The sequence below is a fragment of the Photinus pyralis genome, unplaced genomic scaffold (assembly GCF_008802855.1).
Source record: "Photinus pyralis isolate 1611_PpyrPB1 unplaced genomic scaffold, Ppyr1.3 Ppyr1.4_LG3a, whole genome shotgun sequence".
In the NCBI taxonomy this organism is placed as follows: Eukaryota; Metazoa; Arthropoda; class Insecta; order Coleoptera; family Lampyridae; genus Photinus; species Photinus pyralis.
The window spans coordinates 11,264,291-11,328,993 of record NW_022170509.1 but is presented as its reverse complement, the minus strand read 5'-3'; the positions used below and the strand labels follow the sequence as shown (position 1 = coordinate 11,328,993).

At 35.8% G+C, this 64,703-nt stretch overlaps 2 protein-coding genes across 6 annotated transcripts; one reads left to right on the top strand and one right to left on the bottom strand.

Moving 5' to 3' along the window:
* Window positions 1–4,893: 4,893 nt before the first annotated feature.
* LOC116165546 (chromatin-remodeling ATPase INO80) lies at window positions 4,894–33,381 on the bottom strand. Of its 3 annotated transcripts, none has more exons than XM_031480085.1 (22): window positions 33,255–33,381; window positions 32,054–32,296; window positions 31,106–31,275; window positions 27,016–27,183; window positions 26,644–26,970; window positions 25,952–26,591; window positions 25,790–25,905; window positions 25,565–25,740; window positions 25,308–25,510; window positions 16,467–16,729; window positions 16,151–16,416; window positions 15,788–16,097; window positions 15,645–15,737; window positions 15,376–15,595; window positions 14,147–14,274; window positions 13,899–14,066; window positions 13,691–13,849; window positions 13,540–13,642; window positions 13,407–13,489; window positions 5,946–6,141; window positions 5,736–5,891; window positions 4,894–5,688 (listed from the first exon to the last, which is right to left on the bottom strand). In XM_031480085.1, exons 2-22 carry the CDS (start codon window positions 32,262–32,264, stop codon window positions 5,378–5,380), a joined length of 4,467 nt encoding a protein of 1,488 aa, XP_031335945.1. In that variant the 5' UTR covers window positions 32,265–32,296; window positions 33,255–33,381; the 3' UTR covers window positions 4,894–5,377. The 3 variants fall into 3 exon arrangements, with proteins under 3 accessions (XP_031335945.1, XP_031335944.1, XP_031335946.1); XM_031480084.1 differs by lacking the exon at window positions 33,255–33,381 and adding an exon at window positions 32,393–32,717 and having other exon boundaries at window positions 32,054–32,346; XM_031480086.1 differs by lacking the exon at window positions 33,255–33,381 and adding an exon at window positions 32,393–32,407.
* Window positions 33,382–34,849: 1,468 nt separating this feature from the next.
* LOC116165416 (AP-2 complex subunit alpha) lies at window positions 34,850–57,762 on the top strand. 3 transcript variants are annotated; one of them, XM_031479848.1, is made up of 15 exons: window positions 34,850–35,044; window positions 35,096–35,123; window positions 35,176–35,274; window positions 35,325–35,536; window positions 35,585–35,778; window positions 35,828–36,059; window positions 36,110–36,218; window positions 47,339–47,492; window positions 47,544–47,900; window positions 47,951–48,574; window positions 52,286–52,450; window positions 52,561–52,829; window positions 56,055–56,199; window positions 56,253–56,460; window positions 56,509–57,762. In XM_031479848.1, the coding sequence occupies exons 3-15, from the start codon at window positions 35,211–35,213 to the stop codon at window positions 56,584–56,586; spliced, it is 2,811 nt and encodes a 936-aa protein (XP_031335708.1). In that variant the 5' UTR covers window positions 34,850–35,044; window positions 35,096–35,123; window positions 35,176–35,210; the 3' UTR covers window positions 56,587–57,762. The 3 variants fall into 3 exon arrangements, with proteins under 3 accessions (XP_031335708.1, XP_031335707.1, XP_031335706.1); XM_031479847.1 differs by lacking the exon at window positions 35,096–35,123; XM_031479846.1 differs by having other exon boundaries at window positions 34,850–35,123.
* Window positions 57,763–64,703: the final 6,941 nt, after the last annotated feature.

Here is a 64,703-nt window from a genome sequence, read left to right as displayed (position 1 = left end):
AAACATATTTATTATTTCTTTTTTCTGCATTTTTACCGCAATAAAAGTTCGAAATAAAATCATCGAATTATCTTGCTTCCTGATTCCTGAACAATTTGTTTTTGTTCACTGACTCTTTTTCCTGCCTGTTTTATAGCTGATGCAATTCCGTTGGGCCTGTTGATAAACTTGCAAAATGTGCAATAAGAACGTTAGTTTTACCGGCTCAAGAAGAGTTAGGGAACAAAAACAAATTGTTCAGGAAGCAAAAGAATTCGATTTTACTTCGAATTGCTTTTATTGAGGTAAAAATGCAGAAAAAAGAAATAATAAAGATGTTTTAATTAAGGCAGTTGGGCACTATGAAACAAAAGAAAATATTTTAGCAACATTAAAGAGGAGGAGAGAAGACAGATATCAAGAATTTTTTATTAGGGCGGATCCAATACGTTAATTTAGTTGAAAAAAAAGCTATCTACCTATCTATGTCAAAACTGGTCCCCAGTTTTTGCCGCTTTTCTTAAAATTTTTCTATTGGAATAATATTTTTTATTTTTGATTATTAAAATGTAAGTTCTTCCGAAAATTTTGCTACCCCGCGCACCTCAAAACGATAAAAAAAATAGATTTTTCATCCCCTCTTGAAAAAGTGGTTTCTTTTTCAGAAATCGTGAGATCTTAGAAATCCTTCAACTTTACGGGCCCAAAAAATTATCTCCTTTTTTATCATAAAACAAGCTATGTTTTCTCAAAATTACAAACCCCTACGACTTTTTTTCGCAAAAATAAGAATAAAAAACGAAGAAAACAGTTTTTCCGGTTTTTCTAGGAAAATTGGGGGTTATGTGAAAATAGTTCAGATACAAAAGTTGTTCATTTTTTTAATCTCTATAACTTTTACATTGAACATTTTCGTCTAAAATTAATAGTTTTGCCACAATTTGCCACACCACCTTCCACCCCTTTTCAACCCCCGGGATTTCACCCGCGGAAAAATTCAGCTGTTTTAATTATTTTTTCCCAATTTCTAATCATTTCACCTGCTTGAAAAACCCGGTTTCGCCGTTTTTGAAAATAAATTATTTTGGAGCTATTTAGCCTGGACTAATTAAAAAGTGGATTTCTTTCATGGCACTCTTATGAAAGGAACCAACCTTTGTCTCACCCCTTATCAAAATTGAGGAAGACGGGAGGGAGAGACACTGGCTTTAGTGTTCATGTACTCTAATGAAAGATCTCAATGAAAGGAATTAATTAATTTATTTATATAATTAATGTCTACCAACCATATACTCCTCCTCCTCGACCCCTTACCGTGATCGGTTATAATTCCTCAAATCTCAAGAGCGGATTGTCAGAGGACGTACTCACAAAGGGCGACTGGGATATCCGGAAAAAATATACCTATTGGTGAAGTGCATATCTTGAAAATGGTACTCATAAAGGCAATAAAATGAATCGTCTGGACTAGACATATCTATTGGTGAAGTCGAAGAAACTATCTTGAAAACGAAGTTGAAAGTTTTATCTGCACAAAATTTGAGCACAATATACCTATTTATTTAGCTTCCTAGCTCGAACTAGGTGGCTATTTATTAGGTCCACGATTTTGTCATGTTACCTACATAAAATTACACTGATACTATGGGTTACTAAAACGATCATCGAGATCATTTCTTATTTTTGGACACTATCGAATTTTAGAAAAATTGGTCCATGTGTGAGCCAAGTTAAAGATCAGAAAGCGACAGTACAGCAGTAGGGACGGACAGGCACATAAAGTGGGCGCAATAGCACATTTTTAGCGCATTTCCACAAACATAAAAAAAATGCGCTATTGTGGCCACTTTGTCCGTCCGTCCGTCCGCTCGTTTTGAGACGCTACTAGTTCTTTATCTACTTTTTTCGCTATTTAGTTCGTTATGGTGTCGAGGCTTGCACCAAGGAAGGAATTTTTTCTGTGTTTATTGCTAAAAAAGTTATTGTAAAAAAACCAACAAACCGTTTTTTACATGTTCCATAATTTTACACTTTTGCCGTTTATGAACACTATCCTAGAGATCGTTTATAATTTTGTATTGCTGTCTGTCGTCTGTTCCTTTGTCTGTGTGTCCCTCTATCTGTCCGTGTGAACGATAACTTTGTTTAGAAATGTCCGATCGCTTTTACATCTCCTATTAACTGAATTGCATGAAATTCAATATGGGCATAGCTTTAGCCATATAATACACAATGCCCAAAGTTGAGTCGAATCGATTCAAAATTCACAGTGCCCTTTTCGCATCTCGACCATTTATAAACCGAATTGCAAACTTTTTTATTTATAAAAGTATTTGAATGAAATTTGATACATAGGCACTTGAAATAAATTAAATTCTAACGCCAATTTCAAAATTTGGTTTTGCGCATGCGCAGTGTCAACTTTTTTATTTATGGAAGAATTTAAACGAAATTGAATACATAGGCACTTGGAATAAAGGAAAATCAAACGCCAGTTTCAAAATTTGGTTTTGCGCATGCACAGTGTCAACTTTTTTATTTATGGAAGCATTTAAATGAAATTTGATACATACGTTTTTGGAATAAAAGAAAATCAAGCGCCAGTTTCAAAATTTTATTTTGCGCATGCACAGTGTCAACTTTTTTTCTATGGAAGCATTTAAGTGAAATTTGATACTTAGGCGCTTGGAACAAAGGAAAATCTAACATTAGTTTCAAAATTTAGGTTTGCGCATGCGTAGTTCCAACTTTCTTATTTAGAAAAGCATTGAAATGAAATTCTTCTTATAGACTGAAATTGATAAGTAGCACATCAAAAATGGATTGCCCATGTGCAACGCTATCTTTCATATTTGTGGTCGGATTTTTACGATTTTAACAGAAGTTGCATCTTACAAATGGGAAATGAATGCAGGTGGAAATGCGCTTTATGTAAATCGTTTACGATTACTTTTTAACTTGTTTATTTTTGTGGAAGGGCGGCTCTAAGGCCTTGGTTCTGCTTATGCGCAATCTATTTTCTGACATACGTTTACAATGTTCTATTAAAATTTTAGAAAATTTGGTCCACAAATAAAAAACTTCAATTTGCGCATGCGCAAACAATTTTTTTTATATATGCGCTCAATTTAGTTTTATAAAGTCCATTCCTTGACATGTGTTTTCAATACGTGCTTTTTTCACTTCTTTCCACCCCCGAGCGGTTTTTTCCGCTCCCGAGCGCATTTTCCGCTCACGAGCACTTTTCCCGAGCGCTCGCTATAAACCGTTCGAGCATTTTTAGGAGTGCTCGGAACTCACAAGCGGTTTCGCTATGCAAAACAACTCAATGCTTGCGAGCATTTTTGAAATAATTAGAGCGCTGGTCGCTCGAGCGGTTTTTTAGAACGCTCGACCCAGCTCTGGGTCTGGGCATGCGCAATTGTTTTACGTGTTTTTAGTCAAGTTATTTTTTGACGTGCATTTTAATTCATTCCTTCCTTCTAAAATTTCAAAAAAATCCGTCCACAAATAAGAAAGTTAGCACTGGGCGTGCATAACCGATTCTTTCACACAATTTGTTTTTATAAAAAGCATCTTAGCGTATAAAATGTATAAGCACAATAAACGGCAAAATTGTAAAACAATGGTACATTGAAAAAAAATAGTTTTTTAGTAATAAACACAGAAAAAATTCCTTCCTCGGTACAAGTCTCAAGACCATAACGAACCAAATGGTCACAATAGGGGATTTTTTAAATTTTTGTGGAAATGCGTTAAAGAAGGAATACATGAGGTACAGCGAATTGCTTTCCACATTTGTTATGCCACACATTGTCACTTTGTGCATGCTTGAATCGCTCAAAAAGATCCCAAGCAATGTTCTAGTACCCAGATAACATCAATTTTTCTTGGAATATTCTCTCAATATACTGAATATTCTTATTCACCTATTTATAAAATATTTAAAGATTATTTATTAAATTAATTATTCTATTAATAATCGATACATAATAATGTGTGGATATTGATAAAACAACTGCCCGTTATTGTAGCAACTTACAAAGCACTCTAAAATAAGCCAAAATCTGCGCTATTGCAAAACGACGGAAACAATTGAACCCAGTACGAATATTGTAGCAACATGTTGATATCATCACAGAGTTCATCCGTTTCAGTGATTTTACAACAGCACAAATTTTCGCGAATATACAAACTATGTTGCAAGTTCATACTGAAAATATTATATATGAGAATATTCTTCTGACGTTTTGGGCATGTTCCAAAAATATTCATCTACTCTTTAAAGGAATATTCCATAAATTCTCCTTAGAATATTAAAAAAAAGGACATTTCAGATTCAGGGAATATTCGCAGAATAACTTGAATGTTGATTTAATATTCCAGGAATATTCTTTAATTATTAAGGAATGTGAGTTTGTTATCTAGAAATGCTGTACCCAACGAAATGAGTTAAAAAAAGTGAATTGACATAAGCAATTCACTACAGCACATACAGGGAGTCTATAAAAGAACTCCGGGGTTTAAAAAATTAATATTTTTTAAACTATAAAAGATAGCAAAATTTGATCAATTCCTTTGAAACAAGCAGCTCAAAGAGTTTTACTCATACGAATTGGGAATGTTTCTCTCAACAGTTGGCAGCGCTGCGGAGCGTTGACCGTGAAATGGCGTAACGGCTGCGGCAGGCAGTCAGTGTCGTCTGGACTAACTAACTAACGGAGCTCACATTGAACTTTACTAAGTTGTTAAAAAATCTTGAAAATGTAAGCTTTCTAATCATATATAAAACATGTATGTACGTTTTTTACTGTATTAAAATATTTTGTCTTAAAACCCCGGAGTTCTTTTATAGATACCCTGTATAAGTTATAGAACCAAACATGAAAAATGTCTAGTAATATATACCCAGAATAATTGAAATAATATTTAATTGTCTTTCACTTACAGTTGGTCGCGTATTATAGGTAAATAGTGTACATTTTAAAAACAATTCTGTTAAAACAAAGGCAGAAAAATATTAAGTAATATATACAGTAACAGACATCAAATATAAAACAATTCAAAGTGTCTGCATTAATATAAAAAAAACATAAAACAACGTAAACATATTTACTAATGGTTCTAAAATGACTGGAAATGACTAAAAACGCCTCGATTTGTCAATAGCACAAATTGATTTTTCCAACATACATAATATTGCCATTACCAAAGAATACTGTTACTCTTTGCCATTAAATAGCAGAATGAACAGGCAGTATTTTGGTGGGAACAGAAATTGGTTTGATATATAACGAAGTAACTTATGTAGCACCGCCAATTAGGATCTTTTATTTACAATTTCTATAGTGAAATGTGAAACAACACTAATAAAATGGACAAGTTAATTCGAAAGAGATCAGTATTGAGAATCAGAAGGTTGATCCGCATAATCGTACAGATAGGCAGAATATCCAGAATTAGCGGTAGTATTAGAACCTCCCCCACCGTCTGTAGGTAACGGGACGGGAAGGGGCCTCGCTGGCCTTCGCGGCCGATAGGAACCTCTGGGGCCTGAATTACTGGGACCACTAGGTTTTAAACGAGGCCTTCCTGGACCACGACGAATCACTGTGCTACTTGTGCCGGGAGAACTGTGATATCCTAAACTTCCGGATGATATAGACGTTGATGGCGAAGATTCGATTGAGCTGAAGGGATCGTTTGTTTCTAAAACAAAATATTGAAGTATTAACAAAATAATAACCGTACAATACCAATGTGCATAGAATTATTAGGTGTAGTTGCGGAGTTGTTGAACCTTCCAAGAGCGGAAACACGCCTTGAACCTCTTGGTCGCCCTCTTTTGGATGAACCGCGCCCTGGAATTTTCGGTTTGACTGTTGTGCCATAAATATTGTAAACTGTATATTCTGAAATCGTAATTAGTGTATTCATTCTACTCTTATAATCATCAAATAAATTACTGTTATTTATAGACGAGTCTCCTTCAACATCTAAAAAGTTAAAATCATTCACATCTTCACCGCCCGCTACGCTAGGAGATTGATCACTGTGTGGGCTACTTGGACCGCTGTCCATTGGTTGTAGCGAATCTTCGATTCCACTTTCTGAACCTTCAATTTTAATTTTCTTTGTTTCTGGGTTCGCCATATGAACAGCCTGAAATTGTTTGTAATTGCATAATCCTTGTTTAAATTTTATCGCTTTATAAATTGTTTATTTAGGTAGGTGTATTTAATTGTAAAACGTGAAACTGCGTGGTAAAATGTAGGGGCATCTAGTAGTTTGTAGTGTTTTTATCGGACCAAATTTAATTAACGCACGTTATCGCCGTTAGAAGATGGAGGTGTTTTACAATGTGTGCGTTATTTTATGCGTCAGTGAGGAGGTGGGACGTGTTCCTTCGAAGCTGGCGTTATCAAGTCTAATTGTGATTGGCGGTATTATCCTCGAAATCCGTCGAAGTGGTGATCCCTTAAATACTGGAATCAACGTAAAAACGAGACTGGTTGCTGCTGCAAGCTGTTAGTTTTCGCGACGGTAAAAAGAGCGCATAAATTTGTTTACGCTAAATCTCGAGATTCAGGAAGTCCTATTGCTTTAATTGAACAGTTCGTTGGTTTCCAAATAAAATGTGTCGAAGTTAAGCAATTTTGATTAAAGATTTAAGTATCGTAAAGTGAAGTTGTAAAATGTGCGAAAAAGTTAGTTAGGAGGTGAGTAAACAAAGCAGTTGTCAGCTTAGTAAAACACTTGCCTTTTATTAAAAGTTTCTACCATCCCACAACCACCGAATGTTTGTTCATTTTACTCATCAAATCAGATTTTGTCATCAAGAACAAGTGAAATTCAAAAGCTGTTAGCGTATGTGAGTTTAATGCGCCTTTATCGCAAATCTTTTACGACCAGATTATTTGAATTATTAAAAAAAAGACTTATTTTTAATTATCGCCCGCCGGTGTGCGAGGTATTATGTTCAAAAAAGCTTTGCAAAGTTTTTTCAGGAATTTTTTCTAACTGTTTCATGTGTGGAATACACTTTTTTCATAGTCAAATCAAAATTGTGTGTTTATTCGAATTCATTGTGCGACCCGGATAGGGTTTTCATGTCAGATTTTTTGGTGCCCAAAGATTTATTTCAAGTATTGGGCAAAATTTGTGTAATAAATTCAATGCAATTGTCGGAAGTTGATCAAGGTCATCAGAATTGGTATTGGAATTTTTCTTTATAGCAGATGCCAGAGGTGCTCGAGGCGAAATGATAAAATTCTAGTTTCAATTTTGATTCGTTTGAGCTAGCTGGAAGGTGTTTTGTGGGTTGCGTTGTGACCGCGTGCTATTGCACACAGCAACAAATAAAAACTGTCTGTCTGTCAGTATGTTTCTTATACCTGCCTAAACCGTTTATACGATTGCGAACAAATTTTGGGGAATGGTTGAACGTATGTCCGGGAAAGTTTCTAATTTAGCAAAATTGCGAAACCCATCCTGGAGCACATTGACGCATAGGGGATACGAAGTTCGCCGGGTATGGTAGTACTAAATAAATGTGCAATCGGTTTTCTGATTACTTTGGGAATATACCGTCACATGCTGCCTTCCTAATCTCGCTAGGCATTTTGTACGTCCTAAGTACTAAATATAACAGCAATGAAGTTGTGTGGTATCTATAAGGATATGCTTGTACTATGTAACGGGTGGTCGCTTTAGAAATATAAGTTTTTTTTCGAATTTATATTGTGGGGTAAACAAACTAGGTCAGTAAATGACCGTTTTGGCGTGTAATTTTTCGCGCCTCGACGGATTTGCTTGAAAATTTGGATTTAGGTTCCTCTTACCCTCTACTTCAAAGGTGAACTGAGCCCAGGGTTGCTTTTACTTGGGCGGTGAATGCCACCCCTTCTCGGGGTTCAAAATAAGTCTGGAAATTGATAAATTCAGTAATTCTATGCAACTTTTGTTCTATAGAGTTTTTTCACTAAGTCAATAGTATTCGAGTTATTTGCGAGTGAAAATGTTCATTTTTCAACAAAAACACCACGTTTTCAGACGGTTTTTCGCAAATAACTCTAAAAGTAAGTATTGTATCGCAAAAAGTATTCTTAGCAAAAATATAGCTTATAAAAAAACAACAAAATGGTCTCTATATGAAGTCTGTAGACCCAGTAGAATCAAAGTTGTAGCTCATGAAAAGTAGGTTCTCATTCGTCAAATTCCAAATCGAGTACTTCAACGTGAAATAACCAAAAAATGAAGCACTTTTCGGGGAAAACTTATGAATACTTTTTTAAAGTGTTTGAAAAAACCTTCCTTTTTGTTTTTAAGAAAAGTTCCTAGCGTCAAAACCAAATGAGTTACACTCAAAGAAAGTCGGTCCTTTTTTTTGGTAAAAAAAAATCGAGGAAATCACCCCCTAATTAGCACCCCAATTGTAATTAAGCGTTACCGCTTACAGTTTAATTATGTATTGTTTATATGATCTGTAAGTTTGACCGGTGCAAAGTGCTTATTTTTGAAAAAATGTAGTTTTGAAGTAAAAAAAATTTTGAAATTTTGAAAAATGTCTTATTTTTCAAAATAACTTCAAAAGTATTAGTGATACGAAAAATTTACAAGAATAAAAAAATGTAGCTTTTGCTTTTCTGAACATTTTGCTTTTTTTTGTTTTTCTGTAAAACAAAAATTGGTTAAGATATGGCTGTTCAAAGTTTGCATACACTCTTCATGAGTGACTAATTCGAGCCCTTTCAACTACAACCCTTTCAAAAATAATAATAGCAAAGAAATCTAACTTTCATGTTACTGTATAATTAAATAATCCCAAATTGCTTGAATTTACAATTATATGATTAATAGGGGTAGTTTCCACCCCTAAAAAATAAACAGCAACCAACGGCACAAGTCCAATTTTTCAGTGGAGGGTAAGAATAACCTAAATCCAAATTTCCATGCAAATCAGTGGAGTCAAAGTATTCTATGACATTGTTTTAATTATAACTATTTTAGAGGTAAGATTTAGGGGTTAAACTGTGATAAAATCATAAGTTATGCTGTTTTATGTTAACTGATATTTATTCACTCCTTTAAAAGATGATTTGAATCAATTACCCGCTTTAATTTACAATTATACGATTTTTTTCTAATAGGGCTAGTTTTTTCTCCTAAAAAATAAAAAGCAATCAGGGGCTCAAGTTCAACTTTGAAGTGGAGGGTAAGTAGAACCTAAATCCAAATTTTCATGCGATTCAGATTAGAGTGTTAGCTTTCGTAGTGTACACACGTACGTTTATCGTAAAATGGAAAATAAAATTGATTTAATATTACTTAAACTGAATGACCTAGATAGCAAAACCGATGTCACGAACAACAATATTGCTTTGTTGTCCTCAACGATCGAGGAATTAAAAAATGAAAACACGTGCCTTCGCCAACAAGTTCATCTGCTGGAGGATAGAATAGATTATCTAGAAAATCAATCCAGAAGGAACAATGTTATTTTTTACAACGTAGAGGAGCATGAAAAAGAAACATGGGAAACTACTGAGTCGAAGGTGCGTCAAATCATTCATAAGGAATATGGGATGCAAATTCATGATACGGAAGTGGAGAGAGCTCATCGATTAGGCCCGAACAATAATACTACAAGACCGATTATTGTTAAATTCAATCACTTCAAAGTCAAGGATATTATAATAAAGCAGGCGTATAAACTGAAAAACACACCGTTCTCCGTATCGCATGACTTTTCGAAATCTGTGCTGCAGAAACGTTCGTTACTAAAACCCTATTTAATTAAATCCAAGGAATTAGGACATCGCGCGCATCTTCAGTACGAAAAGCTGTCCATAAATGGCCGAAAATTTACAATTGAGGATTTACATTCTAAAGGCGTTACTTCACCTAACGACCTTGGCAAACTGTTTACCAAAGTTTCATCCTCATCCAACATAAACGAAATTATCACCAGAAGCAAGTCCGATTCCAAGCGTCTAGAACAATAGGGAGCGGTGAGTACGATCCAACAGTTTACAATCATACACCAAAACATTTAAGCTTTAAAACCAAAAGTGAATGACATTCAAATATATTTAGAAACCTTACACACAAAGAATCAAAACATCGCTGCGATCTGTTTTACGGAGCATTGGATGAAGGATGCCGAGCTTTCTACCGTGGTCATTGAAAACTATTATGTTGCGTGTAGTTTTTGTAGAAACAGTTTCAAAAATGGTGGTGTAGTGATGTTATCGAGGATTGATTATAATTTTAAGGAACTTAAATTTTGTCATATACCATGCTTTGAAAAAGACTTTGAGTACGTAGCAGCCCAGTATGGAAAACTAATCGTTGTCTGTGTTTATCGATCCCCCAGTGGAAACATAAATTTATTTTTTGAATGTTTGTATTCACTTTTAGATAGTATAATATGCTTAAACAGTGACGTTATTTTATGTGGCGATTTTAATATCAATTTACTGGATAATACGACCGATAAGAACGAATTTGTAAACTTGCTAACTTCGTATAATCTGAAAGCTACGATATCTACGCCAACAAGAGTAACGGCTACGACTGCCACATTGATTGATAACGTCTTTACAAACTTATCATCTCACAATTTACTTAATGTTAGCAATGTACATGCTGGCCTTTCTGATCATCATTCACAAATGGTCACTTTAACAGAAAACAAAACTGTTACGTCTACTACCCGAAAAGCTCATAGAAATTTCTCACATAAAAATAAGGTACAGTTTAACAGCCTTATTGGTAAGGTTGATTGGAAAGATCTTCTTTCTGCCAATGACACAAATACTATGGTTGATGCGTTCTACTCAGAATTTAACAAATGTTTTGAAAGGGCTTTTCCTTTGATTACTTGCATCACTACACATATTCAAAGAAATTTGTGGATTACATCAGGAATTAGAACCTCTTCCAAAAACAAAAGATGGCTACTGGAGATGAAGAAATATTCTACGGATGCTAATTTTCTAAACTACGTAACTCGTTATTCAATTATCTTAAAACATATCATTAACGTAGCACGTACTTCGCACTTTCATAACAAGATTTTGAGATCAAGTAACAAAGTAAAAACGACATGGGATGTAATCAATCAACAGTCAAAACAACCCAAGCCGCTTCACGAAAACATTGTTTTGGAAGTCGAGGATGAAACTCTTACTTTCCCTGGCGAGGTGGCCTCGGTCTTCAATAACTTTTTTACAAACATTGCTGTGGGTTTAACAAAAGATATACCAGTTAACATCAGACCACTTTCCTCGAACGGTAACTTATGTAGTTCATTTTTTATTCACCCAGTTAATGTTGATGAAATCGACAACTTAGTTAAGGGTTTAAATAACAACAATTCTGTGGGATATGACAACATTCCGTTATTTTTAGTTAAAGAGAACCGGGAACTGCTAAAGTACCCGTTAACTGAAATTATAAATTCTTCTTTTTCTAATGGAATCTTCCCAACGCGTCTAAAAATTGCTAAGATCATTCCTCTCCACAAAAAAGGTAGTAAAGGAGATTTGAACAATTACAGACCAATTTCACTGCTGTCTGTCATATCAAAAATCTTGGAGAAGGCCATGAAAGCACGGTTACTACGCTATCTTCAATCTCATAACTTAATTGCAAATAATCAATACGGCTTCCAGCAAAATAAGAACACCTCAGTAGCGATTTGGAACAATTCGTTTTAGGCGTTTTTTGTGACCTTTCCAAGGCGTTTGATTGTGTTGACCATAATATCATGTTAGAGAAACTTTCAAACTGCGGCATCAGAGGTATAGCTGCTTCGTGGTTTCAATCTTACCTATGTAATAGGCAACAGTTTACAGAAATCACCACATTATCAGAGAAAGGTATATTTCACAAAATGCACTCCGATAAGAATTTCGTTCAAAGAGGTGTCCCACAAGGCAGCGTGCTGGGTCCCATTTTATTTCTAATTTATATAAATGACTTAATGACTTCATTTCCAGACATAAATTTAACATTGTTTGCGGACGATACTTCTATTGCCTTTCAGGGCACGTGTCTTAATACTCTGCATGATTATGCTGCAAATAAGGTGTCTGAAATACAAAAGTGGATGTACCGTCATAAACTAATTCTCAATTTCGATAAATGCTTTGCGATTTTGTTTAAAACTTCTAAAGCACAACAGTTCGACTTCCATTTAAATGTTGGAAATCAGATAATTAAATCCGTGGATAACACAACATTCTTAGGTGTTACGATAGATGAAAATTTATCGTGGTCATCACATGTCACTAATTTATGTCCAAAACTAGCAAAGGCCGTTTACCAAATCAGGAAGATAAGAGACAGTAGGAGCAGCAACGGCGAAGATTGTATATTACTCTGCATTTGAAAGTTTGCTTGCATATGGGTTAGAATTTTGGGGAAATAGTGTTCATGCTAACGCCGCGTTTAAGTTACAAAAACAAGCAGTTAGAACTTTGCTGTATATAGGCAAACGCGACACTTGCAGAGAAAGATTTAAATCGCTAAATATATTTTCCTTAACGAGCCTTTATATCTATAAAATATCTATTATCATTTTCAAAAACAAACAATCTCTCACTAAATCGTCCGACGTCCATGATTATCCTACAAGGTCAAATACTCAATTAAGACTTCCAAAAGTACACCTATCGCTTTTACAAAATTGCCCTTCCTATATAGGCATCAAAATCTTCAATCACCTGCCTGACTGCATAACATCTAAGCAATCATTAACCAAATTTAAACGCAGCCTGAAATTATGGTTAAAATCGCAGGAATTTTACTCATTAAAAGAGTTCTATAGCTTTCATGATACCAATTCTTAGTTAACATTTCATCATCCATATTATTTCTATTTCTATTCACATTATTAAGGAAAAAAAAATTATTATTTTTTAGTTATTGTATAAACGCTCTATTTTCTTCCCGACACCTGTAATAGGTTTCTTCTGTTTATTTTATAATTTTATTTATACTGTTAGTTAATTGGTTTGTACAGATGTAGGGAATAAATCATTATTATTATTATTATTATTATTATTATTCAGTGGAGACGCGGAAAATTACACAGTATCGCCGTATCCCACGTTCATTTACTGGCCTAAACAGGAAATTTACAAATGTACCGCTTTATAGCGAACAGAAACAAACGTATGTCGGGAAATATAAGGCGATAACAACGCCTATAGCTAGTATTGGTACAATCCTAAAGGAAAACTGAATGCACATTTATTTAGTACTGAAGTACTTCTGTTTATATCCTGGTTACCAAGATCACGCGTACTGTCATAATTTTTATGTGGTGAATAAAACCAAAACTTTACAATGACGACAATTTTGAGGTAACATCGTATCCCCAAGATTTCTCACAGTGACCCTGTATAAAATTGGTAAAATACCTTGTACGACGCCATTTGCTTCCGCTTCCTTTCTTGTTCGCGCATATCTTCCAATAGTTTACGTTCTTCTGTACGTTGACGATCTAAATATAAAAAAGAAGTAACAAACTTGAAAACAAATGAAGCTACATACATTTTTGCTCAATCTCTTCATCGTCCAGTAAAAGAGATACTACTTCTTTGGGTTTCAAAGTGTCGGGTTTGAAATTTCCTCCGCTTATTACCAATTTTTGGATCTGCAAACTGTATTAACATCACAATAACATGAAAGAATATACTCATACCTCGCTCTTCTCTCGAGCTCTTTGTAAGATACGTTCTTCTATTGACCCCTTACAAATTAACCTATACACTGTGACTTGTTTGGTTTGACCTAGTCGATGAGCTCGATCCATCGCTTGCTGATCCACTGTGGGATTCCAATCGCTATCGTAAAATATCACCTAAAAAAACCCGTTACGCAAATTTCGATAGTAATTTTAGATCCTTTACCGTATCTGCAGCAGTGAGATTAATTCCGAGACCCCCCGCTCTGGTTGACAACAAAAATACAAATATATCTGCTCGAGCTTGAAAATCGGCAACCATATCTCTTCTTTCGGATATCTTAGAGGAACCGTCCAAACGCATAAACTTGTGGTGCCTGTGCCACATGTACTCCTAAAAACATTTTGTGAAAACTTACGACTTAAAATGAATTCTTAATTAAATCTATGCACAACTGTTAACAAAACAATTACCTCAAGTAAATCGATCATCCTTGTCATTTGAGAATAAATGAGCACTCGATGACCATCTTCCTTTAACTTCTTGAGCAATGAATCTAATACTGATAATTTTCCAGAATCCGTCACCAAAGTTTCTTTATCTGGTAAGAGAAGCAGAATTATTTTAAGCGTGTGTGTTGGTACTAACATTCACTTTCTACACTACAGACAAACAGAAATACAAAAGAAAGTGGCAACATAGCAATCAGATATGTAGATACAGGTAAGAAGACGAGAGTGGGTTACACGCAGATGACAATTGAAATTCTGCAGAAGGAGCCAAATGAATATGAATGAATAGTGGAAATGCACCATCTCTCGCCTTCGGTATCTGTGCACTACTAATTTAATTTTGATTACTGTGAACTAAAAGTTCAGTACACAGATTACATATCGCTCGGCTCGTCTAATAGTGGTCGCCTGTGCGCAAATCTAATGTAGGTCTATATGGCAGTTTTTTTATCAGTTTTTATTTCATAGTTCTTTTTTGCCGCTAGAGGCCATCTTAATGTACTTTTCTGTATTTTCCATCTCGATTGATTTTCTCAAGTTTTCAATTGCGCGCTGGTTCCTTTAGAGAAGATTATGCTATCATGGTGGTTACCCATGGAAAAAATGTAATAGGCCTTTACTATTCCGTCATTACCTGAAAAGGGATCTTTGTTCGAAATTTGAAATTCGTCATTACACCAATGCGAGATTTCACACACCACCGACGCCAAGTACTTCAGTAAAAGAGGCGTTATTTTGATGTTCAAAGATCCTCAGATACCACATTTCGTTGATATTGTATTCGCCCCATCTTGAGGTAGGAATTAAAAAAAAAATTAAAGAATTGGAAAGAGCATATCCAGTAATCTAAATAAAGCTGTTGCTCTATTCTTCTACGTGATTACTGAGAAAAAATTAAAGAAACACAAATTTTAGAACTTTTGAAGACTATTGTTTCCAAACGAAACATTTTCGGACCCTTGGTTTGTTTCGTTTTATGTCTCTATATCAATCTATGGAGAGTATACACTAAAAATTGTTTTATAAGCGGAGGTGCCGTACATCATCAGTGGAAACCTCTGCAAATCCTCACTAATTCTGCACCTGCCTTAATTACATAATGGACAGGTATCACATATTGCAAATATACAACTTTTGATACACACCACCAGTTTGTGTAGTGTAGAAAGTCAATGACACAAATTTCTCACCTGGAATTAAAATATTTGACCATCCGTAGCGAGGCCTAATAGAGCCGAATAAATCGACAGACGGCTGGGCGATATAGTAGCCGCTATTTTTTATTTCGGTACGCGTAGCCGTGGACCAATAGTATTTGCAAGCCGGCAACGAGTAGTCATCTATGAAACGATTCCAATCCCACATCGCACGCCGTGAATAACAGTACAGCGTCGGAAGGCTTGTATGTATCTACAATCTACAGTTGAAACTAAAGTACTAACATTATGAGGTGCAATACTTTAGGTAATAACGCGAATAAAAATCCAGGTAATGCGGTCGGTTCGCATTCGAGAACTTGAGGGCGTCGGTTTTCGCATGGCAGTTCTTTTTTCTGAAACAAAAGTATAAAATTTCCGGTAAGCCGCTGCCTTAGAAACTTACACAATCATTAACAACGTCAATCACAGATTCGCTTTCTTCCGAATGACCCCTTTTAAACCTAATGTTTTTGTGTTCCACAGTTTCGGACATGTAATGATAAGTGTGAGTTGTATGAGTATAAATAACACGTTCACCACAACTTGCAGATGTGAATACTAAATTCTTAAATACTGTACTTAAGGTAATAGCAGGTACCGACATTCGTAGCAGCGGCCTAAACAGTAATAAGTTTGGCTTTACATTGTCGGAAATTGTCGCTCTATGATAGTAATTAATATCGTTCTGCTCCGCATCATAATACGACTGCCACCTATTAAAAAAAAACTTTTACCTTTAACATACAGGTACTTTTAAGCAACAAACCTCTGCAACATACTACCATAGAAAATTCTATATAGATCCTGAGCTGATAACTTCATAAAATTTAAAAAATTAAATATACTATCACTATCTATACAAGACTGCAATATATACAGAGTAGTAAAATGAAAATAACGATAAATGTTCTGAAATTTTGCTTTTCGTGCATTAAAATCGTAAACCAAATAAGGTATGACGTACTCCCTCGGAGCAATATATACAGGTGATTTGGCATTTCGCCTTTCAAACAATTCCGGATGATTGCACACCTGTAAAAGAGGCACAGCATAATCGTTTTGACTAACAATGTAATGTTTACCTTTCGAAATTGCATAACTAAATTCATTAAATTTGAAGTGAAATTTTTATCGACAGGGTGAGAATCGCCTCCTCCAACCGTGTAATGCAGCAGGTCCTCTATGCGAATTTTTTGCTTCAACGCCATGTACAATAGTTTCTGTCGCATTGTCAACGGGCAGAACAGCATGATTTCAATTTTATCGGAGAGTTCGTTCTCTACATCCTTCTTAATTCGGCGTAACATGAACGGCTTCAAGATCATATGCAACCTTGAAAGATGCTCTAAAAAGAAATATGTTACAACACGTATTTCCATATGGAAGGTTTGTATTGTTTTCATCGTTTCACATTCTTAAATCAACCTTTCCATGTACCAGTACCACAGAGGAGCATGCTTCCAATAAAATGTTGACTCTGGTGCATTATCCTCCATGTTATCGGTATCAGTATATGTTTAGGTAATTGGCAATAAAATATAACAAGTAGAAAGGTTTTTCTACTACTACTTTAGAATCCCGTCATACTTGCTTTATTTGTAACAACAGAATGTCGCCTAGTCTCTGCTACTGAAGTGGAATAATTTCATTCCAACTCTTGTGATGGAATGAGCACATGTAGCGACATCTATTATAGGACCTTCTAAATGACAAACTGTCAACATTTTAATTACACTTGAGCGGGCACAAATTAGTTTTGAATTTTTAAGTACCTGTAGCGTACATTTACCGAATGTGTACCAGTAATAAGTAGATGTACATTTTCGATTACTACAAATGCAACGCGAAAACCTTCTTTATTCATCAAGCAACTTTGACATTTTTTCGCATGCGCAGTGTATGGATCGGGCGTGGTCATTTAGACAAACGTCACTCAAATATGACACAGGGATCTGTTATACCAACCCACCACACACAGACCTATTAACATGTCGATTGTCTACCGCTAATTCTAGTTACAATTTTACAATATATTTTGCAACAATTTGTCGTAGTAGTAGAAAAAATTATGTCTATGACTTATAAGGAATAAGTATTCAACGCTCGTGGAACCGTCACACTCGCCTTCGGCTCGAGTGACGAACTTTCCACTCGCGCGAAATATACCCTATTCCTTACTCGTTATAGAATATACTATTTCGCCCTAAGCCGAGTAACTTCAGCGCATTTTCCATGAATGATCAATACTTCCCAAAAGGACATAGCTATGTGCGCTGTAATTTTCTTTACTAGAGGCATATATGGTTAAAATTTCAAAGAAATATCTCCATAAACAGAAAAGTTGGCGTTTCGCAGTTCGCGCATGAGCACATTTAATTTATGCGATGTTTGTTTTTACTAGAAGCGTTTATGGTTATAATAATAATAATAATATAATAATAATAATAATGTTTATTTAGTAAAAAACAATTTCACATTGTAATACATCGTCACAAACAATACATTTACGAGGTGGTCTTCACAAAATTAATCTTTAGAGATTTTCATAAGTAAAAAAATTGGCATTTTGCAGTCTGCGCATGCGTGGATTTGATTTTTACTATGTACGATATGTTTGCTTTTCCTAATGACATTTGTAGTTTTCGATTTTTACTACATGTGATATGTTTTTCTTTACTAGAAGCATCTATGGTAAACATTTCAAAGAAATATCTTGATAAATAAAAAAGTTGGCACTGACTGCCAGAGCTGTCACAAATCGTTTAAAAAACGATTTAAATCAAAGATGCATTTCATTTTAACAAATGATTTAGATCAAAGATACTTTTGTCAATAAGAAAGTACATATTTAAATAACAAATCATTTTGAGATTTAAATATTTTTTGATTTCAATGGTAATTTCTTTATAGCCAATTACTAGCTCCCCTAATTATTTTAGAGCAAAAGTCTAAATACATTTTTTTTAGAGAAAAAAATACTGCATCTGTTCATATGATTACTTATAGTTTTCCGTTTTTCAAAACCGTAGAAATCCACAAAAAAAATTGCATTTTATAAATCAGTGATGCTTTGGAATCTTTTAACAAACTAAAAGCGCATCGCATCTAAGTAATCGTTATTTGACGTCGAACGATTTTCATATGTAATTTTGTTTCAACTAACCGACGCAAGAAAAAGCGTCTATGGGGTAATGTTTTTTTAGAGAATGTAATGCTGCATCTCCATCGGATACTATTTGTTTATCATTTTCCGGAACCAAAGTACATAATCGAAGAAAAAGAAATTGATTTGAGGAAGAATTGTTCTTAAACTTATATTCGGATTTTCCGCTACGGCAGCCAACTTTGAATGTATTGTCGTTTTCCTGATGGTTTTGACGGACATTTTGAACGTTATTGCACTTGCAGTGATTTAGCACAGTTCCTGTTCTTGGAAACTTGCGCACAATTCTGTCTACTGTGGTAATGCTTGGAATCGGTCGATTGGGGTACTTCACAGTAAATAAGGACGTTACTTGACGGGCATAAAACAACTTTAACATTTCCTGTTTCTCTTCAGTTAATTAAATGATAAACAATTTTGATTCACTAATTTATAAACAAGTATAAATTTAATATAGGTACGTCAAAGGCAAATAATGAAAAGTTACGCTGTTTTTTTAGGCAATTCCAAGGCATATCTGATTTATTTTGTCGATTTCTACGGTTTTGAAAAACGGAAAATTATGTGTAATAGTATGAACAGATATTGACTATAAAGAAATTACCATTGAAATCCCTATGCTGCGTCGCGCTAGGCACCACTCTGTATAAACGTCTACCAAAATAGAACCCGGGTTAATTAGCTTAGAGAATTTGTTAGTATGTATTTAAATCGTCTCTAAAAGATTTAAATCACTCGGAAACGATTTAAATCATATTTTTAAGTTCAAAATCAAAGATAGTTTTCATGAAAATCTTAATTCAAAAATCATTTTCCTTAAAAAGATTTAGATCAAATGATTTAAATCGAAGTATTTCAATCATAAAAAAGATTTAAATCTTATTAAAACTGACAGCTCTGCTGACTGCGCATGCGCACATCTAATTTTTGCAATATCAGTTGTTTGTCTTTAACAGAAGCATCTGTGAATAAAATTTCAAAAAGATATCTCGATAAATAACCGTTGATATCTTTAATCTGATGTTTACAATATGCAAAACATTTGCTTACACTAAAAGCAACTTTGGTTAAAATTTCAAAGAAATATCTCCATAAATAAGAAAGTTGCCATTGGGCAGTATGCGCATGCGCACATCTGCTTTTTACTATATGCGATATGTTTGCCTTCACCAGAAATGTCTGTGGTTAAAATTTCAACCAAATATAAGAATGAATAAGAAAGTCGCCATTGCGCAGTCTGCGCATGCGCACAACTGATTATACAGTGTGTTCGAAATAAGAAGGTCGCCTCAATATCTCTTTTATTTGGCGAAATTGTAGTATGACATTACAATCTATGTGATTGGATCGGAAACTTCCGGTATCAATTCCGGTTTAACAAGAATTGGAGGCAACTTTTGTTTTTCAAGTGCAATGCCTATGTTTTTTTAAGATATTTAAAAAGGGTAATCAATTTGTAGACAATAGCAGACACCGCGCATCATGACAGCACATGGCATGCTAGTTTTCTAATTATTGAATTATGAATATTATTCCTACTATGTTTCTGTTGCACAGGAGTGATAAAAAATATATTTGAGCTTCTTACATATGTAGAACAAAAAGATACAAAAGTTTTACTTGGCACCACACCACCAATTTACCAAACTATCAATTTACGGAACATTTTGACCTTTGAAAGCCTCTGCACTCCCTGGATTATGAACACCTTCAGGAGCTGATGTCGCAGGATCACTGACAAAGGTAAACAAAATAAATTGGTGGAATTGTTTTAATTCTGCAAGTAATACACTGCTAGAAGCTTTGGCTCAATTGGGGGCTGAAGATGTTAGGAACTTATAACTTGGAAGCGTTTGTCAGTTTTATATCCCCCACTGATCGACATAAGAGCGGTACAATGGTTGTTTACACAGAAACAATATAAAGATGAGAACTTTTCTCTAACAAAACCTACACTGAATCCAGCATTGCTAAGGGTTCACCTTCAGTTATTATCAGGACCCATTTCAGCATCCCGATAATACATATAAACCTGTTGCTTATACCATGGAGGAAATACAATAAGAGTTCCAGGCACTTATTAATTTGTGACCACCTTTCACACACCTCACAAGTAGATGGGGATGTAAGCGTGGGAAAATTTTCTTTTAGCGCCATCTGTTGTGTAGAACAGATCACTAAATTGGGTAGCAGAATTAGCGCGCTTATGAACCACTCAAAGCCATGACTTCACGAATTCATTTATAATGTCTGACCTTGAATTGATAAATTTACGTACAATCTCTGTAAATAAAACAAAGAATTTTTGAGTTTTCTTTTATGCCCAATCTTTCAAGAGGATAAATTCCGTAAAAAGAAAAACATTGATTGCACTCTGTTGAATAATTAATTGCAATTCTATATCACTGGATTTGTATTTCGTCCAAGTTGAGTGTTAAGTAAAACCATAGGAAAATCATTGAACTCGCTTAATGCTTATGGAAGAAAGAGCAACATGACCCCTGCTCGCCGCGTTGGTGAAAATCACCGAAATGTATGTGCCTCGGTATGTGCTGTACAGGGTGTCCCATTAATAATGGTCACAGGCCATATCCATGGAACTGTTAATTGCACAGCTTCGGGAAAAAAATTTTGTTAACAAAAGGGGTCAAGATAAATCGCTGGAAATTATTTTCAAGTTTCTAGCTTCGCCGTCAGAGGGCGTACGATTCATGGTTAAGTAGAAAAATGACTTTTTTTCTAAAATATTCCCAACGAACATGCTTAAAAAATACATGCATAGCAATCTAGCACATAAAATATGACGGGTAGGAGAAGGGGAACATCTATTTAAGAAATCGAATGTAACTTCGGTTTAGGTTAACCGATTTTCACATAATAGGTCTTGTTGGAAAGAGCTGTCTTCGTGGAATCAGATTTTACATTAATAGAGTCTTTTTAGTAAATGTGATGAGTGGTAGAGAGCGCGATGTGACATTAACATAAACTTTGCAGGTTTTTTTGCAAATTTCAAATGGAACGACATAATTATATGATCAGTGAAAACCGCATTTTGATATCTGTTTCCTAGAGATATTGCGAAAATACGAATATTCACAAATGTTAATTGCAATATTTATGCTAATCCAAATTGGCTTTGAAACAAAAGAAACACAATACCACGTAAAAAACTGTCAAAGTTTATCACAACCTGTCGCATCCTTTCATTAAACGTATTCGTGCGAATTATCACCAGCCCATTTCAAATTTAGTGGCATACGACATGCTTGCCATTTATTTCGAGTGTCATCAAAATGCAATGGTTGCATCAAGAGTATATGCTGTAAGGTATCCTGAAAGAGGAAATAACCTCTGGTGTCTGATGCTGTATAATTGAAGGGAAAATTATTGGTCCCTATTTATTTAATGAAACCCTTAATGGTGAGGTGTATGTAAATTTTCTGAGGAATGAATTACCGACTCTGCTTGAAGATGTAACATTGGAAACCAGGCGCGAACTATGTATTTTCAACACAATGGGTGCCCAGCACATTTCTGGGTAAATGTGTGAGAGTACTTGAATTTGTATTATCCTGGTAAATGGATAGGAAGAGGAAGTATTTTTCCATGGCCAGCTAGGTCACCCGACCTTACTTGCTTAGACTTCTATTTGTGGGGAAGGATAAAAGACCTAGTCCTTCAAACAAGGCCAACTACAAGAGACGACATGGTGGAGATGCAATTCATAGCATATCTATGGCTGAAATTGAAGCAGCTGTTTTCTCTACTCAGCTGGCAGAGACTTCGTCTTTGTATCGAAAATGATGGCAGACAGTTTGAACATCTACGTTAATTATAATTACTATTTCTTATTTAATTCGTATTTGACATAATTATGTGTTGCTATGTGTTCATTTATTTCAAAACCAACTTAGATGAATATAAATATTGCAATTAAAATTTGTGAATGTTCGTATTTTCGCCATCTTTAGGAAGCAGATATCAAAATGCGGTTTTCACTGATATTTTCACTGTTTCATCTTACTTGATAATATCATATAATAATTATATCGTTCCATTTGAAATTTTCAAAAAAACTTGTAAAGTTTATGTTAATGTCACATTGCGCCCTCTACCACTCACCACATTTACTAAAAAAAACTCTATTAATGTAAAATCTGATTCCACGAACACAGCTTTCCAACAAGACCTATTATGTGAAAATCGGTTAACCTAAACCGAAGTTACATTTGATTTCTTAAATAGATGTTCCCCTTCTCCTACCCCTCATATTTTATGAGCTAGAGCAATATGTGCTGCATCAAAATTATGCAAAATTGATACAAGATTGCTATGCATGTATTTTTTATGCATGTTTGTCGGGTATATTTTAGAAAAAAAATGACTCATTTTTCTACTTAACCATGACTCGTACGCCCTCTAGCGGCGAAGCTAGAAACTTCAAAATAATTTCCAGCGACTTCTCTTGACCCCTTTTGTTAACAAAATTTTTTTCCCTAAGCTGTGCAATTAACGGTTCCATAGATATGGCATGTGACCATTATTAATGGGACACCCTGTACATACTGTCACTAGCGGCACATTATAGATAAGAGGTTTATTGATAGATCGTTTGCTCGTTGGAAATTTCAAACCAATGTTTAACTTTCTCGCGTACGACGCAATGCTAAATAATCTTCATGTCCGCTTATTCGCTTACCAATAACCTAACAAAGCCTATTTAGTTTTTTTGTAGAAATTAATGTGACCTATCCGTTCATACCATTGATTTCCATTTTCTAAATTCTGGCACTACGTAAAAGAAATATGACATGAGAAAAAAATCGTGTGAGATCGAAGGGACGACGCATCCGGAGTTTCTGAGTAGATTTTGCCGTTTACAAGGACCACCCTGTATAATAACGATTGGTTTGAGCTTCGTTACGCAGAAAAACGTAATTTTGAGAAGTTTCTGTGATGCCATGGAGACAAGGAGATACCGTAATTAATTAGTCCGCCTACACCCGCTGATGGAATTTTGGAATTATTTTTGTAACCACCGAAGGGTATTGTTCTGGAGAAGATGAAGGACAATTAACGTTTTTTGGTTTCAGCGCCGTTAATTGTTTATAAGCTGTTTATGTTCCCCGTAATAAGTAAAAGCAAGGATAGAACAAATTTTGAAGCGAGTTGTTTTGCTCGCTATCAGTTAGCGTCGTGTCTGCAAAATGTTAAATAACCGCCACCTGCTCTGAGTCCGAAAACTTGCAATTAACATACAGTTAATTAATGTAATGAGTTCATGAGCTTCCGTTGTGTCTTTTGAGTATGTATAATTAGCATGCACTAATTAAATAAAGGAGCGCCGGTTGAGACGATTGTGGTGTCAAACTTTGCGCGCTTAATTAAGGAATCGATTCCCAGATGTTCGGGAATTTTAGGACTAACAGGAGCCAAATAGATTAAAAATGGAATTGATTCGTTTTGATTTCGTATTGAATACGCTACGGTTTGGATTTTCCTTGTACCACTTCTACCAAATTGGGTTTCCTTTATAAGCGAAACGCTCAATTTTGGAAGGATCTTTTGCGTTCTACTTGCCGTAAGTAAGTCCGAAATATCTTTTGCATCTTTAGCGGTCCACCGACTGTACAAGATCTTTTTCTCATTTTTCATCTTTTGCGTTCTACATGCCAGACGTAAGTTTGATATTTTTGCCTGTTTCCAACCGCGATATAAATTTCCGAAAGTAAGCCGTTTTAGTGATTGTATAGGGGGGGAATTGTTTTTATCCGTTTTCCCAAATTTGCCTAATTACTTTTCTTCCGCTACGGAATTTGCCGGTAGGCCATATTTTGTTTTAGCGTTCCAGACATTACCGCCGCCATTTGCTGGACCTGACCGCCGAATACCTGGAATTATCATCTCTGATTAAGACTACTTCCGAGGCTACCGAAACCGACCCGTCCGTCCGTAATTACCGCCGACATCGTCCAGGCGCGAGATTATCGTCTGGTAGCGCCCGAGTCCGTCCGTTCCCTGTACCGCCGTTTTGACGTTTTGCCGCCGACTACCGCTTGAGAAATTACAATATACTTTGTATCAATATCTTTCATTAAATTACACTCGAACAATAACTCTACTAATTGGGTTTTAATTCCTCCAGCACCGGCTATGCGCGAGCAGCCAAAGTTCGTCGCAACGTGGTGCTTTTTCAGTTTTTGCCGAAGAAGATAGGAAAAAACTAAAAAATCACCAACGCTAGTAACTACCCTCGAGGATGGCGCCCGGATGTCGCTAACCCTACATCATGTAGCCGAGTTAATGATTTTGAACTTTCTGTCCGTCCGTCCATCTGTGGACACGATAGCTCACTAACGGTTCCAAATTTTCCAGTTCTGTTTTTACCAATAGGTCAAGAGACTAATTGATTAAATTTTGGTCAATATTCGTCAACCGGGAGTGACTTTATCGCTCGTTGTCTATATTGCTGCAGATTATTATGAGTAGAAAATGCTTATTAAAAACTGTTTTCTCTAGGACAAAGGGTTCCTGAGATATTCGCAAAAACTAAATTTTTTTTTCAATTTCAACACCCTGTATTTCAAGTCTTTGTGCATTTTAGAGGGTAGGATAATAGCAACTTTTTTTCAAATTTTTGGCCGAGCTATCACATCCTGAAGTCCTGCGCATATATTATGAAACACGCTGTATAGTACACGGATAGATACATAGAAATACTTCTTGTGTAATTTGACAGAGTAGATACCATTACACTCACTTTCATCAATTCCAGTTTTATTTTCCGCATGACTTTCGATATCCTTCGAGAACCACTCATTGAATTCCTCATGTGAATCGAAAAGTGTGGGCATGATGAAATGCAACAGCGCCCATAACTCGGCCATACTATTTTGTATCGGCGTACCACTCAAAAGCAGTCGATTTCTACAGCTGAAACCTAAAAGTGTTTTCCAACGCATACTGAAAAAATTAAAACTTTAGCGAGCGAAATTTGTCAACTTGTACATAATGCACCTGCTGGTACTTTTTATTGCTTGCGCCTCATCCAAAATCATATACTGCCATTTAATTCGGTTAAAATATTTAATATCGGTGATAACTATTTGATAACTTGTCACGACGATATGGAAACTGGCCTGTTTCGTATGCATATCCCTATGATCCCAAAATTGACGTAAAATCTTCCGCTCCTAAACTCAAAGGAGGTATGTAAGAAATCAACACATAGATAGTACGTACATTTGGATTTCCCCAGTACGGGACAACTTTAAAATCTGGCACAAACTTTGCAATCTCCTGCTGCCAATTGTGCAAAGTAGAAGCTGGAGAGATGATCAAAAACGGTCCCCAAACAGCTAAAAAGATTGGTTTAATGTATTAACACCAAAAAAACTCACTTACAATACTTCTCCGCTATATGGCACAGAAACGCAATACTTTGCACAGTCTTTCCCAGACCCATCTCATCGGCTAAAATCCCACTAATACCTTGATCGTATAAGTTGGCTAACCAATTCATGCCCCTTAATTGATAACCCTTAAGTGTACCACGAAATTCGTTAGGCTGCGGATGTTCTCCGTCCGTTGAGTCTAGCATCTTACAATCGATCAACGAGTTGGCTTGCATATCAAAATGCTTCGTTCGCGCTCTCTCACTTAAAAACGCCTCTTCCGCATTTTTCTTAGCTTTCGCCTTCATAAACTCGCAATCATAATCGTCAATGTTAGATAAACGCGGATTCTTCTCTTCGTCTAGCTGGCTGAGGATGCGTAGCTGCTCCTCTGGCGAACCCGTTCCTAATTTCTTCGACATAAAATGAGCGTACAATTCCGTTTGAGTAATCAAGAAGTTAAGTTTTCTCTGCTGACGTTTGGCTTCGACAAATTCAAAGTCTATTTTACGCTGTTCCTCCGCTTCTTTTTCTAACTTTCTTCTGATTTCCCTATCAACCCGCTTAGACCTCTTCCAATATGCTAAATTCTCCCTCACCAGTCGCTTCATACGCCATTGCTGTTCTTTAACGACACGTGCAGATTGTAGCTAAAAGTTTTAACTTGAAATAGTAGCACTTAATACGCATACGTATACATACCGCCTTTTGACGGACGACTTTCTGACATTGTAAAGCGATTCGCTTACATTGCATCAGCATTTCTTTGTGTTTATTAATTTTTGCTCGGTGTTGTTTACTGAGTTCCTTTTTAACAATGCTAGTAAACACCTTTTTACGTTTTACTGTCATGGTATCCTCCCACTTTCGTTTTGATTCCTCATCCTTAAACTTGCGAGCTTTCTTCTTATTAGTAAGTCCGGAAGGTCCAGGCTGTACCATGTGATTTCTCATTTCAGAGTGAACGTTGGCGTCTTCGTCCTGCATGTGACCATCCATATCCATTTGCAATCCCAGACAACCTTCATTCTAAAAATTAGGGATGAAAACACGGCGACAACTGTTCCACTGTACCGAATTCTCGTCGACGACATCTGAAAAGATCATGCAATGCGAAGACTTGGCCGTTTCCTCTTTGATCACTTTCTTCCTTGCTGGTTTGGGTCGCACCTTTTTTATTTCGGGATATTTATCACAGCTGGATAGCAGGCCGACGCTATAATACATGTTTTGGGATATTTTCTGCAAAATCAATTAACTGTAAATACTTGTCATGTGTAAATAGTGATAATAGGCAATTCATACAGGGTCTGTTGAGGCTTTGTATATTTATTAGAAGTAGGCCAACGGATTCAAAAGCGAGCTCCAAGAAAGTGGTGATACGTAACGGTATTATGTTCAAGTAAAACGGATTCATTGAAGGTTTATACCTAAACTAAATGAAATTCACTGTAGATAACTATAGGTACTTTTAATGAGCTTGTTTCAAGAGACTTCCAAATGACAAAGATAATTCACTACTTTATAACGCCAAGTATGCATTATTCCGAGGGGTCATCCACCACGCAAAATACTGTACACCAAATGCCAATTTGGCAGATTATTGCCAATAATCTTTGTACTGCGCCTTAATGCTTTTATAACGCTTGATCACTGCCTTGTAATTCCTGTAATGCTTGGTTACTGTCGATGGGTCCGATATGTAATATGTTTAGGAGTAGACCTCGGAGTAGACTACATGCAAGAAATTGAGAATTCCACACTTTATGACAAAGTTCTGGAATTTTTATGGCGGATATTGTATACTTACTACATTAGCAAGAGCCCGTTCTCGCAGAACTTTATTATAATAAACGCCTTATGAAACATTTCCGACCCACTCAGACTTTTGTTGGCATTTTTAGATGTGGAATCTTCCCCTTTTGACTTGCCTCAACATGTGGATTTAAGGCTCCTCTGTAGCCAATTTGTATTTCAGTGTTATTGCAATTGGTTAGACCACCAACAATACACACTTTCTTTTCATCATTGCAAGGAATATCCACTATCGAGAATTTGTTAGACTTCAACTACAAAAGCGGCATTTCATAAAAAAGTTTAGCTATTTTTCCAATATGGCGGATTGACTACAGAGGAGCCTTAAACATATGCCATATACATGTGATATAAAAACTTCAGAATTTTTGAATGCAAAATCTATATCTCAGCATCCGCTCTACCGTGCTCTACTATTATAATGCTTTTTCCGAGGCTTTCTCGATATCTATTGAACTAAGTAATTCTATGAGTTGATACCGGAGTTAATACAGTAAAATAAGGAAGAAGTAGAAATAGTTTTTGGAAAAATATTAGGGTGTATATACAGGCTGATTCAAATTCGAGGGCCACCATGGGGATCTCGGGAACTGTAAGAGATAGCGTATTTTGATACTTAACAAAATGCAGTTTTGAAACTGAAAAAATTCCTACTACTTTCGGAGATATCCGGAAAAAAAACGAAATTTTGCCGAAAAGATGCCACTTTTAAATTTTAATTTTGACGTTTCGTCTAAAGTCAACCAACATCAACTTTGTTTTTTCTTGTGGAAATCATTTTTACTTTTTGTCATTTGATAGAGAATTTTTTTTCTGATTTCAAAAATGTAAACATCACTTTTAATCAGAAAAAAATTCTCCATCAAATGACACAAAAAGTAAAAATTACTTCCATAAGAAAAAAACAAAGTTGATGATGGTTAATCGGAAACTAGCATCTTGCAGAGGGAAAAAAGTGGAGATACTAATGTTACTTATTTTGAAAAAAATTTTTTAATAACTTCAGTAAAAAATAAAAACGATTTTGCAAAATTTCGTTTTTTCCGGATATCTCCAAAAGTCGTAGAAATTTTTTCAGTTTCAAAACCGCATTTTGTTAAGCATCAAACCACGCAACTTTGCCAAATTTAAACTACCTATCTATCTCTTACAGTTCTCGAGATCCACATGGTGGCCCTCGAATTTGAATCAGCCCGTATCTCGGCCTGTACAGGGTGTTTTTTTGGGAGCTTTCGTTAAACGTTCCTGGGAAAGTAAAATAGGTAGGTTTTTGAAAATTTGTACTTAGGAGTTACTCTGAAGGCCGAATCGATGTAAAATATTTTCAAAATGGCCGCACTTCCGGGAACACCGGAAGTAGATCTTCGTTATTTTAAATAGCAACCCCCATTTTTTATTGGATTTTTAGATTCTACTTGAAATTTCAGTTCTTTTGATACCCATATGTCGATATCTGGCGTTTATGGTTTTTAAGTTATTTTGACTTTAAGAAAAAAATGGCGGATTCAGATGGTACCTTGATAATTGATTACTTGAAAACGGTTGTAGTCATGGCAAACCTATTTTTATCAGTGCATAGAGAATAAATAGGGCTTTCTTTTAGTGTACTTAAAAAAAAAGTTAAGTTGCGTACAACCGCACCTATGGAGATCCAAATTTAAGAAACTTCAAAGACTATAAACCCAGTTTTTTTAAATGGAATGACCATGTTCTTACTATTGCATGAGATAGAGAATCGAAATTGGCATATTTTGATATTACGTGTTCCTATAGCTATCTCAAACAGTTTCGGATTTATTCCCATTTCATTGAATTGATCTCGGAATTGATGCCATTTTTTTCGCATTTTCTTTTTTAGTAGTTGGTCATGATTTTATAACAATCGAATTTTAAACAAATCAAGGAATGGATTCTTTAATATCATTGATTCTAGTCCTAAATAATTCATTAATAAATAAGTCATTTATTAAAGATATAGGAGGGAAAACTGATTCAGAGGGGTAATGCGATATCTGTTCTGGCAACAATTCCATACCAAAAATGTTTCAACGAACTTTTTTACATTTTGCATTGAATTTATTTTGTTAATCTTGCATTTGCAATTTAATTCATTTTCTTAAATATTCTCTTGTAGAGCATTGTATCACTTGTGCTTCAACGGTTTGTAGTGCATTTGGGGGTACAACATTTCGTGAATTAATTTGAATTAACGTAATTAATTTGAATTAACGTAATTAATTTGAATTATTGTGAATGAATTTGAAGTAACGTGAATTAATTTGAATTAACGTGCATTAATTTGAATTAGCGTGAATTAATTAGAAATAACCGGAATTAATATGAATTTACGTGAATTATTTTGAATTAACGTGAATTCATTTGAATGTGAGTACTTGTTTCCCCACTGGGGTCAAAGGGCATGCTGGAACGGTAGGTAATGAGAAAGCCAATGAGTTAGCCTGTCTGGGCTCAAAACAGGTGTTTTATGGCCATAAGTTATTTTTTGAAATTTTACAAAAAAATATTTTTAAAAAGTTAAAATGTTTATTATTTTGATGTTCAAAAATGTGGAAAAATTGGAACATTTTTGGAAAAACTTTCCCAAATTTTGGCATATGGCGGAATTCAGCTTTAAAACACACAGTGTGGGTAAAGATAAAAAAACTATTTTTTGAAAGTAGTATTAATTATTTTCAGTAATTTTGGGAACAGAAAAAAGTTTCAAATAAAAGTTTTAGTATTTTATATGTACCAAATAAAAATGTAATTAATTGATTTAATTCATTATACAAGGAGTACCCAGCAACATATGTTTTCAATATCTTTAATGTATATTAAAGATGGTTTTTGGTTAAAAAAATAAAAATCGTTTTACTTCAGGATCAATTTCGTAAAAATAAGCGAAAACCATGCTTCGGACAAAGAAAAACCAGAAAATCAAATTTGCTCAAAAATGAATGAGGATTTAAAAAATAATGTTTATTTTAAGAGGAAGCAGTGGCGTAGTACTCAAAAAATTTTCAATGCAAAAGCCGTACAGACGCTACTGGTAGAGAAAATTATGAAATGATGCATAGAAGACATGTACCAAATTTCATAAAGATTTCTACAATATTATCTCTGTTATTATTAAAAAAACTGATTTTTTTTTAAAACTTTACCACCTTGAATCTCAAACATTAAAACGCTTAGGACATACGTTCATAGGAAGTTTTTTTTCTTAAAATGTTTCCAAAAATCACCTCCTTAAAATATATTAGCATGTTTTTAAGGAACACCTGTATGTAAGTATGGACTTAATTTGTCATGTGACAATTAAGTGAATAACCAAACCTATGTCTATTATTACCTGTGTAGACAGAAGCACCTTCTTCCGTTCCATATTCATCTTTTGCATATGAATGTAATTGTCCACGCAAATATCCTGATCGCCTTCCTGAAGCACGTTCATTAGCCATGTCCTTTGCGAATTGTTTGGGTTGTAATTAAAAAAATCTTGCAGTTCCACTTCATTTTGACCTAAAGCAATAAAATTTGTTGAAGAACTGTTTCATCAGCAAGAACAAAGAACTGAGAAGTTTCTCACTTCTTCAAATTTTCAATTTTGAACTTGTGTTTATGTGACTATCCACAACAAAGCACATAAGAGCTGGGTTATAGCGCGCACTGACTGTTTGAGTACATATTTTTGCCACAACTTTCAAAGTTTTTAGGCTTATGGTCTTAGCTAGCCACTTGCTAGTTCTGCAAATAGGTTTACTATTTGTATTCAGATTAGAAATATTGAAGTTTTCAGGAGAAATGTGTACGACTATTTGAATTTAAGTGCTCGAAACTTCACATTTTGTGAAGAATTTACACAATTCGGTAATCTTTTCAAACTTCAAAAGATAACTTAAAATCAGCTATAAAGACATATAACATTGTTTAAAGACTTATGGTGTAGTGTACAAGGACTTTAGCATTCCTAAAAAATCACACGTCCCTCGTACACTACCCATCACATCAAAATGTCAATGTCAGTAGTAAGTTGAATTAGAGTAGGGCTCTTGGGCCTATTATGGTAGGGATGCTTAAATATGTCCCAAAATGTATATACAGGTCAAATGTAAAATTTCAACCCTCTACAACAGCCACGTATAATGGTAGTTGTATAAGAGTGAGTTTTTTTTCAACCACCCCTTGTACGTGGCCGCAGGGGGTTGAAATTTTACATTTGACATGTTTGAGGGGTGCGACATATCTGAGCATCCCTACCATCGTAGACCCAAGAGCCCTACTCTAACCGTACGCTCACCCTCATCGTATTGTTCTTGATCGACTTCAACAGTTTCTTCATCTACAATAACCTCATCATCTTCGTCCTCCGTCGTATCCGAATCGACGTCCCTATTTTGATCCCAAATCTCTCTAAGGAACGTTAGATTGGTCGCATTCTCGATTCGCTGCAGGTGTATTGGTTTCGAGCATCCGGGAGTTGCCAATTGTGTGTCGGTCTCCGTTTCCATTATAAGGATAAAAACAATCCTTTAAAACAATACTGGAAAATATATACAATCGGCAAAATGGTAAGGAGACTGGCTCAATGTTCTGCGGAAAGCGTTCGATAATTTTCACTTAAAACTATACCACTTACTGCTTGTTTTGATTATTCATAGTTTAATTAGAGATACCATAATAAAGCATAATTGTCAATTTAAGAAAGTTAGGTTATATTTTAAAAACTTGACAAAGAAGGAAACTGTAACAATTAACAAAGAGTGCATTCGCTTGTGCAAGTGATAGTCGCATACAAGGTGCGTCAATGCCCAACGCATTCGATTATATTATATAAAATCATGATACTTATATGTAGTATGGTTGTAGCCGGCCGTCTGCTGCCGTCATGTGGGCACCGAAATTTTAAAATGAGAGTACAATTGAATAAAATGTTTCAATTTGTGCCAATACGAGATTCAAATTATTTTTTGAGACTGGCGTTATCTACCCTCAATGTCGGGGCACTTATTGTATGCAAAAAACTTTGATTACTTCAAATCGCTATAATTTTTGGTGCAAATTTTTAATTAATTTGTGGTTATGTTTCGATTAAATAGTCTTCGCTGAACGCGACTATCCCAGGGATGAGAATAATATTGTGTAGTGCACTTAACCCTTAGATTCTACGTAAACATAGACATACGATATACAATTCGACATATGGAAGTACCGATTGTTTAAGGGTCTTCCTTAGTGTTATCCTTATCCAACTGACAAAACATTCATTTTTTGAGCGGTCTTAAAGAAAATTTTATCAATAGCAAAAATTACGCAATCCGTCGGAAATCGAGAATGTCATTGAAAATAACTTATCTGCGCACAATAGTTGGGTGAACGACTGAATGCACTCTATTTGTAGTCTATTTGCCGAGTTCAGGGTCAAAGATATCAACTTCGCACTAATTTCCTCTTTGCAATTTATTTTTTGAATTTGAGAGTCACAAAAATGTTTGACTTACGTTTTTACGGCTTCACTTATATAGTTTGAATTGAAATTAGAGTAGTTCCATGTCATTTCTTTTTCGCACAGAAATCACACCCGGAGTGAAACTTGATCGCGCGCGCTTCTACGCAAAAATTTCCGTGAGTCCCTCATGATCCAGATCATTAAACTGAATTGGACCCTGAACGGGAAAAATGTTCCCTGGCTTACCTGGGCATCGATTCCCGAAGTTAGTCGGTATGCTCCGTGATGTGCATGTGATGTGACCGGCTGCCATGACGTCATGATCGTATACGATAGGGATAAGTTCAAGTTAGCGCATTCCCGAATCGTGGACAAACTTTATGCGCTAACCAATCACAGACAAGAATTGAACTGTCATTTGTCAGTTTTGTATTTTGTTTTGTTTTTGCATTATGGATACTGCTATTAATAACCAGAAAATCCTCGAACAATTCTATGTTTTATTTCACAGAAAATATGTGAATTTATAGGTTAGGGCACTGAATAACCTCTATAGCAAAACAGCTGCAAGATCCGTCCTGTAGCTGCAACTGCGCATGACTTTCACGCAACGAGTGGTCTAGACCAGTCGTTGCGTTCGATCAACTTTTCGCTCGATGTGGTAGATTCGAGAATGCAGTGGCATTGACGTTCACATCAAGGTCAGTCGATGTGAACAAAACACATCTTCGGGAATCGACGCCCTGAATTTTTTCTCTTGCAGTTTGACGCGGACGCTATTGCGGTTTACAATTTCATTTTCCAGCTGCGTGAACTTTTTTTACCAACTCCGCGCACATTTTTTCGGACGATTGGACTTCAGCCCTTTTTTAAGCAATCGGTGCAAAAGCGATCAATTCTTGACGCGTATTTTTCTACGGTGTCACCCGGGTTTTCATCTTTTTCACGGTGTGAATCGGTTCTTTTTCGAACGACCTAATTCCTACCACCTTCATCTTTGAACAGCCAAATTTTGAAGAAACCTGAGACCGTCCTGTATATATAAATTCAACCCTACACTTAATTTGGAAGAATCTATCCTTAAAACCATTTCAGCTACTAAACTTAATTTAAAATCATATATAATGAGAGACCCTAATTAAATGTACCGTTACACGTACATTGTATGGGGCAGTACTGATACTGAAAGAGGTAAGTCGCTATTAGACTACTTAGTCTTTAAGAATCTACAAATAGCCAATAAGAGTAATAACATAACCATCACTGACGTTAGAATGGCGGCATGTGACATAATTGCGTACGTGTGTCGAAAAAGATATCTTGCTTTGTTTGATCACACGTATATATTATAACTTTAAATCCTGACCTGAACAACTATCCTCGATAACATTTTGAAAAATTATGGTAAATTTTATGTTTTGGCCTGCCCGTGATACGGTTTGACATGAAGCAATTCTAACTGCATATAAAATGTTATCGAACCAAGCTATTTAAATTTTGATTGTGCAGCTCAATTCTCATTCGTTGCACATTTAGTGGACTACACTGTATATGATAAACAGACAATAGGTACGGTATCCACCATGCATGCAGTACAAATGACGTGACATGAAAAAAGTGAACGCCTTTATCGGCTTTCGTGATACCGCTTATCGTGAGACCGTAACATGACCGGCCTGAGCGCTGCCGGTTTCTTGTGTAATGTTTAACACGGTCTTCTTTAACACAAATTACATTCGCGATCTGTAAATAGTTTTTAATTTCATTTTTTTCTTTCTTACGAAATTTCTAGTACATCCAGTATTACATCTGCACCAAAATATCGACTAAATCTTCCATTAGGTACGTAAAATTTAAATCAGCGATTAGTGGGTCTGTCAAAATCTTATATAGGGGGAGGGTCCATTATGACCTTTTAATGGTAAGAGGGTTAATTTAAGACTTTTGTCAATTAAATTCATTATCTATTACAGATTTAGGCATCGAACAATAAGAACGGCTTGCCAAAATGCCGGCTGTTCGTGGGGATGGCATGCGGGGCCTTGCCGTGTTTATCTCCGACATACGAAATTGTAAGCGGTATTTGATAGCCAACACATTATCCTCATCATCTTTATCTTAGGTAAAAGTAAGGAGGCTGAAATCAAACGAATTAACAAAGAATTAGCTAATATACGTAGTAAGTTCAAAGGAGATAAAACGTTGGACGGATACCAGAAGAAAAAGTATGTTTGTAAATTATTGTTTATATTTCTGCTCGGACATGACATTGATTTCGGTCACATGGAAGCCGTCAATCTCTTATCTTCGAATAAATACTCAGAAAAACAAATCGTAAGTAAATTGTCTTCGGATGATTTAATAACCTCTCTCTCGATTTAGGGTTATTTATTTATCTCTGTACTAGTAAATACCAATAGCGAACTGATCAAATTAATAATACAGAGCATTAAAAACGATTTGGCCTCAAGAAATCCCATACACGTTAATTTAGCATTGCAGTGTATCGCTAACATTGGAAGTAGGGAAATGGCCGAAGCTTTCGGGAATGAAATTCCGAAATTATTGGTTTCCGGGTAAACTTTCAACTTGTTCTAACTTTATTTTTATATCGTACCCTAATAGCGATACTATGGACGTAGTCAAACAAAGTGCGGCGCTTTGTTTATTGAGACTATTCCGTACTTGTCCGGAAATTATACCGGGAGGTGAGTGGACGTCGAGAATAATTCATTTGTTAAATGACCAACACATGGGAGTCGTCACCGCTGCTACTAGTCTTATAGATGCTTTAGTAAAAAAGAATCCGGAGGAGTACAAGGGGTGTGTTTCTTTAGCGGTATCTCGTTTAAGTCGAGTAAGTAGCCGCGTGCCATCCCGAATTTTTAAGCTGATATCATTTTCCAGATTGTGACAGCTAGCTATACGGACTTGCAAGACTACACTTATTATTTCGTTCCTGCACCTTGGCTTTCGGTTAAGCTGTTGAGACTCCTACAGAATTACACACCTCCAGGTGAGACGGTTATTACCAAATTCTTCCTTTTATTGAAATTTTACACGCCTAAAAGTGTCTCATTGAATAGCTGCGCTTTTAATAAACCGATACAATGAAATATCGAAGGATTCTCAGTATTACCATGACTTTTTTTTAAGATAATGCTCTTATCTTAATGCCCATCACATGAATTTGATGCATTTTTGGTCACTATATGTATTTTGTAAGATTAAAATAGTGATGGTAATATTGAGGATCCTTCGGCCTTTTTCCCAACGATCTCGGTGTAAGAATAATGATTTTGACATGTTTTGATCAAAGCCACATGGCCTCAGAAAAAGAATTGAACATCTTTGAATCACACGCTGTTATCAAATGTGCATGTGATGTACTCTTTCAGCATCAAGATAATGCGTTTGAATGCTTTTACAACTCCAAATTCATGTATAAAGTAGGTATAATTTTGGCTACATTTTGCTCTAAAACTTTCGACCTAGACCGCAGAAAAGAGTTATATTGAATTTTTAGCGCATTTTTTAAGAATTAAAAAAAATGTCCCAAATTATATAATTTTATAAATAATATTAATTAAATTAAAATATATTAAAAAAATGTGCCAAATTCTTGACAGAAAAGCTTCCTAGCGTTCTTCACCGTTTAACGTGATCGCACGCTTGTTTTTTACTTTTGTTTTTTAACTTTGACATTTTTTTACCAGTTTTTTTGTAATAACACCTGGCACAATATTTGTAGGTTGTACACAGAAAAATAAGGTCTTTCCAATAACTTAATAAAAATTTTAGGTTGCTATTTGAAAAAAAAAGTTCGATGCCGTTGAGGCGCTCCAAAATTTTTTTTCAAAAATTTGGCTCGTTATTTTTCGTTTCAGTTTGGCTAATATACAAATCCAAAATTTGAACAAAATCCGTCGAGCCGTTACCTCGAAAATTGCCAACGTACGTACATACATACAGACGGAAAAAATTTTATTCTTTAAAAGTTGCTTAAAATGATCTAAAACGGTGATCGCAATAGCCACCTAGGTGGCGCTAGGACCTAAAAACACACATTAAGGAAATATAGGAATAGTATGTAATTCACACTTACCAAAATAGCTAATGATGCCACAATAGTCAACGCTATCCAAAAAAAACCAGGTGTCAAATTCTTGACAAGAATAGCTTCCTAGCTGAAACCAAAAATTGCCAACATATGTACGCACTTACAGACGGGAAAAATTTATTCTTTAAAAGTTGCTTAAAATGATCTAAAACGTCAACATTTGATGAAATTTTGAAATGTTCAAAAAACAGCTATCGCAATAGCTATGTTCCATAAATAAGAAAATGACATTTCTGCGCATGCGCAACACGATTTTTGCGCATGAATTTTGTTTGCTTTTATTAAAGGGACTTACCATAGAAATTTCGTTTAAATTGCTTCTTTACAAGATCGTTGAGTTTTGCACATATGCAACACAATTTTTTGACTTTGACAATTTTTTTCTCCATTTTTTGATAATATAACCCGGCCCAATTTTTTGTAGGTTGTACACAGGAAAATAAGGTCTTCCAAATAATAGAATAAAAATTTTTGGTTGCTATTTGAAAAAAAAAAGTTCGATGCCGTTACGGCGCTCCAAAATTTCTTTTCAAAAATCCGGCCCGTTATTTTTCTGTTCGGTATGCCTAAAACATATATACAAAATTTCAACAAAATCCGTCGAGCCGTTTTCTCAGAAAATTGCCAACAAACGTACGTACGTACATACAGACGGAAAAAAATTTTATTCTTTAAAACTTGCTTAAAATGGTCTAAAACGTCGACATTTGATGAAATTTTGAAATGTTCAAAAAACGGCTATCGCAATAGCTACCTAGCACATGCTAGGAAGCTAAAAAAATGGGTTGAATACGAGTGGGTTGTGATAACGTGATGTGTTTGTGAGAAGAAAGAGTTTTGTGTTTTTTAGCGCATTTCCACAAAAATTAAAAAATGCGCTATTGTGGCCATTTTGTCCGTCCGCTCGTTCGTTGAGACGCTACTAGTTCTTTATCTTAAGAGCTATTGTTCTACTTTTTTCGCTATTTGGTTCGTTATGGTGTCGAGACTTGCACCAAGGAAGGAATTTTTTCTGCGTTTATTGCTAAAAAAGTTATTGTAAAAAAACCAGCAAACCGTTTGTACATGTTCCATAATTTTACACTTTTGCCGTTTATTAACGATCTTAGAGATCGTTGATCTTAGAGATCGTTTATAATTTTGTCTTGCTGTCTGTCGTCTGTCTGTTGGTCTGTCCGTCTGTTCCTTTGTCTGTCTGTCCCTCTATAGTTCGTTTCACCAATAATTTAACATTTCTCATTAGGCCGTTAAGTAGCGGGAATTTCCACTGCGACATTTAAAACAATAGGATAATAGCCCCCAAAGTCAGCGGTTCTCAATAAAATTTTAATGTTGCAAACGCCAAATTGTAATTGGGAAAACTACTTGGAATGTGTCTACCTATTTAATTAATACATTAATATGGTATCAACACGATTATTGTCGTTAATGTCCTATGGACGCATTCCATAAGGAACTACCTCGGGAACTACATTTTAAATATATCGATTATTAAGGAAATGGGCCGCTTTATACGAGCACTACAATTTGGCGTTTGAAACATTAAACTTTTATTGAGAACCGCTGACTTTTAGTTAAATGGTTATAGTTAAATCCTACTGTTTTAAATGTCGCAGTGGGAATTCCCTCTACTTAACGACCTAATGAGAAATGTTAAATTATTGATGAAGCGAACTATATCTGTCCGTGTGAACGATAACTTTGGTTAGAAATGTCCGATCGCTTTGACATCTCCGTTAGTTATGAACTAAATTGCATAAAATTCAATACGGGCATAGCAAGTACCAACTTTGTTATCTATGGAAGCATTTAATTGAAATTTGATACATAGGTGCTTGGAATAAAGGAAAATCTAACGTTAGTTCCAAATGTAGGTTTGCGCATGCGCAGTGGCAACTTTCTTATTTATGAATGCATTGAAATGAAATTCTTATAAACAGAAATTGAAGTAGCACGTCAAAAATGGATTGCACATATGCAACGCCTTCTTTCATATTTGTGGCCGGATTTTTACGATTTTAACAGAAGTTGCATCTTACAAATGGGAAATGAATGCAAGTGGAAATGAATACAAGTGGAAATGCGCTTTTTGTAAATCATTTACGATTACTTTTTTAACTTGTTTCTCTTCACTGGGTTTGGTTCACTGGGTTTGGCTGTAGGTAGTGTAGGTGGTATACTGGCGTGAGGGACTGCGTTATCACTAGGCAATGGGTGACATGTTGCACTGTGTTGCTAACGAATTGGGACCCGTCGCTGTATAACCATCATGGCATCCGATCACGGAGGAAAATTTTTGCGATGAGGATTTCTGGGCACGTTTTCCTGTCTGCTTGTACGAGGGCAAAGAGTTCTACCCATAGGGTGGCATCATCTTCCACTTTAAGAATCCATTTTTCTCTATCGCTCCTTCTCGGAGTGGGCCAAAAGGATCGACGGAGAATTTGCAATAATCCTGCTGGTTTTTGATTTGTCCTTTTATACCGTTGGCAGTCCTGGCAATTTTTAACATATTTCCCTACTTTTTTTTTATGCCGGTCCAATAATACATGGCGGCTATTGTTTGGTCGGCTCCATAATATTGGGCTGTGGGTAGGTCATGAAATTCGTGTAGTACTGCGGGACTACCAACGGCGCACAGTGGAACGGTTTAGTGTAAGGTCAGAGACATAGATGATGAAATTATGTTTACATTTTTACTATCTAACTTGCAGAAATATTTAGAAAAAAGACCATTTGTTATTACCTTATTATAATTTTTGGGATTTTATTATCCTCATTCGTAAAATATTTGCTACAAGTGCAGCTTATCACAAATTTCGATAATATTTATATGCACTGCCAATAAATAGTAAATATACAAAAACCGTCAAAGAACATTTTTGAAATCAGTGCATATTTTTAATTCATAATTACCAAATCTTGCTTAATATTTTTCAAACTGTTTGCTTGAACAAGTTGTTTGGTTTAGCAGAAATATGATAATAATAATAATGAACTAGGTAAAAACACAAACTACAAAGTTTTGGGAACTAGAACACTCGAGATTCGACAGGATTCGCTCTGCCATTAATATTAATATAATCAATATAGTGTATTAATTATGAAAAAAATGAAATTTATCTGCTACAATCTGCAATTAAGGTTGCTATGCAACCAAAAAGAGTTGAGTGTATACGTATGCAAAATGTTTTTAGCAGTTCATTACAGCAAAAGTATTCGAGTTGTCAAGTAGATTTTCTAATAAATTTAATATATCTGCGACAGAGAACTCGGTGCAAGCTTTAGGGGGGGTCCATACTATCTGTCGGTCTGTCTGTAAACACGGTAACTGACAAACTCTTGGACCGACTCCGTTGAAACTTTGCACAGACCTATATGTCACATGTAACACGCATCTATTGAAGATGAGTCAAGTCCAATGACCCCGTAGGGTCACACCTAGGGTTGCAATCCGTCCGGGTTTCCCCGGATTTGTCCTAGTTTAGGGAGCGTCCGGGCGGGCTTTCATTGGTAGTCTGGGTTTTAGGCTACTGACACATCTATGAGTGGGCGAATTCAATCAATCAATCAATCAATATCTTTATTATGTCCTAGTGATTTGAAGATTACATACATTCGTCATACACATAATTGAAAAATCAACAAATAAGTAAAAAACTAGAAATAATAATCTGGAATTACGGAGTTGACCTGGCAAAGAATTCATTTAAATTATAGTATGGGTTTTCTACCAGGTATCTCCTTATTGCTCTTTTAAACGGGTAATAAGGTAAGTGTTTAATGGTCTTTGGTAGGTAATTGTAGATCTTAATGGGCATGCAAAGGGGACTGTTAGTTGTTGTATTCAGTCTATGTTGTGGAACCCTAATTTGGTCAAACCGTGTATTGTAGGCGTGTGCGATGTTGTATTTGTTTGTGAATTGAGGCTTCAACTTATGTACATAACATGCCGCTTCAAAAATATACAATGAAATAACCGTTAGTAATTCGAGCTGAGTGAATATTGGTCTGCAGGTTGTTATTGAAGAAACTCTTGATATAGATCGGACAGCTCGCTTCTGTAGAAGCAGAGTGTTGTATGTCTGTGGGCTGATTCCCCAGATGATTATGCCATATCGCAGTCGTGACTCAATTTCGGCGTAGTAAATGGTCATTAGGGTCTCCAGAGATAAAATGTTTCTAAGTTGCTTGATTTTATATGTTGCCTTTGATATATTTGCGTTCAACAATCGAATGTGCTCCTTCCATTTTAGGTTGTCGGTAAACACCATACCAAGTATCCTTATGGATTCCGTATGTTGGATAGGCGAATTCATTATTTGAATCTGAGCGTCTGTTCTCTTATTTTGCAATGAGGACAAATTAAACAGCGTAGATTTGGTTTTAGATTTGTTTAAAAACAATTTGTTAGCAGTTAACCACTTATAAACGTGACTTACTGCTAAGTTAGTTTGGGCATCTAAACAACTATGATTTCCACTGACCAAGAGGTTAATATCGTCCGCATACAACATAACTTCTGCATAATTGGCCATGTAGTAAACGAGATCATTAATATATATGTTGAATAAAGTAGGCGATAAAACTGCTCCCTGCGGAACTCCAACTGTAATGGGTAAGGTCTCTGAGAAAACTTGCTGTTTGATATTGCTACACCATGTTGGTATGCGAACAACTTGGGTCCTGTTCGATAAATACGATTTGAACCATTTAAGTGTGGTACTCCGTATACCTGCCCAATCCAATTTTTGTAGTAAAATATCATGATCTACACAGTCGAAAGCACTGCTTAAGTCACAGAATATTCCCCTAATGCCGAGCTTTCTTTCAAGTGAGAGGAGAATGTTTTCGTATATTTCCTTAGTAGCAGTTGTGGTTGATTGTTTTTGACGGAAGCCGTGCTGTTTATTTGAGATGATATTAAATTTTGCAATAAAAGAAGTGATCCTTTCTTTCATAGCATACTCTAAAATTTTTCCTATAGAGGACGTAAGCGAAATCGGTCGATAATTTACAGTATTTGAGGGCCTTTTTTGAAAATCGGGGATACCACTGTTTTCTTAAAGCAACTTGGAAATGTTCCGGAAAGTAGGGAAGAGTTAATTAAATGAGTAATGATGTTGATAATGCTAAGTTTCACTTGTTTTAATAATTTAGGGGAGACGTCGTCAAGTCCAGGCGAGCTGTTGGAGTTTATGTTCTTAAAGAGGTTGAGTACTTCTTCTTCAGAAAATGGAGACATGAAGATTGAGTGTTTGCTGATTTCCAGATGGGATGTTGGAAGATTAATATTTGGTATTGATTCTCGAAGTCGTATGGGTGCATTATAAAAGAACTTATTGAAGATCTCGGCTATCTCTGAAGGAGAAGTAACAGGTACTCCCCGCTTATCTTTAAGTTCAATGGTTTTATGGGGCTGAGTTTTTCTTTCACTTAGCGAATTGAGGACTTTCCACGTGGCTTTACTCGTATTTTCCGCATTCCTAATAAAAGAGTCATAGTAATGTCTTTTTGTGGTATTTACAAGATTCCTGTGAATTTTTTTCATTACTTGATACCTGTTCTTTAGTAGAGGAAATTGTTTTTGCAGGACATACATATCGTTCAGCTTAGCATTTGACTCTCGGATTTGAGTCGTGATCCAGGGTTTAGTGTTTGGATTCTGTCGAAATTTTTTTAACGGAAAACATATATTGTGGTAATATTGAAAGGTAGTAATGAAATTGTGAAATTTTGCATCGATGTCGTCTACGATATAGATTTCAGACCAATCTTCGTTTGTTAAATACGATGAGAAGCGCTCAATGTTCTGTTTGGAGAAGCATCTTCGTAGCATGTCACTTGCATGATGGTTTGGAGTCATTTGTAGACTACAGGTAATTGTAATTACTCGATGATCAGAAAAATAAACGTCATGTACCTCACTTTCTATTGGTATAGATGCATTAGTACAGACGTTATCAAGTATCGAGCTAGCATATTTGCTTACTCTTGTGAACGTGTGAACTGTTTCTAGAAGATTAAACGACATCAAAAGGTCTTTTAATGCCCTGTATTTTCCATCATTTGCTCCAAAGTTTACATTGAAGTCGCCTACCAAAAACAATGCTATATTCGGTTCGTAAACATAATCTATTACTGCGTTCAAGTAGCGAAGAAAAGCTTTATAGTCTCCGGATGGAGATCTATAAATCGTATTATAATTGTGAATTTTAAGCACCCGAAATGACCTTTACACGCACATATTTCCAGTATTTTATCACTGCATTGGTGCCACATTAACATCAGACCGTGCCCAAATTGCACATCCACCACCTTTTGCGCATTGTCTATTGAAAGCACTAATTATATTATATTTAGAGATTTTACATATGTCTAATTCATGATTTGTTAACCAAGTTTCAGTCACACACAAAAATATTGGTTCGTTAATACCTGCAAGTCATTCACTTTATTCTTTAAACTTTGAATATTTAATAATATTAGAAATGTCGATGACAAACACTGGGATTCCGCGATTATATTGGTTAGGTTGGAGTATTCCGGTTGACCAGCCGGAATAAAAAATTGTTCATGCGTGTGCCTTTTGGCCACAGATCTGGTTTTTTCAATGCCTCGAATTGATCGCTTGGAACTGAGACTCTGAACGAGCTGTAATCATCAGGGCGTTTTGCATTTAATTTTTCACATTTTGCTTCTGCGAAATTGTTGTCCGCTAAGTACTTAATTATTTGAGCCGTCGTAACGGTGGGATCTAAATTGTAGACATGCAAGTGGGAAAAATTTTTTGCCGCTTTAATGGTTGTATCTTCACCTGAGCCTTCCAGTATAGGTTTTTTTTGATTTTTTCCTTCTTGTGACTTCAGTAAACCCCTCCGAATCCATTTGTGAACCTCGTGGAAACATTTGACTTGCATCTCTTGAGGATGTATTGCTTTTAATTGAAAGATGAGTATTACTGTTGGGATTCGGTTGTTGTACAGTAGCATTTGCTACTGTATTGATTTGCTGATTGGCATTTACGATTGGACTTAACGCTAGTCATTTTAATTGGTTGTGTAGTTAATTCAGGTGGAAATTGATACCCTGCAGTTATTGCAACATTATCATTATTGGGTTTTTTAATGTTTTGAATATTTTGCCGGCCTGTATCTGTTGTGATAGTAGACGCGACCTTCGAGTACGATACGGTTTGTGGTTTGCATACGCTTTCGTTGAGCTTATGTATTTCCAATTTGACATGACGATTTTCTAATTTAAGTGAATTTAATTCATTCTTCAGAGCTACCACTTCCGGGAGGAAGAGATTTTTGAAGACGTATTCCATGCTTTGTTGGATTAAATCGGGAATGGTAGTGTACAATTCTGCGTTCCTACTTACATATTCGGGTACGCAAGTTGACACATCACTCTTATTAGAGCATAAATTGCAGCACCATTGGTTAATTTGACCGGTGTTTTTTAGTTCCATCATTTTGTTTTCACTTATATCCACGCATTCGATATGAAAACAATTTAAACAAATGCCTGTGCATTGAATAAAGTTCCCACAATTCGTTATAGAATTATCACAAACACGACACGCGCGCGCCATGTCTGAACTCCAATTAAAAATCTTTAAAATTTTAAGCGCAAATCAGCTTTGGTTACAATTTTTTAAAACACTGAATGCTCATTTATACTCAGAGTTATTGAAAATTGCCTAGTACTTTTTTTGCATTCCTGCTCATAATGCCAATGTTGAAACAATATTTTCACTAGTGGCATAACAGTGGACAAAAGAAAGAAATTTATTGAGTATTGAAACAGTCTCGTCAGTGATAAAAATAAAGTACAATTTCAAAGACTATAAATAGTGTAGATTTTTAAAGATATTCTAAAGGCTATTGGAAAGACGGATAAATACCGAAGATCTAAAAAGTAAATAGTTCCTTAAACATTTTATTTTATTAAAAGACCAAATTTTTGTTTTATTTAAAAATTATTGTTATTAGCTTTAGTATTTTATTTTGTTAAAAAAGTATATTGTTGCTTCATTTAAATAATTTAAAAATGTAGGTACCGTTGCTGATTCCTAACAGTTAAAGAAGATTTTGTTTGGTGATAAAGTACGCTTTGTTTTATTTAGAAAAATAAATTGTTTGTGTTATTTCTTTAGACAATATTTTTTATCAAATTCATTTGATATGTCCGGCTTTATAATCCCTAAATCCGGGGTTTTCACGCTTCCTGTCCTAGTTGGCAGAGTTTTGAGATGGCAACCCTAGTCACACCGAGGGCATGGTGTGCCGCTTTGGAAGATCTGCTTTAGACGGGGTTTATTTCTTATCTCTATGTTACTCATTAGTTTGGGGTTTGCGTTGTTTGTTAGTCAGAATTGATGATAAGTAGTTTAAATAGTTTTCGAGGTAGTTTTAATTTTCACACCCTTTAGTATTCATTGCTCTTTGTGTTTTCTTTTCGGTTCGCCAAAATTTTTTTAATTTTTACACCAAACATATATTTTAACTTTGTCAATGTTGCAATATTTTTGAAGTGATATTTACCTAAACAATTAAAACTAACAAAAATAGAACCAAATTTGTATACTAAACTTGGCTACAGACTGCAATTTAAAGTTATTAGGGTCCCAGAAAAATGAATATACCTAAATTATGAAACCTACCAAATTAGTTGATATTATATGTATAAATTTTACTACTATTAGTTTTTCCATGCTGTTAATTTAAGTTTTAAATAATAATATTTAATGTAAACATAAATATTTTGTAAAATATTGCAATGTCCCGGTGTCTTCATATAGCCGTTCCACTGCGCGGCGGCTCTTCAGTGTCGAGATCTTGAGTAAAACGGTATAGGATACCCTGAGATATGCCCTTTCAGTCCAGTGAAGGAAGTCAGGGTCGCTTGGTTTCTTGAAGTGTTCAATTATTTTTGGGATTTCGGTGTTTTCTAACTGGTCGTTTCGTATATCGCTGGCTGGGCGGATTGGAAGGTCAATGCTGATGGTGCAGATGAGGCCTGCGTGTCTGCGATGACGTTTTGCTTCCCTGGGGTATATTCGTAGCTTATGTTGTGCGCTTGGGTTGCTAGTGCTAGTGGTGGCAATGGCAGTGGAGTAGGTGGTAGTACCGGAAGGGTGTCCGCGAAGATAGAGTAGATCTCTGTGGCTAGGTGGTGGTCCTCGCATGAACTGCGGGCGAGTTTCTTCCAATTAGTCGCAAGTTTCGATATGTGGCGGTTCTCGGATCGTGGTGGGAGCGAGGAAATGTCGATTTCTTGCAACTTCCATGCCTGGATCGGTTCCGGTTTGTAGGATGAGAAAAGGTTCACAGCCGGGTTTGGTGCGAAAGCGTATAGCTCTGGTCGCCGACGGACCAGTCGGTGAACTTCCTTTGGTTTTCTGGGATGTTGAGGATGATACCGCCGTTTTTTCGATTCTTCGATTACTAGAAGATTCTTATATTTCAGGTCTGCAAGTGTTGGTTGGTTTTGCGGTGTCGCCATCTGCAGGGTGGCTGCGTGAGGGTGTTTGCAGGTGCCGCCTACTGGATTGTGGTTTCGTAGGGGCGTGCGTTATGTGGGTTGCGTATACGTAGGCGTAGAAACGGATTGTTACAAAGTGGATTTTCAAAAAACGCGACTGCACATCAATTTAAATTTGAGGAAGATCATTCTACAGCGCTAGGGTTGTTTGCTCTGAAATTTTTCATTGCAGGGGCCTTCTTTTCCAGAATATAGAACCATAATTTTTTTTAGATCTGATAGACATTCTTGGTCATCATTGGAAAGGCATTTAGACAATTATGTGATTTTAAAAGGCATAAACAGGGCGCGAATTAGCATCATTAATTCGGAGTACGTCCAATGAAATCTCAAACAAAGTGCTACTAAAGCCGTCGCACATGCGCTTATGAAAATTGTAGATTTTTATTGAAGTTGATTCGCGCCTGCGCAAATTTTCCGATTGAACTTATTTGTTTATATGTTTACAAAATTATGTCTTCTTCTAGCCGAAGATCCAGGCGTACGTGGTAGATTAAATGAATGCTTAGAAACCATCCTAAATAAAGCCCAAGAGCCACCAAAGTCAAAGAAAGTTCAGCATTCGAACGCAAAGAATGCCGTTCTATTCGAAGCTATTAGTCTGATCATACATAACGACAGGTAAATCTATCATTAACTATGGCTTAAAAAAAATGATTGCGTTTGTTTTAGTGAGGCTAATCTCCTTGTAAGGGCGTGTAATCAACTGGGTCAGTTTTTAAGTAATAGGGAAACAAATCTTAGATACTTGGCATTGGAGTCTATGTGCCATTTGGCGACATCTGAATTTTCTCACGAAGCCGTCAAAAAACATCAAGAAGTCGTGATCTTATCGATGAAAATGGAGAAAGATGTGTCAGTCCGGCAGCAGGCGGTAGATTTACTGTATGCGATGTGTGATAAGACGAATGCGGAAGAAATAGTACAAGAAATGCTGAATTATTTGGAAACTGCGGATTACTCCATTCGAGAGGAAATGGTTTTAAAAGTTGCAATCCTTGCAGAGAAATACGCTACAGATTATACCTGGTATGTAGTGATACTTGTTGCTATAAATGGTTTTTTAAGGTGGTTTGCAGGTACGTCGACGTCATTCTAAATTTAATTAGAATAGCTGGGGATTATGTATCCGAAGAGGTTTGGTACCGTGTAATACAAATCGTGATTAACAGAGATGAGGTGCAAGGGTATGCCGCGAAAACGGTATTTGAGGCTTTACAAGCTCCTGCTTGTCACGAAAATATGGTCAAAGTGGGCGGATACATTTTGGGGGAGTTCGGCAATCTCATAGCTGGAGATCAACGGTCATCGCCTCAAGTACAATTCCAACTGCTGCACTCGAAGTATCATCTATGTTCTCCAATGACACGCGCCCTTTTGTTATCGACGTACATTAAATTCATCAACCTGTTTCCAGAGATTCGTACTCAAGTGCAGGAAGTATTTAGACAGCACAGCAATTTAAGATCTGCCGATGCCGAATTACAGCAAAGAGCTTCAGAATATCTGCAATTGAGTATTATCGCTAGTGCGGACGTACTGGCTACGGTACTAGAAGAAATGCCTTCGTTCCCGGAGAGGGAAAGCTCTATTTTGGCAGTGTTAAAGAAGAAGAAACCGGGCCGTGTTCCGGAGAACGAAATTAAGGAAGGGAAGAGTCCTACGCCAATTACAAACCATACCAATGACACAAACAATACAAGGTATGACGCACGCAAGTTTTTGAATACCTGTGACAACTATACTGTACAACTGTAAAGTGACTCATTTCTCTTTTTAGCCTCGATTGTACAAATTAAGTCTTAATTCTCGCTTCTGACAACTGGTGTTACTGTTATGGTTCTTCCATGCACTGTGTCACTATTTTAAAACTACATGAAAGCTGTCAGGAAATTTGACACTGTTTAATGATGCTATGTGTAACGGCTTAGTTACTTTTTCAAAGGTCAAAGACTACACTTGCATAAAATAAAATTGAACCTCTACGGCACTGCCAACAAATTTTAATTTGACAATTAAAATTGAATTAAATTCTAAACAAAATTTTAAGTCAACCAAAGGAATGGTATCACTGAAATTAAATAAGCAATAAAACAAAATATCCAAAAATCCTTTCTTTCACACATGGGTCGATTCCTTTAGGAATATTAAAATTACTTCAAACGAAATTACTTATGCAAATTCCTAAAAATAATCGACTACTACTTTGTACAAATCAAAAAATTTAAAATAATTTGCAGTTATTGATGTGGGTATATTCTCTTCTAGTAACAATTAATCTTATCTCTCCTTAGAAAATGCCACTTTCTTTTAGAAATATGGAAACTGGTCGTTTTGATGGTACAATAGACTCCATGATGATTGCAAATCTAAGCCAACCGTCTTCAATTTCGCTCCAGATCATGATTATGCACCTTTCTGTTGTGTGGATATTATTTAATAGTCTTGTTGCAAGTAAATGCACTGATTATTGTCTTTAAAATCCCTGCTACATACAAACTTGTATTATTGCACAATCCAATGACGTCACTCAACTTTGAGAAACTTGCTTTAATCACGCGTTACTGTTAGCGGTCCGAAAAAAATTTGTTTATCACAATGACTTTTAATTTCAGTTTATTTAATCCTATTTATTTCAAAAGCGGTCCTCCGACTCGAAAATGATCCTTCGTGTATATTTTACCACTTGTAAATAAAAGGCCTTCCTACAAATCAGAATGCTAAAGATTTTTTCTTCGGCCCGAAATTTACTGTTAATGCACATGCATACAATTACAGGTAATTTGTTTAAATATCGCCACTTAAAGTAGTTGACGTTGTTTTGTTAAATTTTTGAAGAAATACTTCGTTCAAAATCCAAGTTTTAGTCTTTTCGTTCACTTTTTTATTTGATCCCATTTTGAAAACGATAGACTATGCAACAATCATTACAAAGAGACTGTTGTAATAAAAACATTTCCGATAACTTAAAAAAAAATAAGTTATAGGCTCTTATCTAAAAATTAAAACAATGCAATTTTTGCCCACAATTTAAAAACAAAAGACTGTAGAACAGGTTTGCAACATTGAGTTTATCAGAAAATGTTATATGATCAAAAGGAAGCTTTTTAAACAAAAAACTCATTTCAAAAATACCAGAGATATTAAAAGAAGATTGAAGTGATTTAAAAAAATTAAAAAAGATTGTTAAAGATTAAAAAAGGTTCAACTGATTCAAAAAATGTCAGATTTTTGAAGTCTCATCAAATTAAAAAAATGAGATTAGTCACCTAATGGTATGGTACGTTAGATTTTTGAAAAGAGAATTTACTATGCTGTCTGTTTAGATTAAAATATAGAAGGTGTTACATAATGCAACAATCATTACAAAGAAACTGTTATAAGAAAAACATTCCAGATAACTTAAAAAAAAATAAGTTATAGGCTCTTATCTAAAAATTAAAACAATGCAATTTTTGCCCACAATTCAAAAACAAAAGACTGTAGGACAGGTTTGCAACATCTAGTTTATCAGAAAATGTTGAAAATACCAGAGATATTAAAAAAAGATTGAAGTGATTTTAAAAAAATTAAAAAAGATTGTTAAAGATTAAAAAAGGTTCAACTGATTCAACAAAATTTCAGATTTTTGAAGTCTCATCAAATTAAAAAAATGAGATTAGGCACCTAATGGTATGGTATGTTAGATTTTAGAATGTACTATGCTGTCTGTTTAGATTAAAATATAGAAGGTGTTACATTATGCAACAATCATTACGAAGAAACTTTTGTAATAAACACATTTCCAAAGACTTAATAAACAAAGAAATTATAGACTTTTATCTAAAAACCGAAAAATGTAACTTTTGCTTATAACTCAAAAACAACCCAATGTGGCCATTCTGTACACAGAAAATAATGTTTGAAATTGCTTATTAAACCCTATTAACGGCATTTTGTAAAATGAAAGCTTGACTTTTGATCATTGCAAAAATCAGTTTTGCGCATGCGCAGATTGCGCAATGCCAAATTTATGGAGACATTTTTAGGAAATAAACATAGATGTTTCTTGTAAAAAAAATATCTTACATAGCTATGGCCTTTGGGAAGTACTGATCAATTCATGGAAAATGCGCTAAAGTTACTCGCTTTAGGGCGAAAACCTTTTTAGCGCATTTCCACAATAAAAAAAAATGCGCTATTATGGCCACTTTGTCCGTCCGTCCGCTAGTTTTTTATCTTAAGAGCTATTGTTCTACTTTTTTCGCTATTTGGTTCGTTATGGTGTCGAGTCTTGCACCGAGGAAGGAATTTTTTCTGTACCGCTTACAAAAAAAGTTATTGAAAAAAAAACAAAAAACCGTTTTTTACATGTTCCACATATAATTTTGCATTGCTGTCTGTCGTCTGCCTGTTGGTCTGTCCGTCTGTTCCTTTGTCTGTCTGTCCCTCTATCTGTCCGTGTGAACGATAACTTTGTTTAGAAATGTCCGATTGCTTTTACATCTCCGTTAGTTATGAACTGAATTGCATGAAATTCAATATGGGCATAGCTTTAGCCATATAATACGCAATGCCAAAAGTTGAGTTGAATCGATTCAAAATTCACAGTGCCCTTTTCGCATCTCGACCATTTATAAACCGAATTGCAAACTTTTTTAATTACAAAAGTATTTAAATGAAATTTGATACATAGCTACTTGGAATAAAAGCAAATTTAACACCAATTTCAGAATTTGGTTTTGCGCATACGCAGTGCCAACTTTCTTATTTATGGAGGGATTTAAATGAAATTTAATAAATAGCCACTTGGAATAAAAGCAAATGTAACGCCAGTTTCAAAATTTGGTTTTGCGCATGCGCAGTGCCAATTTTTTTATTTATGGAAGCATTTAAATGAAATTTGATACATAGGTGCTTGGAATAAAGGTAAATCTTACGCCAGTTTCAAAATTTGGTTCTGCGCATGCGCAGTGCCAACTTTTTTAGTTATGGAAGCATGTAGATGAAATTTTGTACATAGGCACTTTGAATAAAGGAAAAGCTAATGCCAGTTTCCAAATTTAGGTTTGCGCATGCGCAGTTCCAACTTTCTTATTTAGAAAAACATTGAAATGAAACTCTTCTTATAAACTGAAATTGAAGTAGCACGTCAAAAATGGATTGCACATGTGCAACACTATCTTTCATATTTGTGGCCGGATTTTGACAATTTAAACAAACGTTGCATCTTACAAACAGGAAATGAATGCAAGTGGAAATGCGCTTTATGTAAATCGTTTACAATTACTTTTTAACTTGTTACTTTTTATTAAGGTTATTTGCGCTTTTTCCACTTTACAAACAGTAGTCACTTCACAGAAATGTGTACGCTAGTGTTGTCACTGTCATTGTCATGTATTAATTTACATTAATTTATCTAATTTTACCAACAGTTCTGTCTCCGGCGATTTACTGGGACTGTCAACGCCACCTACATCACAACCTCCATCCAGTAACACTGGTGTTTTACTAGATGTTTTAGGAGATGTATACAATTCTAAACCTCTAACGAATAATACTAATAATACTCAACAACAGAATCTGTACAACCCTAAGAAGTAAGATTATTCTTACAGTCAAAGTCAAAACCGAACCAACTTGGGTACGATCGCACTCAAGCTAGTTCGGTTGGAACTGTATAGCAAAATTTATTTTTTTTGTGTTTTAGATTCGTTTGTAAAAACAACGGCGTATTATTTGAAAACGAATTAATCCAAATAGGAGTTAAAAGCGAATTTAGACAAAATTTAGGTCGTCTCGGTTTATTTTATGGTAATAAAACTACATTCCCATTGCAGTCGTTCGTTCCTACACTTTTATGGTCTGATGATCAAGCTGCAAAGATGAGTATTCAAATGAAACCCGTCGAGCCGTTATTGGAAGCTGGCGCTCAAATTCAGCAACTTATCAATGCGGAATGTATAGACGATTATACAGGTACGTAAATTGGCGATAATTTCTTTGTTCAAAATTGTTAAAGCAGTTTCATCTTATGGTCATGAAAAATCTCAATGTCCAAATTAATCCCCTTTTCCTCCAACCAGGCATGTCAAACTCGCGGCCCACCGTTCTAAAGTCTGTGGCCCGTCATGATATTAGCAAATTATAAAATTTATTTGTACTGTTTGTCCTATTTTGGTTGAGATTCTAGTGTATCTCAGCTGTTTACATTAGGGACCTTTTTTTTGTGGAACCACCACAAACAGAATCATTCCAGCTATGTTTGTTTCTGAGATACAGGCTGAAAACAAGAATTTGAAAAATTTCATTTTTTGGGATATTATTATATCTGACTTTTGGACCACTGCTTCTGAGATTTGACCCAAAATTGGTATTTTTAAATGCAACACCCTGTATATCTTAACATCAATTTTAATTTTTTTTGCATTCATTTTCCTGATGTATCACAATCTATATTTTTTAGATTGTAGCTATGAAAATCAATAAAAATCTTATTTTTTACAGTTTTTAAATAGTAGGAAATGGATTCATGGAGATTTTGTTTTGTATTCATGGTAACTAAGGCAGCCGATACCAATCAATAAAAAGGGTAACGGTAGAAACATATCATTTCAAAATTTTTAATACTGTATAAAATAATATATAATTATACAAAAACTATAGGATGTGATATATCAATGTAATCGGGAAAAATAATGCAAAAAATTGACGTTCAGATATACAGGGTGTTGCATTTAAGACATACCAACTTTGGATCAATTCTTAGAAACAGTGGTCCCAGAAACAAATGTAGCTAGATTGTGGTATTAAAAGTTTCACAAAAAAGTTGCATAGGGTCTCTATCTTTAAAAACAACTAAGTTACACTGCAGTGTCAACCAAAATAGGACACGCGATACATTTTCGCGAGCGCGGACTAATGGTTTTATAATTATTCGTATTTTTTCGTTCTATTGCATTATTTTTAGCGTATTTTCCAACGAAGTTCGGTGCGCTATTGCAGCTAGGCATAGGAATTTTTTCCGATATATCGATAGGTATCGTTAGTTATCGATATATCGAATAACAATAGGTAGAGCTAAAAAATTCGATATATCGATAGATCGATAACTATTGATATATCGACACTAATCGATAAGTATCGATTATCGATACCTATCGATATGTCGATAACTATTGATATATCGATACCTATTGGAACGATAAAATTATGTTATTGTTGAGATTTCAACGAGCGCTACTATTTTTATTAATAAAATCCATTTTCGGGTTTACTCTCGTGTAAATTTACTATTTTTAGTTGCTCGACGTTTCGGAAACTTAACTTTGCTCCCTTTCTCAAGAGAAGCGCTACGTACATCATCATCCATGCCAAATAAACGCAGTAATAAAATCTTTAGAAAATAGATCTTTTCGTCTTACTGACGATTGCTCAAAAAAAGAAGCACTTCAAAAACTTGAACAAAATGTTGCATCAAAATGGCTACTCTTTAGATAAAATAAAGAAGACAATCAAAGGGTGTAATCATGGCCTATGTATCGGTATCTGATTGATGGTTACAGAGGACCAGTCACAAAAAAACAGAAAAAGCTAAGAACACTTCAAATTTAGATATACAGTTTCAATTGATTGACATTTACGAAATCTAACAAAAAACTCTTGATAAAGGTAGCAAAGAAACGTCGAGTAACTATTAATAGTCACTTTACACGAGAATAAACCGGAAAATGGATTTTATTAATAAAACTCGATAAGATAACTATCCCTGTCGACAACTATCGATACGTCGAATATTTCTCTCAAATGAGGCGTGCAATTACCGCTTAATTACAGCGGTAATTGCATTGTAGAAAGCTAAAGAGCCCTGCGATAATTGCACAGTTAATACGGCAAGAACTGCATTCGGTTATTTTCATATTTTGTTAAAAGAGCCCTCTTGTCTTGTCGGGCTCTTTCGCCAAAATATAAAAGTAAACTCATGCAGTTTTTAGACACGCTTTCAAAAAAATTATTGGTAATATTATATCGATACCTATATATTAAAAACTATCGCCATAACGAGAACTATCGATATACCGATACTTATCGATATAGCGACAGTTATCGATCTTTCGATAGTTATCGGTGTATCGATAACCATTGATATTTTGATAATTATCGGCATATCAATAAGTAAAATATATCGATAGGTAACTACCAGATACTTATATCGATAGGTGAAAACAGTTATCGCCCATCCCTAGCGATAACTATCGATATATCGATACCTATCGATAGTATTCATATATCGATAACTATCGAAATATCGATAACTATCGATATATCGATAGACAAATCGATAACTATTGATATATCGATAACTATCGACATATCGATCGATAACTATCGACATATCGATAGGTATCGATATATCGATAACCATCGATATTTCGATAATTATCGGCATATCGATAAGTAAAATATATCGATAGGTAAGTACCCGATACTTATCGATAGGTGAAAACAGTTATCGCCCATCCCTAATTGCAGCCACTTTCTCTGTCCGTCCGTCTGAGGCCTTAACTACTCCTACATTTTCAAGATAGATAGAAAAATCTTGTCGATTAGAGTGCGCATGCGCAGGCTGCGCAATATCAACTTTCTTGTTGATTAATATATTTTGTTGAAATTTCATCCACAGATAGTTCTAGTAACCATATCGCATATAGTAAAAAGAAGATGTGCGCATGCAGAGACTGCGCAATGGCAACTTTCTTTGAAATGTTAATTTTAACCAAAGATGCTTTTAGTGAAAGCAAACGTATCGCATATTGTAAACATCAGATTAATGCGCGCATGCGCAGGGTGCCAAATATCAACTGTCTTATTTATCAAAATATTTTTTTGAAATTTTAGACTTATCTCATATTGTAAACATTAGATGTGCTCATGCGCAGTCTATACGCATTCTGCGTACCCTTATTTATGAAGATATTTCTTTGAAATATTAACCATAGATGCCTCTAGTAAAGAAAAACATAGCGCACATACCCATGGCCTTTTGGGAAGTACTGATCAATGCATGGAAAATGCGTCAAAGTTACTCGCCTTGACACGCCTGGTCTAGACTATGATTTATGTTACTTCCTAAAGAAGCTCTAATGCCCCTTATAACTAACCTTTACAAAATTGAATAAAACAAAACTCGTTTAACCATTACAGATACTCCAAGTATGGTGATATCCTTTATTTACAACAATCTTCCTCAAAAAATTACGATAAAACTGCCACTCACAATAAACAAATTCTTTGAACCGACGGAAATGAATGGCGAATCATTTTTCGCCAGATGGAAAAATTTGGGAAGGTATACACGTCGTTTTGTGAATATTCGAGTATTAATATGCGGATATTTTGCAGCTCAAATCAGCAAAGATCGCAAAAGATATTTAAGGCGAATGGCGTAATGGATTTACAAGCGACCCGTACAAAACTCATGGGTTTCGGAATGCAATTGCTCGATGGTATCGATCCTAATCCCGATAATTTCGTCTGCGCTGGTATAGTGCATATGCGTTCTCAACAAGTGGGGTGTCTGCTTCGTTTGGAACCAAACAGAAACGCTCAGGTACTTGTTTTTCTTTGTTTATGTTTCTCTAATGTATTTGGTTTGCAGATGTATAGACTTACGGTGCGTTCTAGCAAAGAGAGTGTCTCGGTGGAAGTTTGTGATCTCCTAGCTGAACAATTTTAATGTAAAACAGTTCCCATTAGCAAAATATTCTATTCATTTGCTCTTAGTCATATACATATTTCACTCTCTGCGTTCATCAACAACATAACACTCTTTAGCCTGAAATCTTCCTTACTAAATTCATGTTGTACGTGTTACGAGATACTAAGGACCTATCATGCATGAATTGAGACAATATACTTGTGAATTTCAAATGTGCAAATGTTCTTGCCTGTGGATGTTTAAATGTTTATTAGCTCTTTACACTATTTTTATGTTCTAATCTATAGTAAAGATGGAGTTCAAAAGAGGATCAACAATTTTACGCACAGATGTTTTTATTTTAGATTTCGTTATAGTTGATAGGGTTCACTATTATTACGTTCTTTGGGTAATCGAGAAGTAAAACATGATCTACAAGCGCATATAATGCACTTTATTAAAATTACTCGTGTGATTTGGATTGTTTTTATATATACAAGGTGTTGCCGATCACGAAATGGTACCTATTTCAAATTTGATTTTCTGTTTGTCAGCAAACCGTTTCATGACCGTCAATTCTAGTCTGACTATTAATCGTAGTAATTTCACACTTTTAATTTTATTTTTAATAGTGTACCCTTTAATTGTTGTTTTATAATACTCCATACAGACATATCTCCGTGCTGTTACCAATTATTTTAAGCCATCGAAGCATATTGCTATTTGTATAATTTGAAAGGTGATACTGACATTTTCTGGTTAATCTATCTGTAGAAATGACGTTTTATTCTCGACTCCTTTACTGGCCACGTAGAATAAAATGCAGCGCTTGAACTCAATAGAATTTAAATGCTACATATATTATTGTATAAAAATAACGAGTATATAATTGGCAGTTTAAATTAAGTCATGTTAAAGGTCTATATGAATGCAAATGTTAACATGATGACTATATCATAGTTTTAAGACTTGAAATGGATTTCTGTTAATTTAATTGACATTTTTTTAATACGAAGTTATCGAACATTATTTCAAATCTAATAAATGTTATAATTTGTATATGTTCATTGTATAAATTATCTTATGTAGGTAGATGTAAATCTATACGATTCCAGTTTTATTTGTATTTTTTATATGTTATATTAGTATTGTGCATCATATTCATTGTATAAATAATATATGTAATATAGAAGGAAATATACTCATGAATTTTTAGCCCATTTTTTCAGAACTAAAAAAATGTGTTGTTCTATGTACTTTGTCAGTAATTGAAGTGCTTTTAAATGAATTTTTTTTAAATAAATCATAGCTATTTTGATGTCGACATTGTTGGAATATTTGAAAGTACGTCTTGTGGCGTATTTGCTGTATACCCTTAGAATCCGCGCTGCCTAGTTGCAGCTGACAAGTGTAATACACAGCCAACATTTCATTCGACAGTCGGCCATTGTTAATTTATTGCTAGTGCTGTCGTTTACATGCGTGTTTTTGTAAAGTCTACAGAAAGAGGAAGACATTACATTTGATGTTAGTTATTAGATTTTTGAAAAATAAATTGGGAGAGCTTAAAAGATCTCGTAAAAATATTACTAAAACACTGATGCAAGTGAAAATGCCACCATTGGCCCGTATGAATAAAAGTAAGCAAATGCTTATACTTGAAAAATTCAAAGTAAATACTTGTAAGTGCTCCTTCGCACTAGGCGACTTAGCAGCGCTGCTAAGCAGAAGGACAGGACGCAGTGCAGCGCTGCTAAACAAACCAGTATAAAGGGACACTTACGAGTATTTACTTTGAATTTTGCAAGTATAAGCATTTGCTTATTTTTATTCATACGGCCCATTGTTTCAAATGAGGTATCTCTGTCAAAAACTATACAATTGCTGACGAACGACATTGCATGTCTAAAGTCTGTAAACACAAAGCTCCTTATTCAATAAACTGATTCCACTGACCGCCGCCAGTCTCATTAAGTTGTCCACAACCTTTTTTTCGGCAACCTGTGTGCAGATGTGAAATGTGTCACGTTCTTTACAGTATCAATATCATGATAACTACATTAGGGTGCACATGTACACTGATAATTTAACATAGGTAGGTATTGATATTATATCTTACATTTTATCCAAGTTTTTTGTAATAAACATCCCAGTTTTTGTAGATTAAATAAAGAAAATAAATTAATAATTCTAATTAGTTACAAATTTTTTTATGATACGTTCCCGTAAAAACCTCGTGCCGGGCCCCACGTTGTTGCTGCTTCACGCGGTTTTTTTAACTTTTGTTTGTGTTTATTACTAATAATTCATTTATTGTCTATAGTCAAGGAACGTTGCGACCGGTATATGAATAGTTAACCACTCGAAAACTTCGCTCGTTAATAAAAAATGTGGGTTACTGTTTGGAAAAACAATTGTATGACGTCACGGCGCTAAAAACTCACATTAAAATAACACACTGCCAAAATTTTAATGAAATCAGTATAACCGTTTGACCGAAAAATATTTTAGTTTTTTAATTTTGATATTTTTTTGGAATAAAACCTAACAATATTTTTCCGGACCCTTTTTTTGTTTCCGTATCCCTTTTATACATCTCCAAAATTTGAACAAAATCCGTTGAGCAGTTATTTCGGAAAATTACCAATGTACATATGGAGTACATACAGACTAAACCTTGCAATAAGTTTTTTTTGTAAAGAAAACTATACTAAATGCAATAAAATTATTATTATTATGGAGTACATACAGACGGAAAAAAGTTTCATTTTTAAAAGTTGCGTAAAATGATGTAAAACTAACTTAAGGAGAGAGCCCATTTCGTTGCACTGGAAGTGACAGCTATTTTATTTCAGTTTCGCGGGTGTCACGTGTCACCTGCCGGCCCTCAGCGAAATACGTCACACGCTACTTGGTAGCGCTGCTGAGTAACACCACTAAGAAGCGAGCGCTATATTTTGTTTGCAACTTATGCGCCCCATGCAAGCCCATTCCACCAACAAACAGATCATAAAATGTTTTCCGTTCAGAATGCGCGTAGTCGAAGTCGTGCGTTTCAGCGGGAGTCGACCACTGCCCGCCACCGTGGGGCTTCTAAATCGGTGGTCGCGCTTGATTGAATAGCTCCATATTTTGAAACAATGTTTCTTCAAAACGCACCACCAAAGTAGTACCTATATTCACAGGGGAGCTCGACCAGGTAGCACTTAGCCATACATCAAATGCTCACTGTGCCTACCACCTTTCTTTCGCAACTAGGTTCAGAGCCCGTTCTTCTCAATAAAGAATAGAACTCTGTTTATCCTAAGTTGCTTCACCCTCCTCGGTTCCAGATAGCTGTCGTCAAGGAGCTAAGGTCTGTCTCTGGTCAGGGCGTTCCAGTGACAGACCACATGCTCTGTAGTTTCATCTGCCTCGCCACAGACGTGGACTGCCCACAAGCTCAAAGTGATAGTTGACCATCCGATTTAGAAACTTAGAAGATCCAGAGTGACTTATATCTCTGCGGTGTTGGTAAGATAACCCGGATCACATCCCTTCTTGCGGGGAGAGGATGGGATCTGAGGGTTTCCTTCCAGATCCGCTCGTGCCCAAAGCTGCCTCGATACTTCCACTCATCGTTTAATTGTATGGAAGCCTTCCGAACCTCTGCCTCCACAGTTAAGTGTAAAGGCGTGGTTTCCATGGCTTCAGTGACTCCCAGACAGGCGAATCTTTGAACCGTTTCCTAGCTGTTTCCTATAGGTGCGCATGGCAGGCCACCATACAAGTGCACCGTACAGTATTGTTGACGTTATCACTACATTGTATAGCCAATATACCAGTCGAGGGTTCAAGCCCCATAGTACACCCAAAAGTCCTACATGCCCATAGACATGCAGTGTGCTTTTTTGCTTATTCGCCTTATGTGCCCTTTCCAAGTGAGGCCCATCAAGGTCCGCATTCCTTCTGTTCGTAAATGGAACAACCTCGGTCTTTTCCGGGTTAACGGAGAGGTCATGACTCATGACTACGGCTCCACCTATCCACCTGTTCATCAAGAGCTCCCTGCATGAGCTCTTTCACGGTTTTTTGAAACTTTTCAGTTATGACGATCGCGAGAACGTCCGCGTATCCGGGTGTATACGCTCCGTTCTCGTTCAGAGTGCGGAGGAACCCGTCTAGTAGTACCAGGCACCACAGCAGTGGAGACAACATTCCACCCTGCGGACTTCTTCTAGTAACCATAATGACCTCATATCCGTCGCCCGGAATGAGATATAATGACTGTTTCCGACATGGAGCGGATCCATCTTACGATGATAATGGGTCCATCATTGCCTAGCCTTCAGCAGCCTCACTAATTGAATCGAACGTGGTGATGTCAAACGCACCCTCGATATCTGGAAACGCTCCCAGAGCCGTCTCCGTGGACATGCCAGCTTTGTAAGCATGTTCGAATGGATGTATTGATCGAAGGACCAGTACCCCGATTCGCTTATGTATCCGCATCCACCAGCCTCTCCGCCGAGAAACGATCTGTGGCGCCGCCAGAAATATTTCAATAGGTACACTTGGTAACTTGGGGCCAATGTATTTTAGGTTGGGCTATAATTCGTGACACTTGTATTATGTAGAGAGATATTCAATTGACAAATATGTACGCAAATTTATTTATTGCACATTGTTAACTTTTGTTTATTAGTAGGGCAAACAGGAATTGGCCCAATAGGTAAAAACATATTAAAACTCGATACGAAGCATTATACATACAGGGTGGCACAACGACAAAACAGACTGAGAAACTCGAAAGGAAATAGAGTTTTTGGGAAAAAACGGATAAACGGTTCGATTTTGGTTAGAAGGTAGACATTTTTTACTTAAAAATGTACACCCTTCGCGTCAACGCCCTAAGGAGGGTGACCACTCCATCAATAATTTTAAATTGAATGTTGGGTCGAGTGACACATCATTGGAAAGGGCTCTTAATTTCCTATACGCCTACGGTTTTGGGCCATAAGTTCGCCATTTGTGGACCTACAAGAAACATTGAATGGGAAAATAATCAGCATAAAATTTTGCATATTTTTGCCCATTTAATCGACTTTGTGCCGCTTACGGTTTACGAGATCTGGGGAAATTAAAAAAAAACACTTTGTATAGTGAATTTAATTGGGCATTATTGGAGAAATGCGAACAAAGTGAAAGGATCCTCGGACCGCATTCACGGCGCAATTCGCAATCAGCTCATGGGAGAATCATTATCATTTTTTCAAGGATGGACCAAGGGGGGCCGAGCAACACTACGAATGGGCCAGGGTCCACGCCCTGGCGGCGCCACTGCTTGTAATCCTTCGCCATGTCATGTTTGGCACGACCCCGGATTAGGTAATAGGTAGGTACACAACTCTCTACAGGTCCGTAGCCAGAGCTGATCTGTAAGTAGGGCTTAGCATTTCTGAAGTAGGGCAGACAATTTTGTAATAAAGGTGAGGCATATTTGTGATTAAAAAAATTGAAGGAACGTTTGCAATAACACCAAATACCTGCCAGTATATGAAATTTTATTTTCTTAATACTATAATCATATCATTACTAGACTAGTATAACTGAAGTCTTTTGTTGCGTAGTTAAATTTTTTTAGAACTTCGTCAATGTCTATGTCCTCGAATGCTCAAAAGCGAGATAAACTAAATCAGTCATTCTCGGATGTTTCATAGCCGTTAAAGCTGAAAATGTAGGTACTTTCGCATACAGCAGTGCTACATCCGAAGGTGGCGACTGTGGCAAGTAACTCATAGGTTTCCTTAAATGCCTCACGCTAATTGTAAAGCACTTGAAACATTTCCTCGCCCCGTTTTCTATCTAAATACGATTTGACGACTGTCATTTCTTCGTGAGTAGGTATTTTTACACCTTAAAAAGCTTTTGGGGCTATACCCTAAAGCCAGGGAGCTCTAAAGAGCTGCAACAAATGTAGGAACAGCGCCTGCAGGCCCTTCTGCAGAAGAGCCGGGAATATCCCTTCCGGTCGTCCACTTTTAAATGAGCTGAACGTGTTGACCGCCCATGGCAGACATCCCTCGGTAACCACCGGGGCAGCTACTTTCCAGTGTATTTGCCGGCTAGTGTGGCGCAGTTCAATTGAAGGTGGACTGTGGTGCTAGGGGTCCCTGGTTCGAATTAAATTAAATTTCCTTTTATTGCCCAACAGAAAAACAAACATTCCGAATCCGGGTTCGGGCATGGATATTTGTAAATGTATAGTGGCTTGGGTTGGTAGAGCAGCCTTGGCTGAAACCCCGCCCACTCAAAAATAAAGGCAAATAAATAAATAAATAAAAATAAATATTTATTCCTATATCGTAGTAATATGACACTCGCCGTACTAATAGAAATTTTAAATTTGGCACTCATGTGTAACTTGGAGTCATAAAAAAATGGAGTTGTCTTTTAAAAAAGCAGTGCATGACGGCATACCTCAAATTTGGAACACCGTGTATAAAATTGTATTACATCAAAAAGGGCGCAGTTTAAAATACTAATCGACGTGCCCGAGAATATTTTCTAAAAAAAACCTTGTTTGACTTACTGAATTTATTCCAAATTTGAGACTCACCCTGTATGTTCTCAGCAAATGTCTGTTTTAAATTGTAATACTTTTTTAGCGCATTTTTGCAAATTTATTTGTAAAAAGTAGGTTTTAATCTCACTTTGGCTGGCTGGCTGACTGGATGGCTGGCAGCAAATGTGGGCGCGTAGAAGAACTCTTGTGGAAAGGCAACGGCTACAAGGCCGTGTAATTTGTCAACCTTAGGGACAGGGCTACATGATGTGGGGTTGGCGACATCTGTACTATCTTGTGGAAGGTTTTTAGCGAAATCCACCAAAATGTCGGTGTAATATGACTATGCACTGAAAAAGGAAATGTGGTAGCCTCCGACAAGATCTAACTGATGTTGAGTCAAATCTTCAATCGCGAATTGCGGGTGAACGGGACGTCGGAAGTGGGTACCGTCAAAGGCAATGTGGTAGCCCCCGACACGATCTTACTGATGGTGGAGTCAAATCTTCAAACGCGCAGTGGAAGGGAACGGGACATCGGAAGTGGATACCGACAAAGGGAATATGGTAGCCCCCGACAAGATTTTACTGATGGTGGAGTAAGAACTTTAAACGCGAATTGCGGGTGCACGGAAAGTGGGAAGCGGATACCGACAAAGTGAATATAGTAGCCTTCGACAAGATCTTTTATTGATGGTTGAGCCAAAAGTGACTAATAGAATTCTGATCTGCCACACAAAAATGCGCTGAAGTCCCTTCGATCTCACACGAGAACTTTGATCATTTTTTAGCGTAAATTCGTGAACGTCACTAAAAGTATAATTATTAGCTTACAACGTCTGTATAGACATTCATTAGGTGATTTTGTTTGAACAAAATAAAACTACCAAGTCTAATTTAGGTACATTGTTTCAAAATCCTGTTCATTTCATAATTCTTGACACTTTTTATTGTTCTCTTCCTTGATTAGAATTACAGAACGGTCATTTCATACTTGCATAAGGGCTTTCAAAAGTGTATACCTATAAAATAATTTTGTGTATGGAACGGGAACCTAACTTTTAAGAAATTTTCACTTATGATTGGGGGCGTTAAAAACGGATGGCTAGATATATATGCGTAGGTCAAATTTTTTGAATGCAATACCTCCACCTTATCTCCAAGTTGATCTTTTTGCCCGTAATCAACAGCGAAGGCCCGCAAGTGATAATAAAGTAGCAGAAGCGATAAAAGAGGTATTATACTATTTTTTACAGTACGCTGGAGAAGAATGCGATTAAAAGTTACACTTCAGACATTTTACAGCTTCGGAAGACCGTTTCCCCAAACTTAAGAGAGGGTAATAAACTGTGACTGAGAATTTCGTGACGAATGGAGTCCTCACTCAGCAATTAAATATTTTCATTGATGTTTATTTAAAAAAAGGTGCGCTACCAAGGCTTAGGTACAACCTATTTTGGGTGGGTTTTTAGAAGCTAATATTTAGCAATCTTTTAATTCATGCATCAAAGATATTTATGGTGCTAATACCCACATAGTACCTATATCTAAATATTTACTTTCGCCATCTGCCTTTTCTCATTTATGTTATAGTAGGTAGCATGACCGTAAAT

Excerpts from the sequence above, each read along its gene's own strand:
- LOC116165546 (XM_031480085.1), bottom strand. The coding sequence starts at position 32,264 with ATGGAAACGGAGACCGACACACAATTGGCAACTCCCGGATGCTCGAAA. Across the intron at positions 16,730-25,307 it reads TAAAACTGGAATTGATGAAA|AGCATCTTTCAAGGTTGCAT; the intron begins GTGAGTGTAATG and ends ATTTCTTTTTAG. Across the intron at positions 15,738-15,787 it reads TTGACGTTGTTAATGATTGT|AAAAAAGAACTGCCATGCGA; the intron begins GTAAGTTTCTAA and ends CTTTTGTTTCAG.
- LOC116165416 (XM_031479847.1), top strand. The coding sequence starts at position 35,211 with ATGCCGGCTGTTCGTGGGGATGGCATGCGGGGCCTTGCCGTGTTTATC. Across the intron at positions 36,219-47,338 it reads ACAGAATTACACACCTCCAG|CCGAAGATCCAGGCGTACGT; the intron begins GTGAGACGGTTA and ends GTCTTCTTCTAG. Across the intron at positions 47,493-47,543 it reads CTGATCATACATAACGACAG|TGAGGCTAATCTCCTTGTAA; the intron begins GTAAATCTATCA and ends CGTTTGTTTTAG.